This window comes from Papio anubis, chromosome 1, assembly GCF_008728515.1.
Source record: "Papio anubis isolate 15944 chromosome 1, Panubis1.0, whole genome shotgun sequence".
In the NCBI taxonomy this organism is placed as follows: domain Eukaryota; kingdom Metazoa; phylum Chordata; class Mammalia; order Primates; family Cercopithecidae; genus Papio; species Papio anubis.
Window position 1 is genome coordinate 22,806,067 of NC_044976.1, and position 71,489 is coordinate 22,877,555.

The 71,489-nt window shown below is 45.9% G+C and overlaps 1 protein-coding gene and 2 long non-coding RNA genes across 3 annotated transcripts; 1 reads left to right on the forward strand and 2 right to left on the reverse strand.

Moving 5' to 3' along the window:
• The first annotated feature begins 14,492 nt into the window (after positions 1-14,492).
• Positions 14,493-20,027, forward strand: LOC116274541 (calcipressin-3-like). Its single transcript, XM_031665441.1, has 3 exons — positions 14,493-14,917; positions 16,302-16,473; positions 18,125-20,027. Exons 2-3 carry the CDS (start codon positions 16,308-16,310, stop codon positions 18,307-18,309), a joined length of 351 nt encoding a protein of 116 aa, XP_031521301.1. The 5' UTR covers positions 14,493-14,917; positions 16,302-16,307; the 3' UTR covers positions 18,310-20,027.
• Positions 16,468-39,794, reverse strand: LOC116274543. Its single transcript, XR_004183296.1, has 3 exons — positions 39,576-39,794; positions 35,677-35,833; positions 16,468-16,679 (listed from the first exon to the last, which is right to left on the reverse strand). It is a non-coding gene; the product is annotated as an uncharacterized LOC116274543 (long non-coding RNA).
• Positions 39,795-47,606: 7,812 nt separating this feature from the next.
• Positions 47,607-54,962, reverse strand: LOC116274546. Its single transcript, XR_004183302.1, has 3 exons — positions 54,874-54,962; positions 52,691-52,778; positions 47,607-47,645 (listed from the first exon to the last, which is right to left on the reverse strand). It is a non-coding gene; the product is annotated as an uncharacterized LOC116274546 (long non-coding RNA).
• Positions 54,963-71,489: the final 16,527 nt, after the last annotated feature.

The following is a 71,489-nucleotide window of genomic DNA, read 5'->3' on the forward strand; positions in this document are numbered from 1 at the left end:
TCGACGTGATTTGTCTCTTTAGAAAGGAATCTATGTAAAAGCTGTTAGAGCGAATAAGTGAGTTTAGGACGATTGTAGGATATGGGTTCAATGCACAAAATCAACTGTCTTTGTAACAGTAAACATTTGGAAATTGAAATATCTATAGATATTTCAAAAATTCCTAAATATACATACACACATATATTTATACAAATATGTATACACACACACATATATATAAAGGTATGTCAAATCTATATTATTTCAAATACATATATATATACACACACACACACACACACACACATATTTTTTTTCTTTAGACGGAGTCTCACTCTGTTGCCCAGGCGGGAGTGCAGTGGTGCGATCTCGGCTCACAGCAACCTCTGCCTCCTGGATTCAAGCAAGTCACCGTGCCTGGCCATGAAATATTGTAATATATTTTGAGATAAGCATCTTCAATTACTTTCAGTGATATTTGTAGCTTAAGTATACATTAACAAAATATGTATATGATCTGTATGCTGAAAATCGTATGCTAAACTGTATGCTAAAACACTAATGAAATTAATAGTATTTTACATCATTTATAATTTTATATATTGGCCAGGCATGGTGGCACAGGCCTGTAATCCCAGCACTTTGGGAGGCCAAGGTGGGTGGATCACTCTGAGGTCAGGAGTTCGAGACCAGCCTGGCCAACATGGCAAAACCCCATCTGTACTAAAAATTAAAAATACAAAAGTTAGTCAGGCATAGTGGTGTACGCCTGTAATCCCAGCTACTTGGGAGGCTGAGGCAGAAGAATCGCTTGAACCTGGGAGGCAGAGGTTGCAGTGAGCCGAGATCACGCCACTGCACTCTAGCCTGAGCGACTGAGAAAAAAAGACAAAAAATAAGGAGTTGGAAGTATTTAGAAAATAATAAAATAAAAAATAAATAAAATTTTATATAAATGGCATAACTGTATAAATTCTTATTTTTTTGCTCAACACTGTATCAGCAAGACTAATCCATGTTGAAATGTGTATTCAGTTTCACTTCTATAGTATCTTATTTTCTAAATATACTACAATTTATTTACCCATTCTCATGTTGATGGGCATTTAGGTTCTTTTTGGTGTGCTGCCATCGCATTCCTGGATACCGCTTACATTCCGTAGCATCCTGTGTGAGGCTGGGGCGACGCTGCTGGCTTGTGGAGTTACGCTTCTCCAGTCTTAGTGCATATTGTCAGATACTCTCTAAAGCATTTGGAGCTGTTTGCATCTTCCTAGCCATGTGTAAGAGTTCCCATTGCTTCAGAACATCATCAGTACTTTCTATTTCCAGAATTTAAAAATGTTGCCAGTCTAGTAGTTACATTTTTATTACTTTCCAACGTATTTTTCAATGAATTATAGATGAATCCTTCTCAGACTTATAGCCAGTGGAAGACCAGGTTTTTTCCTCTAAACTGTCACTGTCTGATGCTTTTGTAAAATGGAATAAAAATGTCATAGTGATGTAAACTTGCTAAAGCGTTTCTAAACACTTTCTCTCTGTTTCGGTACTGAACCTTCTCGCAGACTGGTAGCAAAGTTCACGGACTAGCACTGGGTCCTCAGACTACATCATGGTATATGTAACATTTAGGGATTTTGAAATATCTTAAGAGATTTTGAAATGAAAAAGCTCTCTTCATTTACCATCCAGGATAGTTGTAGCTTCCATTGTGAATACGTTGCCTCAAACACAAGAATTTAAAAGGATTTCAGATGATTTATTTGGACATCTAAATTAATAGAAAATTAAGAGTCACTGAACAGTAAGGTTGGCTCTCATGTTCTTGGAGATGACTTGTTTACAGATCCCCTTTCTTGATTTGTACAGTCAGTAAGTTTTGATGGAGTGTTGTGCTGGTCTCTGTAACAGGTTCTGGGGAGACAGCGGTCAGCAAGATGAAGGATCCCTCACGGAGCATAGGGAGAAAAAGATAGTGAACGTGCCAACAAGTGAATACGTTAAGATAAAAACAAGTGCCGTGAGAAAATAAAATGGTATGGAGCACGAGAGAGTGACTTGATGGGTGGTGATTTTGAACTTGAGTGGTCAGGGAAGGCCTATCCAAAGAACTGACATTGGAAGTGAGACCTAAATAACATGAAAGAATTACTTGACTTCCTATCACTTCACTGACATTTATGCTAGTATAATGTAAATAACTTTTTTCTGATGTGTATATATAGTCAAAATGCCTTATAATTTTTTTATCTTGATTTATGGAGGTTCCATATATCAAAGCAAGTGTAAAATATCTTTGAGCTAATGGCCCCTTCCCGTACCTTGAAGCTTTTTGTTTTTCCAGTAAGCTCAATTTCAGCTGCAAACAATCCACTACTCCCCAAATCAAGGTAGACCTCAAGACTCTTAGGTGCTAAGAAATAGCTAGGTTATGGCTGGGCGCGGTGGCTCACGCCTGTAATCCTAGCACTTTGGGAGGCCGAGGCAGGTGGTCACAAGATCAAGAGATCGAGACCATCCTAGCCAGCATGGTGAAACCCCGACTCTACTAAAAATACAAATATTAGCTGGGCGTGGTGGCGTGCACATGTAGTCCCAGATACTTGGGAGGCTGAGGCAGGAAAATAGCTTGAACCCAGGAGGCGGAGTTTGCAGGGAGCTGAGATCGCGCCACTGCACTCCAGCCTGGTGACAGAGCGAGACTCCATCTCAAAAAAAAAAAAGAAAAGAAAGAAATAGCTAGGTTACCCATGTGTATACGTTCCTGATCTTTCCAAAGCAGAGTGTTCCCATGGGTGGGGACAGGGTAATTCAGAAGTGAGGGCGCTCAGGATAGGCATGTGTGTCACCTCCACACCGCCTAGCACAGAGCCTGGCTTGTGAGCCTTGCTGTTCATGAAATACGTGCTGGAAAAATGACTGGGAAAGTAATCTACGTGTACTGAGACATCAACACGCCCCAACATTTATGTTGAACCCTCATCAATTAGTTTGAATAACCATGTGTTTCCTATTTTTTTATTTCCTTACCTGATTTACATTTTTATTTTTGTAAGTTTTATGCCATATTTAGGACAGTAGAACATGTTCATAATATATGTGTGTGTATAAATAAGTAAATAAGCCAGGCATGATGGTTCACACCTGTCATCCCAGCACTCTGGGAGACCAAGGCAGGAGGATCTATTGAGCCAAGGAATTTGAGGCGGTAGTGAGCTATGATGTCACCACTGCATTCCAGTCTTGGCAACAAAGCGAGATCCCATCCCCCCCAAAAAAGATCCTTTTCATGGTTAGGTGTACAGAGCACTTTGCTTTTCCTGCACCATTTCAAAGCATAAGTTGCCCACAATGATGGCTGTCACTCCCCAGTACTTCGATATGTATTTCCTACAAACAGGGGCATTTTCCTGGGAGGAAAAAAAACCAAAAACTGGGAAATTAACATTGTTACATTTCTCCCTCCTAATCCTCAGATCCCATTCAGGATTTGCCAGTTGTCCCAGTAATGTCCTTTATAGTGAAAATATCCAGTTGTTTCTCACCCATCGCATTTATTTGTCAGGTCTCTTAAGTCCTTTTCAATCTGAAGGAAGCCTGTCTTTCTTCACTGTTCATAGCATCCCATGCTCTTGAAGATTGCAGTCCGGTTACTCTGTAGCATGTCTCTCACTTTGGGTTTGCGTGATGTTTCCTCCAGGTTTGATTCAGTTTGTGCATCTTTGACCAGAACATTGCAGAGGTGACACTGATCTCTTCCCTTCAGGTCCTGTCCGATGGTGCGGTTTCCATTTGTCCCCTTTGGCTCTGAGCCCTTGGTTAAGGTGGTGTCTGCCAGACTTCTCCACTGTTGAGTTGCTCTTTTTCTCCTTGTAATTAATTAATATTTTGTGGGAGGTACTTTGAAACTGTTTCCCCATCAAACTTTTAGTATATTCAGTTTATTCATACAGTAAGGTCCGTGGTTTCCTATTTTATTCATTGGTTATAATCTGTTACTGTGATTATTTTGATGCTGCAGTTTGTCCGGATTTGGCCAGTGGTTGTCCCTTCAAGGTGGCTTCTGTGTCTTTTTGACATGCACCCATCATTCTTTGAGTACTTCTTTACTTTCTAGCACAAGATATTCCAGAATTATTTGGTACTTTCGCTGCCTCAGCCCTAGCGCTTGGGCTCCAACATACAGTGCTGAACTGGGAGTCAGCCATTTTTCCAAGGAGCCCTTGGATTGCTTTCAGTGGAGAAGAGTGTATAGAAACTAGGATATGGCAGTTGGCTGTGTCCATTGCTCATGGAGTGTCCCTGTTTCTAGGCCCTTCAGTGGACAGGGCTAGGAAATATGCAGATGCACACGTTTCTACATACATGCACACATATACACGTATCTGCATACGTGCATATACATGTATTTACATTTAACACATCCAGCTCCACTCCAATACTAAAGAATTTTCTCCCTTCCCCTGTCTGTGACTGTCACTGCCTTTTTCCCGTGTGTACTGGGCTGCCCCTTATACAGGCACCCCCTCACCCTACAGGGCTCCACTACCCGCTGCTGAGTTCCCACACAGTGCCCCCTCAGTGCCCCCTCACCTTCCCACCCTGCCTGGGCTTCCACCTCCTGTCCGACTGCTCCAATGCAAGAATACTCTCCCCCTTACCCTGTGCTAGGCAACCTCTTGCTGGGCATACCATCCTCATCTCTGCTGGGCTCTAATACCCCATGCCAGGCCACTCTCCAAGTGACCACCTGCCCTGCCCCACCCGGACCCCACACCGTGCTGCGGGCTGCTGCAGCTCCCCCACTGCCCAGCTTTGTGCACAGCTACCTTACATGGCTCCATCGACAGCTTCTGGACTGAATGTTCAGGAATAGAAAGGATGCCTTATTCATTATTTTTATTATTATTATTGTTTTGAGACAGGGTCTGGCTCTGTTGCCCAGGCTGGAGTGCAGTAGAGCAATCTCGGCTTACTGCAGCCTCTGCCTCCTGGGCTCAAGTGATCCTCCCACCTCAGCTTCCTGAGTAGCTGGGACCACAGGCACACACCACCAGGCCTATGAACAGGGGCCTCTGGTCCTCCCGAATGGATAACATCCACTCATGTTCCCCTTCTCAGAGGCAGAGCGGGGTTTGATGCTTGTTCATCAAAGCCAATGCTCGCTCACAAAAGTCACAAAGAGATCACCATATGGACACTGTCTCTGATGGGGCCGTCGGAGCATCTGCACCTGGCCCATGTGGTTCTGCTCCTGGCTGTCATGGAACCCAAGGCCAGATGTGGAATTCAAGCTGAACTTGGACTTCCCAAATCCTTCCTACTTCATGGACAGGGAGGACAAGAAAGAGGGAGGGAAGATTCCAGTGGACATCCTAGAGAGCAGTCATCAGTTGTCTCGAGCAGCTGGCCTGGATCTGCTACCACACCAACCTTGAAAACGGAGCCCAGAGTGCTTGAACAGCAGCCTGGGCAGCTGAAACACTTGCCCTTGTTCCTGGGCAAATTTGCACGGTTTGTGGGGGGAAGAACTCGCCCTGGTTTTTCTTAACTGTGATGTCTTAGATCAAAACTGTATGTTTGAGTCCAGGTCCCTGGATAGGTTTGCAAACCTGAAGTGTTTTGTGGGCTGTTTTTGGGCTTTGGATTAGGTAATTGCCTACTTATAATTTGACTGCCTCTTTGAGATGCCCTTCAATAGCAAAATAGCTAAGTGGGGTTGCAAAGGACAGAAATCTGTGTTTCACAATTCGTGTGCACTCTCTCTAGATTTGGTCCATCTGCTGTTTCCTTCAGGGGACCTTATAATCTGCTCCTCTGTCTTCTTTGCTTTATTCAGTAAATAACCAAACAACCTCTAGGCTTCAGGGGAAAAAGGCCGATACTGCTGTCACGAGCTGTTAGAAGTTCTCCCATTTGTGGTTTTGAAGATCGCACTTCTCCAATAGAAAAGCCAAATAAAAAGTACTTTTCTTTATTGATGGGCTACAGGGTTTGAGTGTCATCACTTGAGTGCAGTACCTTCACATCTTGAAAGAGTGTGTGTGTGTGTGTGTGTGTGTGTGTGTAGACTGTTTCTGTAGAAGCCCTGACAGCTGCCTAATCAGCTTAACTGTTAATGTTGCTGTAATTGGGGGGTAGCTGTGGTTGTGGACCTGTTCCTCGGGTGGCAAAGTGCATTTTCGAGGTGTTTTGAGGCTGGCAGCTGGCCACCAAACTGCTTGAAAATGATTTCTACATTGTGCATACATCTTCAGTTCAAGCACAGTCATAGATCTTTTCCAACTTAACTACGGAAGAAATTTTTATTTTTATTTTTTTGTTTTTGTGTTTTAAGATGGGGTCTCACTCTGTCACCCAGGCTGGAGTGCAGTGAACAGTCTTGGCTTACTGCAGCTTTGACCTCCTGGGCTCAAGCAGCCCTCCCACCTCAGCCTCCTGAGTAGCTGGGACTACAGGTGCACACCACCACGAATGGCTAATTTTTTTTTTTTTTTTTTGTAGAGATGAGGTCTCATTATGTTGCTCAAGCTGGTCTCAGACTCCTGGCCTCAAGTAATCCTCCTGCATCGGCCTCCCAAAGTGTTGGGATTACAGGCATAAGCCACCACACCCAGCCAGAGAAGTTTCTATAACCAGAATTACTGTTAATAACTAAGGATATGTTGCCCTAATTAAAGATGGAAAGTAGTGCCAGCCAAAACCAGCCTTTCTGGGCCCCCAGCCAGGTCCATGGCAGACACTCATGAAGCAGGGCTCTGGTATCCAACACCTGTGCTCAGCGATGGTGAGACCCAGGTGCTACCTCTGACCTGGCAGCTGGCTGCTGTAGCCACTTCACTCCATCTTTTAACTTGTTTCCCCTTATACATTGTTTTTAACTTTGGTAAAACTCTTAGTGAAATGTACAGATCTTCAAAGTGTGCAGTTTGGTGACTTGACAGTATCTACCCTTGTAACTAACACAGCAATCAAAGTATTTTCATGGTCCCATCCTTACGCCAATCCATAATTTGTTCCGATCAATAATGATTAATCATCATGACCACTTTTCTTGTACATGGTTTAAGGAATATTATAGATTTGGAAAAAACTCATAGCCGTTTAAGAATTGATGTTCCAGGGTTGGGCACAGTATGGCTCATGCCTATAATTCCAGCACTGTGGGAGGCTGAGGCAGGCAGATCACTTGAGGTCAGAAGTTCAAGACCAGTGTGGCCAACATGGTGAAACCTCGTCTCTACTAAAAATACAAAAATTAGCCGGGCATGGTGGCAGGCACCTGTAGTCCCAGCTACTCAGGAAGCTGAGGCAGGAGAGTTACATGAACCCAGGAGGCAGAGGTTTCAGTGAGCCAAGATTGCACCATTGCACTCCAGCCTGGGTGACAGAGTGAGACCCTGTCTCAAGAAAAAAGAAAGAATTTATGTTCCAATAAGTAAGAGTATGTGTTTATAAATACAGTAGCCATTAAAACATAAAAACCCATCTTGAATAGCTAGCATTCCATATTTTCTTGAATTTTAATTCAGTTACAGGTTTCTTTCTGATCTGGAAAAATGATGATGGCAACATAAATAATAAAGGTTGACAAAGGTTTTTGCATTTTTCATATATTCTGCTCCCCTCTAGCACTTCTGACTTTAGGTCCCAGAATTTTACAAGTACTCAGATTATCAAAGGAAAGTTTTAAAATTCACCATGCCTAGCTGTATGTGCTCTTTTTTCTGTTCAGTAAAGTCCATCTCCCTGGCTGTTTTAGTCAGAGATTGAGGAGAACCAAAAGCACTTTGCCTACCCCCAGACAGAAATGGAGGCCTTGCCTTTGATATTAGTGGACCTGCAGGCTCGGGACACTGGAGAAATAGAATTTGCTAGATCAGATTTACAGAAAGACATAGAATATAAATCTCTTGCCTTAGGATGCCAAAGATAATTTCACTGCTGAATGAATCAAGCCATTCCTTCTCAAGAGTAAAATCGTTCCTCCTACTCTGTTTGTTTTGTTTTCTTTTTTTTTTTTTTTTTTTTTTGAGACAGGGTCTCGCTCTGTCACCCAGGCTGGAGTGTGGTAGCACAATCACGGCTCTCTGCAGCCTCCGCCTCCCAGGTTCAAGCAGTTCTCATGCCTCAGCCTCCCATCCTCCTACTCTCTAATGTTTACTAGAAGTGGTGGGCTCCTCATTTTTTTTCAGTCCAAAGCAAAGGGGTGTGGCAAAATCATGTTCCCAGTTTGTTCTTCAGTGAAACAGCTAAACCTTGCCTTCTCCGAGTTGGGATAGGGCAACAGAGTGGAGCCATGGTGGTTCCAGAAAGGTCAGGAAATACACACTTGGCTGCCATCCTCATCTGTTGCTCCTTGAAACTGACCTTCCTGTATGGCCTTTTCCACTTTTCTCCTTTACTGATGCCTGTTATCCAGCTGTCAAGCACTCTTTCTTAAGTCCCCAAGAAGGTTGTTGGTTACATGTTGTTCTTAGCTATTTTAGGTACAAGGTATGTGCTGTCATTGTGATGGCTAATTGCACAGGTGGTCTTAGCATACGAAGGCAGCTTCTGGTCTATATTTTGTGGAAAACCTACATACATCATAGGAAAAAGCCTCAGGCATTGGTTTTTAGGTTGCATTATTTGTGTTGTGCCTGTAGACCTTACGCTGCCAGAGGGGGATAGTAAGTGACTACAGAAAAAGTAAAGTGGTTAATGATGATTTTTATTTTAATGGAATCCACATTATCTTTTCTCAAATAAATGTGCAGCCATCACCCAACAGGATGATGTTAATGTTACATCATTAGAGAATTCAGAAATTTATAAAAGTGAGCTATTTCTGAAACAATTCTAAGGAGAAAAATAGTCATTTGGTTTTTGAATGAACAGCTGCAGATCCTTCATGTTTATCACAAGTCGTTTTCAGTCCATTTTCATAGATTATGTCCTTTCCCTGCTATCTGCAATCTTCTAAATCCCTTTCGTGCTAATGTCGGGCTATCGGGGCAGCATCAGAAATCTACATAGGGATGTCTGTGGACTCACAGAAGGGCAAAGCTACCAGCTGAGGGCTCGTAACCTTTTTTCTCAAATAGGAAACTGATGGTTTTGCCTCCAAGTTAATTCTTCATGCTTCTAAAGCACCTCACAGCTAGAATTCACATATTTCATAACCATATTTATGCTACTTCAAGGGAAAATGGGTGTGAAGGAGAGAGAACACAAAATTCAGAAAAAGCTTGCTAATCAGTTCTTGCATGGCTTCATTTTTGTGTAATTCTTTTTTTTAGAGAGAGAGAGAGACAGGGTCTCACTCTGTTGCCCAGGCTGGAGTACAGTGGTGCAATTGTGGCTCACTGCAGCCTCGAACTCCTGGGTTCAAACAATCTTCCCACCTTAGCCAACTGAGTGGATAAGGCTACAAGCGTGTGCCACCATGCCTGGCTAATTATTTAATTTGTTTGTAGAGATGGGGTCTTGCAGTGTTGCCCAGGCTGGTCTCAAGTTCCTGGCATCCCAAAGTGCTGGGATTACAAGAATGAGCCACTGTGCCTGGCCATTTTGTTATAATTCTTAGTCCTATCACACGTATTGGATTTTGGTGGAGAGAGAGAGAGAGAGAAAGAGAGAGCACGCGCCAGCTATATGACCCATTGCTGTCATCTGCATGTTACATTCAGTTACAGTGTATTTCTGGAATTTGAAGAAAAGAAGTATCTTGAAGGGAAAAAGGAAGAAGGATATGATTATCAAGTAGCTGTTTGCAAGATAGCTTCTGTCATACAATGCATTGGTACTAGGAAAAATTCATTGCTGTGGAGGACTAGGGATAATACATGGTCCTTTTACCTTGGGCAAGGAAAATGTTTAATGTATAGAATTAACAAAGTACTAATATTTTATAAGCTGTTCTTAATTAGTTCTTAATTTCCATTGTGTTCAGTGTTAATATTTCTTGACTATATCACATGGGAATTTTAATATTTTCTTAATGTTTAAAATACATTTAAAATAAACTAATACCAAGAACCAAATGGGTTGTGATTTTGCAAAATCTCAATTCTCATTCTCTTTAAAAGCGACAAAGCTAACCACCTTTGAAATGGATGCTGAAGAAACTTTGAAATGTATCCAGAAGCAATAATAATTATCAGTATTTAATATATTTACCTATTCACCTTCCCTTTTAAGAACTGATATGCTACTTTAAAATCCTTTCTAAAGCTATATAATATTTTATTATTTATCTATATTACTTTTTTTTGAGACAGTCTTGCTCTCTTACTCAAGATGGAGTACACTGGCATAATTTTGCCTCCCAGGCTAAATCAATTCTCATGTCTCAGCCTCCTGAGTAACTAGGACTACAGGTGTGTAATTTTGTATTTTTAGTAGAGATGGGTTTCACCACATTGGCCAGGCTGGTCTCAAACTCCTTGCCTCAAGTTGATCTGCCTGCTTCAGCCTCCCAAAGTGTTAGGAATACAGGCGTGAGCCACCGCGCATGGCTTTCTGTATTACTTTAGTATATGGAAATACTGCAGTGAATAAGAATAGGATTGATCTTAAAACTGCCCCCTGCTGGAAGCAGCTTGCAGTCCACTGAAAAGCCAGGCTGAGTAGAAGGTCCGGCATAATTTATTTTTTTAAATGAATCAACAAAAAATACATAGTCTTTAGGATAAATGATGTTTCCTCAAGAATGAAGGATATTTGAACACAAAGAATAAATATCAGAGGACAAATTATTTTATATTTTATCCAGTTGGAGAAATAGTGCAAAGTGGCAGGTAAATGTTCACATTGAGAGAAGCTAATAAATGAGGGAATGTATAATTTGCACTTCAGGATCAACAGATCATTGAAAGATCTTTACATAGGCCAAGCAAGAACAAAGCTAATTTATAGGTTCCTTTTATTGTGTTACCATTGCCAAGCCTAAGGAATACTTCTAAAGGTATTGAGAAGTTTCTTAGATCCGTTTTATTACATTTCATGTATTAAACCATTGCCTAAATATGTTTTCTGTAAAGAAAATTTAATGTTGCGTTTCTTCTGGTGATTGAAATTAGGCTTTTCGTTATCCCAATTCATTAATAAATAGGAAAATAACCACTTTTTTCCTCAGCCTCATGAATGATTCAAATATTGCTCTCTTTCTCTAGTCCATCTCAGAATACTCTGGAGATCACACTTACTGCAAATTATATAAAATGATTTGTGCTCAGATATTCTTCCAATGCTTTTTACCCCAAAATGCTATTTTTGTGGAATTATATAGTCCCAGTATGAATGTTGAGAAAAAGGTTTGATGGTTTTGCCTTTGTGAAAGAGAAGCTGTGGCTGTAGGGAGTTAGGCATCTTTAAAGACGTTGCCAAACATACATTAGCATCTTTCATAGGAATTTCACTCAGGGTAGGAAAATAGAGAAAGAGAAAAAATAGTTGGAAAGAAAACAAACAAACAAACAAAAAGAACACAGAAAATCTAAGACAAACAGATAAGATAGTAGACATCCCAAAATATCAGCAGTCAACAATGGACTCCAGTGGAAAGACAGTGAGTGTCAAACTGCATTTATTTACATACAGGCACACACATGCATTATACACACATGTCTTCTTTTTATGAGACATATCTAAAACATAAGGATACATAAAGGTTAGCAGTAAAGGCTAAAAATTGATTTCCATACAATACATAATCAAAAGAAAGCTACACCAGCTATATTAATACCAGACAAAATAGACTTTAAAACAAAGCACATTCCTGGCCGGGCGCGGTGGCTCAAGCCTGTAATCCCAGCACTTTGGGAGGCCGAGACGGGCGGTTCACGAGGTCAGGAGATCGAGACCATCCTGGCTAACACAGTGAAACCCCGTCTTTACTAAAAAATACAAAAAAACTAGCCGGGCGAGGTGGCAGGCGCCTGTAGTCCCAGCTACTCAGGAGGCTGAGGCAGGAGAATGGCGTAAACCCGGGAGGCGGAGCTTGCAGTGAGCTGAGATCCGGCCACTGCACTCCAGCCTGGGCCACTGCACTCCAGCCTGGGCGACAGAGCGAGACTCCGTCTCCAAAAACAAACAAACAAAACAAAGCACATTCCTTTATGTGGCAGATGAAGAAGGTCACTACCTAATGATTAAAAGTTTCATTCACCAGGAAGAGAAAACAACTATAAGCTTGTACGCACATGATAACTTAGCCTTAAAATGTAGGACGTGAAAGTAACCAAATTATACAGAAAAATAACACATCCACCTGATAGTGGGAAAATCTAACAGATCTTTCCTGATAATAGTTAAAACAGACCCCCAAAAAAATCAGGATATAGAACTTGTAAAGAACGTGAGCTGAACATACTGAACATTTTTATAATACTGTACCAAACAGCTGCACAAATTACACTCTTTTCAAGCACATGTACAAGATTTATGAAATTTAATGACATTGAACCAAAAGCAAGTCTCAAACTGTCAAAGGATTACTATCACTATGGATAGCCTACTCCAATCAGAGTGAAAATGAGTTAGACATTAAAAAGATAAAAAACTCCCATCTATTTGCAGTTTAAGAAACATACATCTAAACAATTCACGAGACAGGGAGAGATCGTAAGAAAAATTAGAGAGTATTTAGAATCAACTGGCGCAGTTGCTCACGTCTTTAATCCCAGCACTTTGGGAGGCTCAGGCAGAAGGATTACTTGAGCACAGAAGTTCCAGACCAGCTTGGGCAAGACATTGAGACTCTGTACAAAAATAAAATAAAATTAGCCAGGTGTGGCCAGGCATGGTGACTCATGCCTGTAATCCCAGCACTTTGGGAGGCCAAGGTAGGAAGATAGTTTGAGCTCAGGAGTTTGAGATTAGCCTGGGAAACATAGCAAGACCTCATCTCATTAAAAAAAAAAAAAAAAAAAGCCAGATGTGGTGGTGCATGCTGAAGGAGGCTGATGTAGTGGGGGTGGCTTGAGCCCAGGAGTTCGAGGCTGCAGTGAGCTCTCTGATCACGCCACTGCACTCCAGCCTGGGCGACAGAGAGACTCTGTCTCTCTCTCTCTCTCTTTTTTTTTTTTTTTTTTTTAAAGACAGAGTCTTGTTCTGTCACCCAGGCTGGAGTGCGGTGGCACTATCTTGGCTCACTGCAGCCTCCACTTCCCGGGTTCAAGTGATTCTCCCACCTCAGCCTCCCAAATAGCTGGGATTATAGGTGCTGACCACCATGCCTGGCTAATTTTTATATTTTTAGTAGAGACAGGGTTTCACCATGTTGACTGTGCTGGTCTTGAACTCCTGACCTCAAGTGATCCGCCCACCTCAGCCTCCCAAAGTGCTGGGATTACAGGCGTGAGCCACTATGCCTGGCCACACCTGGCTAATTTTATTTTATTTTATTTTTGCCCTGCCTTCTATTTTAAAAAATAAAAATAAAACATATCAAAACTGTTCAGGTGCTGGGTGTGGTAGCACATGCCTGTACTCCCAGCTGCTTGGGAGGCTGAGGCAGGAGGATCACTTGAGCCCAACTCAGGCAATATAGCAAGACCCTGTCTCAAAAAAAAAAAAAAAATTAAACAAACTGGTGGCGAACAGCTGAAACAGTACTTAGAAATGGATGTCTTGCTGGGTGTAGTGGCTCATACCTATAATCCCAGCACTTTGGGAGGTCAAGGAGGGTAGACGACTTCAGCCCAAGGAGTTTGAGACCAGCTTGGGCGATGTGGCAAAACCCCATCTCTTCTGAAAATACAAAAAATTAGCTGGATGTGGTGGCAGGTGCCTTTAGTGCCAGCTACCCAAGAGGCTGAGGCAGGAGGATTACCTGAACCCTAGAGGTCGCGGCTGCAGTGAGGCAAGATTGCACTACTGCACCTCATTCTAGGCAACAGAGTGAGACTCTATCTCCAAAAAACAAACAAACAAACAAAACAGTCACACACAGCAGCAAGGGAGAACCTCAGCAGCAAGATCTAAGCAAAAAAAGCAAGTTGTGGAAGAATACATATAACATGATAACATTTTTAGAGATACAAATAAATGTTGTAAACTATAAAGAAAAACAAGGGAATGATAAAATTCCAGAAATGACAGCTTTGAAGGAGGAAAGGAATGTGAAAGGGAAAACTAACCTTGTTGCACCGAGGACATCAGAACAATAGCAGTGTTCTAGAATTGGGCATGTTTGTGTCATTCTCTTATATCTTGCATTCGTTTTATAACCTTTGAATGTAGACAATATTTAATAAAGTTAATTACACTTAAAATAAGTGCACGACCCAGCATGGTGGCTCATGCCTGTAATCCCAGCACTTTGGGAGGCTGAGGTGGATGGATCACTTGAGGTCAGGAGTTTAAGACCAGCCTGGCCAACATGGTGAAAACCCATCTCTACTAAAAATATAAAAATTAGCCAGGCATGGCGGCCAGCCCCTGTAATCCCAGCTACTTTGGAGGCTGAGGCAGGAAAATCACTTGAACCCGAGAGGTGGAGGTTGCAGTGAGCTGAGATCATGTTACTGCACTCCAGCCTGGATGACAGAATGAGACTCCATCTCAAAAAAATACATAAAGTAAGTGCAATTGCTAAATTACAGGATACCTGTTCTTGTATATGTGCAAGAAAAGTATACTCTTTTAGGAGAAAAGTTTAACTTACAATGTGTTCTTAATTACTTAGGTTTCATGAGTTAAATTTCCCCTTCTGTTAAAGATTTTTCTTTTTTTTCCCTCCCATTCCCTTTGCCTTGCTGCTCCTTAATTGTAGGAAAGATTTGAAGCACTCTTCACCATCTATGATGACCAAGTTACTTTTCAGCTGTTTAAAAGCTTTAGAAGAGTCAGAATAAATTTCAGCAAACCTGAAGCGGCAGCAAGAGCGCGAATAGAACTCCACGAAACAGACTTCAATGGGCAGAAGCTAAAGCTGTATTTTGCACAGGTACTTCACAGTGCAAAGAACACTGTTCTCTAAACTTGTTTTTCTCCATCCAAAAATAGTTTTAGTTCACCATTTTCTATATTATTATAGCAGAGGTGTATAGAATGAACCATCTCAATCAGCAAATAATACAAAAATATTTTCCTTTTATTTTATAGATACATAATTTTATGTATTTATTAAGCACATTGACCTCCTAACTTTGTTTTGCTGAGACTAGCAGTTGAAGGAGTTGATTTTTCTGGCAGCTTTGATCAACTGGGATTCTGCGTGGGTTACGCCCTGACACCTAGTGTTAGGGAACTAACTTACCTCCTGTGCATCCAGAATGGCACACATGAAATAAGACATGAAATCCTTCGGAAAACTGAGAAAATGGTCTCTTAAATCATTTTCTGTGTTCCATAATTCATATGAGGAACCAGGGAGGTCACAGAACTGTACAAATCTTCGACTTTGAAATTGCAGAGGACCCTGTAGGGTACCAAGAATTGGCTACACTTAGTATATTCTAATCCTGCATTGGTGTGACTCTGAGAAACGGATTTCTTCTGAGAAGAATGGGCAAAATCAAGAGATTACTCATGTATCAAGTGCACTGTTTTATTTTCAAAAAAGCATTTTTTACAGTCTCCCTTTCAAATTAAAAAAAAAAAAAGGTTTCTTATCTTGCCTTCCGAGTAAAAACCTAAATGAAAAGATGTCTTGACATTTCTGGGTAGAGTCTCTTGAGATGGAGTACAAATAAGTCGATATAACCTAATGTCTTCTAAGATCGGAATTTAGTAGTTACTGTCGTTCATTTCTCTGTTCATCCACTTATTTATTTATTTGTTATTTTTATTTTTATTTTTTTATTTTTTGAGATGGAGTCTCACTGTCACCCAGGCTGGAATGCAGTGATGCAATCTCAGCTCACCACATCCTCCGCCTCCCGGGTTCAAGTGATTCTCCTGCTTCAGCCTCCCAAGTAGCTGGGACTACAGACATGTGCCACCACACTCGGCTAATTTTTGTATTTTCAGTAGAGATAGAGTTTCACCATGTTGGCCAGGCTGATCTCGAATTCCTGACCTCAGGTGATCCACTCGCCTCGGCCTCTCAAAGTGCTGGGATTACAGGTGTGAGCCACCACACCCAGCCCATCCATTTATTTTTTATTCAGTTAATATTTATGAAGCACCTACTATGTGTGGCCATGTGCTGTGCACTGAGTGGCCAGTGGTGAGCCAAACAGACCCAGTCCCACCCTCTTGGAGATTATAGACTGTTTAAGAGAAATTTTTAATTTTCTACACAAAGATGGAACAGTAAACATAAAGTTGAAAATGAAGAAAACATAGCCCAGTTTGCAAACTGGCTTTGAGCGTCTCGCTCCCCGCAGGTGCAGATGTCTGGTGAAGTGCGGGACAAGTCCTATCTCCTGCCGCCCCAGCCTGTCAAGCAGTTCCTCATCTCTCCTCCAGCCTCTCCCCCGGTGGGGTGGAAGCAGAGCGAAGATGCGATGCCTGTTATAAATTATGATTTACTCTGTGCTGTTTCCAAATTGGGACCAGGTAATAAACTTCTGTTTTTCCTCTTTTCTTCCCCAAGAAACTTTTATATTGACGATCGTATTCAGCAGTGTGCATTGTGGCAGTATGATTAGAGCAGAGGATAAAGTCAAACACACCTGGGTTCAAATTCCAGCTGTGGCATCTACTTGCTCTGTGATCTTGAGCAAGTTACGTAGCCTCCATTTTCTGAGCTTCTGCTTTTCCATCTATAAAGTAGGGAGAATCATATACACCATTCAGTGTGGTTATAAGTACTAAACGAGGGCCGGGCATGGTGGCTCACACCTGTAATCCTAGCACTTTGAGAGGGTAGGGCGGGCGGACTGCTTGAGGTCAGGAGTTCGAGACCAACCTGGCCAACATGGTGAAACCCCGTCTCTACTAAAATACAAAAAATTAGGCGTGGTGGCGTACACCTCTAGTCCCAGCTACTTGGGAGGTTGAAGCAGGAGAATTGCTTGAACCCGAGAGGCAGAGGTTGCAGTGAGCCGAGATCACACCACTGCACTGCAGCCTGGGCCATGAAGCAAGACTCTGTCTCCAAAAATAAAAATAAAAAATAAGTATTAAATGATGTACACATAATACTCAGTAAATGTAACTGCAATTTTTACTACTACAAATTTTGCTAGTACTTGATAGGCAGTTAGTGAATATTAGGTGCCTTCTCTCCCCAGCCCCACCAAGTATCAGGCAAACAACAACTGCTTTGACTACATTACAAGAATTGGTGGTGATATCATCTCATTCCTTCAATATTTTTGTCATTTCTGTTTCATTTCCTCTGTTCCTTCTCTTTCTCTACCTCTCTTCCTTTTAAAATCATATAAGAAACCGACGTGATGCTGGTTCAGACAGTTGTCCACCCAAGACAGAGGTTACGTCTCTTGAAGGGGAATAAAAGAGGCATGTTGAGGAAGAAGTGACTCAGTGCTGTTTTTAGATGTTAGAGCTGTATCTTAGATATCCAAGGTCCTATAATCAAGGGATTGCCTGTGCTGCCTGGATCCTTACAAGTATCTCCCAAAGGAAAACCGAAACTATTTTGAAGTTAAACAGATTGACTCAGCCGGGTGCGGTGGCTTACACCTGTAATCCCAGCACTTTGGGAGGCCAAAGCAGGCAGATCACTTGGGGTCAAGAGTTCGAGACCACCCTGGCCAACATGATAAAACCCCATCTCAACTAAAAATACAAAAATTAGCTGGGCGTGGTGGCTCACACCTGTAGTCCCAACTACTCCGGAGGCTGAGGCAGGAGAATCACTTGAACCGGGGCGGGAGCAGAGGTTGCAGTGAGCCGAGATCGTGCCACTGCACTCCTGCTTGGCCGACAGAGCGAGACTCCATCTCAAATAAATAAATAAGTTAATTAAACAGATTCACTCATATTATTCATAAAACAATAATTAGCATTTGCATTTTAACTCCCAAGACCTCAGTACTGAAACAACATTTTATACCAGCCTTAAAGTATCAAATCTCTAACACCAAAACAAGATAAAATACTCTGACATAGGACTTAAAGATTTAAACAACAAGAATCACCCATTAAAATAGGAGTAGAACAAAACGTTGCAAGAGACAAAAGAGTTCTTTTTGCTGGAAGTGATGCTTTTGTCATGGTTCTTATTTTGCTTTTACCTCCGCAGGAGAGAAATACGAACTTCACGCAGGAACGGAGTCGACGCCCAGCGTGGTGGTTCATGTCTGTGAAAGTGAAACTGAAGAGGAAGAAGAAACAAAAAACCCCAAACAGAAAATTGTCCAGACGAGGCGCCCCGACCCTCCGACCGCAGCGCTGAATGAGTCCCAGACCTTCGACTGCGCACTGTGAGGCGCTTGGTTGTGGTGCGAGGCGGCTGCCTTGGTGGGCTCCGGCCATGGCGATCTGTGCTCCGCGGCCGATGCGTTGCTGCTGACGGTGTAGCTGAGACTCTGCAGAATGAGGTGTAGGTCTGCTCACCACGCCTGTACTGCAGACACGGTCGTGTAGAGTAGCAGCTGATTTGACCTGTCCCAGATTTTAAGTGATATTCCAAATGGGACTTTACATTAAAGGAGAAGCCCCGGAGATGTGGCCACCCTTAACCATTTTTAAATAATAACATGAGGAAAACAGTTTCGCTCCCCTCCAGCCATGTAAGTCCTCCTGATGCCATGTCACATGAGACACCAAAAACTGCAACTCTAGTCGCAGCCAGTACAGTACCATTTTTATGAATTTAAAAATAGTCTTACAAAGAGAAAAATACAATGGGTATTTTTCTACTGGTATAAATAGCTTCTAATTAATAAATCGATCAAAGGTGGTTATTCAGTATACACGACATTTTTTGCAGGAAAAGAAACCTGAAATACAGAATAATTCGTAGAAATCATGGTTCTCAAGTATTTGTTTCATCAGCTTTGGGGAAGAAATGCCAAATCCACTTTGAGGATCAGTCTTACGACACAGATGTCCCCACGTGTTGCTCTTATCTGAAATTTGGGACAAAGCAATGCATAGGCCCTCATTCCTGATGTGGGGCCCTCCAGACATGGCTGCCCGGGAAGGAGGGCCACTTTAGAAGTGGGAGGTACCACCAGGAAGCTTGAATGATTAGGATTGCAGGTGGCTACTGCATTCTGCCGTTGGTGACCGTGTTCTAGCCTGTAGACCACCCAACTACCTTCATTCACCAACTTTTATCCTTCACCTTTTCCAGTATCGTGTTAACCACTAGTTCTTGAGTCTTTTGCTGTGATGTGTACGTTTATGTATGTCATTCATAGACTTTCAACTAGAAACGGTAATGATAATGTAAATTGTCCCTTTAACCATTTTTCAGCTGGCTTTGAAACAAAAGTCACACTTACTATTTTTCTATGAATTAGGGAATGAGGGGGAGATCATTCAGTTTTACTTTTCTTTTTGTTGAAATTTTGTACCCGGATTGCAATTGGCACTTTTCCTAAGACAGAATTGTTTCTCACTTATGTGTCAGAATGTATATTTGAACCTCCCTAAGAAGCAGCAGGATCTTTTTAACTCTTCTGGTCTGTTTAGACTTTGAAGTCCCTTCTGTAGAAAAGTCTCATAACTGAGAAGGCTTTGCTTTGGGCTGAGTGGGTCTGCTGGCCTCCACTCACTGTGCTGTTTCCTTTGTGTGGCACACTTGGGAAGCTCCGGGGCGTGTGAAGGAGCTGCAAACATGAGTGAGAACTAATGAACCAAGGCGGCTGCCGCCATGAAGGAACAAAACGCAGGCATTCAACCATGACGTCTGCACAGTGATACTAACATGTCATTGTGGTTTTGTTCTCACTTTGGTAAAATTTATTTCTGAGCACTAACTGTGTTGCACACCCCTAAGTTTTTTTTCTATATCTTCCTTGCCCTCAAATACTCTGAGATAATAAACTGTTCCATTTGTAGCCAACTACCGCAGCTAAGCCTCAATGTAAATTCAGTTGAAATTTGCAATTCCATCAGCAATTTGATGTATTGAATTCAAATCATCATTTGTCATTTTAACCGACAGCCACTTAATAAATTTACTTTGCAGTTCTGAACTCAGCATTGTGCCCATTTTTTGTTGCAAGATGGACCCTATATGTCAGGAGACATGTATTATCAACAATTGGGAATTTTTTGAATTTCCTTTTAGGTAATATTGATTCACTGTAATTTTCTAAGTGATCAAAACCCATGATATTTTGTTATTTGGCTTGGCTTTCATTCTCTGCCAATTAAAGAATATTCTATTCCTAACACATAAAACTTTTTACAGTCAAGCAGGGCAAATTAACCAATGCTTTTCTATCTTTTTTTTTTTTTTTAGAGCATTGAATAAATTGAAGAAAACTTTAAACCAAAATTAGAGAGTCATTTAAACTTTTCTGAATGGAAAACATTAATATCTTCATTTTTCTAGTATAATATAATAATAAAATTAATTTTTTTTTTAAAAAAAGCTACTAAGTACCCATCAACTTTTTCATATTGTGAAATGAACCAGGATCTTAACAGGTACTATCATCTCTGTCCTTTTTTGGCTGTATAATATCTAGTTCATGTAACAAATTTATGAGAGGTAAGTCTTGTGGTGTTTTTTTTCTTTTAATAAGATTTTCTGCAATTTTTTTGAAATGGAGTTATTACTTGGATTTAACCGATAGGCCAGGTGTGGTGGCTCACACCATAATCCCAGCACTTTGGGAGGCCGAGGTGGGTGGATCACCTGAGGTCAGGAGTTCGAGACCAGCCTGACCAACATGGTGAAACCCCGTCTCTACTAAAAAAATACAAAATTAGCCTGGCGTGGTGGCACATGCCTGTAATCCCAGCTACTTGAGAGGCTGAGGCAGGAGGATTGCTTGAACCTGGGAGATGGAGATTACGGTGAGCCGAGATCACGCCATTGCACTCCAGCCTGGGCAACAAGAGTGAAACTCCGTCTCAGACAAAAAAAAAAAGAAGAAGTATTTAACCCTGATAGCATAGTAGTAGCCATGTTTTCTTTAGAAACCATAACCTCTTCATGGGACTCAAACTATGTAGAAAATTGTGAGAAAAGATAATGGTGCTTTGTGTTGGGAAAAAAAATATTTGTGAAGGATTAGAAAACCGTAACACTGGCCGGGCGCAGTGGCTCAAGCCTGTAATTCCAGCACTTGGGGAAGCCGAGACGGGTAGATCACGAGGTCAGGAGATCCAGACCATCCTGGCTAACACGGTGAAACCCCGTCTCTACTAAAAAAAAAAAAAATACAAAAATCTAGCTGGGCAAGGTGGCGGGTGCCTGTAGTCCCAGCTACTCAGGAGGCTGAGGCAGGAGAATGGCGTGAACCCGGGAGGCGGAGCTTGCAGTGAGCTGAGATCGCGCCACTGCACTCTAGCCTGGGCGACAGAGCGAGACTCCGTCTCAAAAAAAAAAAGAAAACCGTAACACTTAACAAGGATAGTCACAGAACCTACACTGCATTGGCTCTTACGTTCTCCATTTTTGTAGCACATCCACCTGATGAAACCAAAGATAAATCCAAGTAAAAAGTGTACTAGTGAGCATCTCTGAGGTTTAAGGTACTAAGAGGCAGAAATGGATAAGAACAGTTCCATTGCCTTCGCGAACTAAAACTTGGCGGGAAAGCAAATTAGTCTTTTCACATTCTGCTTCTTCAGAATGTTATACTCAAAAACATATCAGTAATTAAGAGCCAAAGCAAAGCTTCAAGAAACTTTTAAGTTCAACATAAAGGTTTAAATAAAATATTTTTTATTTTTATTTATTTATTTATTTATTTTTGAGACAGAGTCTTGCTCTGTCGCCCAGGCTGGAGTGTAGCCGCGCGATCTCGGCTCACTGCAAGCTCCGCCTCCCGGGTTCACACCATCCTCCTGCCTCAGCCTCCCGAGCAGCTGGGACTACAGGCGCCTACCCCAACGCCCGGCTACTTTTTTGTATTTGTTTTTTTTGTTTTTTGGTTTTTGGTTTTAGTAGAGACGGGATTTCACTGTGTTAGCCAGGATGGTCTCAATCTCCTGACCTAGTGATCCGCCTGCCTCAGCCTCCCAAAGTGCTGGGATTACAGGCATGAGCCACCATGCCTGGCTCTAAATAAAATATTGTAGGCATTGATGGTGTGTTTGAATCAAACAGATACCAGGAGATAGAGGTGAAGTGCAGTACTTTTATTCTTTAAAAAGATAGTCTTTAGCCAGGTGCAGTGGTGTATGCCTGTAGTCTCAGCCATTTGAGAGGCTGAAATGAGAGGATCACTTGAGTTCAGGAGTTCAAGACCAGCCTGGGCAACATAGCAAGTCCCTGGCTCAAAAAAAAAAAAACAACAAAGGTTTCCCATTCATATTAACTCCATCTTTTAAAAATGTCACGATTACAAAGTGAAAAGATTTGACTTTCTTAGAGGCTGAATCACAGAGGTGAAAGTGACCGTGGAAATCATGTACTCTATCCCCATGTTACATAGATTAGAAAAACTGAGGTTATGGCACTGACTTAGGCACCCCAACAAGGCAACCCAGGGACTCGAAATGGCAATCCCAACTCCTGGGCTAGGGCTTTTTCTACCTTTTTTTTTTTTGCATTGGCCTCTTAAAGAGGCAATGAATACTAATTCCTGTCATTAGAAAAAAAAAAAAAAAAGGCATGAAGTGGGAGGATTCTTTTTTCCCTGATGGGAAACAATGAATAAGAAAAATCTCATCGTCTGATGGAAGAGGTGACTTAGTAATTTTAGTGAATGAATTTGATGTCCCATGTTTTGTGGTTTTGTTACCATTGAACCATTGGGGTTGGAATCCGCCTAAATAATTTTATCTTGGTATCCAGCAGTTACATTGGCATTTTATATGGGCTTTCCCAGATTTTCCTATTAATGAAATGAGTAATAGTCGTACTGAAGAGGTAACTCTACTGAAGCAGAATGAGATCTAATGAGGTGGAAATAAAAGAGTTTGCAGTGGAATGATACTGTCACTCCGTGCTTGTAAAATTGAGTTCTATTCAAGACAGAACTGCTATGACTGACCTATTCAAGGCTTCGTTGTTTTTTTTTTTTTTTTTTTGAGACAGAGTCTCACTCTGTCGCCCAGGCTGGAGTGCAGTGGTGCGATCTCCACTCACTGCAAGCTCCGCCTCCCGGGTTCACGCCATTCTCCTGCCTCAGCCTCCCGTGTAGCTGGGACTACAGGTGCCCACCACCACGCCTGGCTAATTTTTGTATTTTTAGTAGAGACGGGGTTTCACCGTGTTAGCCAGGATGGTCTTGATCTCCTGACCTCGTGACCTGCCCGTCTCGGCCTCCCAAAGTGCTGGGATTATAGGCGTGAGCCACCGTGCCCGGCTGGCTTCATATTTTTATACAGACTATTTCACAGACCATAGATTTATTTTAAAAGGGAAAATCTCACACATAATTAAGCAATGGAAAATGTACTCAATCCCGTGGTGTGTCAGGCCCTCTGTCTACTGGGTTTCTCCCCATTCTGCAGAGCTGTGGACCTCGTACGTACCAAACAGGTGAACTTGGTCCATCTTTCCTTCTTCCTTTGTTTACACATTTGCATTTATATCTTCCTGTACTAAAAGAAACAAATTATTTATAATTGGGATGACAATATAAAGGAACAAAAGATGGGGAAATAGTTGCTTCCTAGCTGGAGCAGTAAGTCCATCTTACAGAAACTCACTACTTAAAAAGTTTTAAAAGATTTATGAACCTTGTCCTACAATTCACCAAATACTTATTTGTCTTTTAAACTCCCCTTGGTGTATGGATCAGCCTGAACATCTTGGTCAGAATGCCATTGTTTAATTGTGAATCAGGGGAAAATGTTAATCATTTGGAGACTGTTTTCTTATTACCAAATGTACGATCGATAAGACAACTGAAAGCAACAACTGCTGGGTTCACTGACAAAGATTATAAAAATCATGTTCAAAGTAGAGTTTTTAACCGAGGTTAAGAACTAACCTGGGGCTGAGTCAGTGTCTCTACCCACTTCAATAACAGCATAAAGATCTTTCACTAAATTCCTTATGTGGTCCGTCTGGATGTAAACGTATATATTTCCTTTTGAAAACAGAATCATATCCTGCAGACTCTTGGCACCCCTGCAGAGCTTTGACCGAATGTTCACTCTCATCATAATGGAAGATTTCTATCTATGCAGATAATATAGGTTTTTAAATATTGTTTTCTGTTTAGTCCCCAATCTTCCTAACTCAAACTGGGGACTGAGGAGAGAGAAAGGTGGTTACCCTTGTTATCGTGCCATATTCTTCCTGCTGCTTTTCAACCCCATGTGAGTGTTGATTGACAGTTCTGCTATAATGTGTGTGCCCTTCAAGTTTCAGAAAACTTTCCCGATCATTTCACTTCAACCTTAATTGAACCCAAGAGTCAAAGTTACTATTTTCTCTGAACGTGTTTGTGATCTTCTGTTATATTTTGGAGCATGTTACCTTTATGGTACTATAAGCTGTAGTGCATACTGTTTGTATTGTAAACAACTGGTCAGTAATTTATGTACATGTATTCCACATTTTAGTGTGCGTGAAGTGGACAATCCATAGTTTGTAGTAGTTTATTTGTCAACTTTTAACTCCCCTATGATTTAAGGACATTTAAACATTCCTTGTCCTATCAAGGTGACAAAAGCAGAATGTAATTTTTTTTTTTTTTTTGGAAGCTTCGTGATTACCTGTAACAAGTTCTGTTTTAAAAACCTACGAATAAAGTTAGTAACTATTTTTAAATCAGTCCATTGAACTGAGTTTTTGTGTGTGTAGTATTTTCAATATGCCTCACTTATATTTAGCTAATAAGACAGAGAAGTGCAATATTGTGTTTGTTCCTTCCACAAGAGTCCTGTTGAACATTAATGCCGTGCAGTGCCAGAGTTCAAGGTTGTGAGTCACTGCTGACTGTGTAAATAACCACTGCAGTTTCAGCTCTTCCCTTTTACCCTGGTTTCCTCTTTGGTTAAAAACGATTTATTCCTGGTAAAGACTTACTTTTTGTCTTGGTTAAAAAAAAAAAATCTCCAAAATGTGGAACTATAAATGACAGTAGAGGTTATCTAGTGCAGTGGGATTTCGAATACTTATTTTTAAGCCATAGGACTCTGCTCTTTGTTCAAATGAAATCTTACACAAAGCCAATGTAAAATTGATCACAAAAAAGAAAGGTAAACAAAGGTGCTCCTTTTCAAGGGGCTGGGGGAGGAATGGGGACCTGAGTTCCAACCCCTGTGAGAGCTCAGCAGGACAGACCCAGACACACCCCTCTATTTCCCCTGCCTCCCTCTACTTCCTCCATTCCCACCCCACCCCCAACACACCTTTACAAGAAAGTGGCCCCAGAGGCGTTGCCAAATGCACACATCTGGATGGTCATGGACCTGGGACTAGAACCCACTTCTTGACATTCTTTATACCACACTCCACTACTTTGTTACACCACAATCTTTAATTTTGCTGGATAAATATGTTTGGATTCAAAGGTTCTTGATATTGTTTTGTTTTTGAGACAAGGTTGTCGCCTAGGCTGGAGTGCAGTGGCATGAACACAGTTCACTGCAGCCCCAACCTCCCACCTCAGTCTCCGAAGTAGCTAGGACTACAAGTGTGCACCACCACACCCAGCTAATTTTTGTATTTTCTGTGGAGACAGGGTTTCCCTATGTTGCCCAGGCTGGTCTCTTAACTCCTGATCTCAGGCAGTCCACCTGCCTCAGCCTCCCACAGTGCTGAGATTACAGGCATGAGCCACTGCAAAGTGGCCTTCTTTGTTTTTAAAAAACTAAAGTGGAGTCACTGGGGACATGTCCACTTTGATGTTTTTCCAAGCTGTGTTCTGTGGGGCTGCCTCCAGGGGGCGCCATGCTTCCAGGTTCCTGGAGCCTTGCACTCCTATTATTTGTTGTACCTAAACGTCCCAGCATCAGGTTTCACTTGAGCTAAGGATTCCTTGGCGAAAACAGAAAATTGGAAAACCACTGCAAATAACCAAGACAAAACACACACACACACACAATTTTTTTTTCTTTTCTTTTTTTGAGACCAAGTTTCACTCTGTTGCTCAGGCTGGAGTGCAGTGGTGCAATCTCACCTCACTGCGACCTCTGCCTCCCGGGTTCAAGCAATTCTCCTGCTTCAGCCTCTTGAGTGGCTGGGACTGCCGGCACACACCATCACGCCTGGCTAATTTTTGTATTTTTAGTAGAGACAAGTTTCACCATGTTGGCCAGGCTTGTCTCAAACTCCTGACCTCAGGTGATCCGTTCATCTCAGCCTCCCAAAGTGCTGGCATTACAGGCACGAGCCATCGCACCCGGCCAAAACACAAAATTTTTAATGCAGAATATGAAATACAAGAATCAAGATTTAAGTAATTTACCTAATAAACTGGCTTCAAGTTAAATGCATACAATGTATGTATCAGATGTATCAGAGTCCTATTATCACTGAGAAATATGTTTAAAGGGCAGGAGTGAGCAACCGCTATATTCCTGCCCTCAATGAACACGTTAAAATGTGGTTCTAATCTAGAAGAAGAAAAGATTAAAATTCTTATACACATAGGAAAGATCTCATCTTGCCAAGCTTCCCCGGGTCTTCTGAGACATAGAAAGTCTAAATATAAGTGATTTGTAGATTAGATATTTCTGTAAGGTATTTCAAAGTATGTTACTTGGGAAAAGTTTGTGGTCTGAAACATTTGGAAAAGTTAAATGCTGAAAGTTAAAAGTTAAAGACCTAAATCTAGAATGTAAAAATACTAAGTTAATAGAACAAATTGTGGGAGAATATCATTGTGACCTAGAGGCAGGGAGAGACTTCACAAAACTTTAAAAGCATAAGCTATAAGGTTAAAAATTATAATTGGTTACATCAAAATTAATTATTCATGTTCAATGAAGAATGCCATGAAAATGTTGACAATAGGGAGAAATATTTACAGTCCAGATGTTACCAGAAAGGGCCCTAATCCAGACCCCTACAGAGCGTTTTTAGATCTCATGCAAGAAAGAATTCGGAATGAGCCCACAGAGTAGAGTGAAAGCAAGTTTTTTGTTTTTGTTTTTGTTTTTTTTTTGAGACGGAGTTTTGCTCTTGTCGCCCAGGCTGGAGTGCAATGGCACGATCTCGGCTCACTGCAACCTCCGCCTCCTGGGTTCAAGCGATTCTCCTGCCTCAGCCTCCTGAGTAGCTAGGATTACAGGCATGCGCCACCACGCCCGGCTAATTTTGTATTTTCAGTAGAGACAGAGTTTCTCCATGTTGGTCAGGCTGGTCTCGAACTCCCGACCTCAGGTGATCCGCCCGCCTCGGCCTCCCAAAGTGCTGGGATTACAGGCGTGAACCACCATGCCCAGCCAAGTGAAAACAAGTTTATTAAGAAAGTAAAGGAATGGGCCGGGCATGGTGGCTCACACCTGTAATCCCAGCACTTCAGGAAGCTGAGGCAGGTGGATCATTTGAGGTCAGGAGTTCGAGACCAACCTGGCCAACATGCCAAAATCCCTTCTCTACTAAAAATACAAAAATTAGCCAGGCATGGTGGTGCACACCTATAGTCCCAGCAACTTGGGAGACTGAGACAGGAGAATTGCTTGAACCCAGGAGGCGGAGGTTGCAGTGAGCCAAGATTGTGCAACTGCACTCCAGCCTGGACAACAGAGTAAAACTCTGAGTGAAACTCTCCAACAACAGAGTGAAACGTCTTAAGGAAAAAAAAAAAAGAAAAGAAAGTAAAGGAATGAAAGAATAGATACTCCATAAGCAGAGTAGGGCTTTCCCAAAAGTACAAGGGGGAACGTGCCTGCCTAAGATACAATGCTTGTTTATATATAAGATAAAGCAAAAATCATGGCAGAGATGTGCTCTACTACAAAGGTTTGTGACAAAGAACTGTTAAATCTCTGTGTAACTGCTGTCTTCCACAAGCATCTATATTATTATCTTCAAAGCGAAACATATTCTTAAACTAAAAATGCTTTTGTTCTTAAGATATTGGGACATCAGGACATTTCCTGGGTCTATTATTTCCCAATAACATTAACATTATTAACTTGTTCCCTTAACTGTAAATATCCTGTGACTGAGGACACCTAACCTCCTAGGAATGCAGCCCAGTAGGTCTCAGTCTCATTTTACTGAGCTCCTATTCAAGATGGAGTCACCCTGGTTTGAACACCTCTGACACTAACACAGGGGAAATAACTATAAAATGCAAAGAGATTTTGCAAATTGACAAGGAAAAGCAGCCCAATAGAAAAATAGGCTAAAGGATATGAAAAGTAATTGACAAAAAAGGAAAACAATGAGCCTATGAAGAAACACTAAAACCCAGTAATCAGATGAAGCGCAAATTAAAATAACATGATGCCATTTATACCTATTGGAGTCTCAAAAATGTAAAAACAATGAATGCCAAGTATAGCCAGAAGGCGGGGATATAGGAAATCTGACATATAACTGGTGGAAGTACAGACTAGTTTAGTCATTCTGAAGAACAAACTGGCAGTCGTTGGTCATCTAAATAAGAACAAAATCTCTGACTCTGCAGTTCTGCTCCTGGAGATAGATGAGACAGACAGAGAGAGAGAGAGAGATGTCCCAAGAACATCCCAAAGGGATTCTCACACAGGGCCATAAAGAGGTATATCGAGGATGTTCACTGCACCATTATTTATGGAGACAAACTGGTGTTTGCAACTGGAAAATGAACACTATGGAGAACCATGCAGCAAGAGTAGCCATATACACAGCCACATGGATATATCTTGAAAACAGCTGAGTGCCAAAAGGAGTAAGATGTACCTAACATTCGCATTACCTGAAGTACCACCCACAGACAGTAATGCACTTTGCAAGAATACATACAAATAAAAAGATACACATTAAATATATACCTCCAAACATAAAAAGCATCTTGCACAGATCAAGGATTATGTGCCATGAATTGAGAAGTCTGATTTACTGTGAGACTTTATATCACCTTTTGATAGACTTTAAAGGGTTAGATTCTTTTTTACTACTTTACTTTACTACTTTACATTTTTACTTTACTACTTTACTACATTAATAGTAGATGAAGATTCTCTATTAAATGTACTCCCATATGGATGGAAAAAATATATACTGTATCATTCATTCTTCTCTGAGCTACAAATGAGGAGCTTTGTATGTGGTTTGACTCTAGATTCACCATTTCCTTTTGGTTCAAAGAAGTAATCAGGTTAATTCGCAGCCCGGTGCTATCTTTCTTCAATATCTTTTGAATAATTGAGATCTTTGATGGGAAATTATACAACCTTCTGTCCTGAGAGATTTGACCAGGCCCCTTCCTGCAAAGGAGGAAATTAAACCTAAAATGATTTCTCAGACATCACCTGAGTGAGCCCTGTGAATGAAAGGTCTTTTATGGACCAAATGGACTAGCCTCCTCTGACTTATTTCCTTGATAACTTCAGTTACTTGGCAGGCTATTTATTCTATCCCATCAGATATTTCTAACAACTGTTGGAAAGTCTAGAATGGAGATTTGTCTCCTTTGCAAATGAGAAGCAGCCCTTGAGCATCCTGCTAATCCTAGACACTGTATACTAATGAGTTCTATTGTGAAATGGCACAGAGCTGCCCTCCTGCTCAGTTCCTGTCTCCAGATGTCTCCAATGATACGAACTGAACACTTTAAGGTGCGTTTTCCTGGAGAGAAGTTAACTAGTGATCCATGCTAGAGACAAAGGAGACAGTTAAACTGCAGGTTTAATAAAAATCCATTAAGGGGTGTATTAGTTATCTATTGCTGCACAACATTTTATCCCAAAATTTAGCAGCCTAAAACAAGAAAACATGATCTCAGTTTCTGAGGATCAGGAATCTGGGAGTGGCTAAGCTGGACAGTGGTGGCTCAGGGTCTCTAAGAGGTTGCCATCAAGTCATCAACAAGGCTGTGACAGGGACAGGAGGCAGAGAAATTCTAGGCTGAAAAGGACAGGGACCCTGGCAAAGCTCCGCCCTCAAGCCTAGAACCATGGCCCAAAGTGAGAACATCTCTGTTTTCCCATTCAAATGTTGCTCTCTCCAAAACCACCCCTGGCCCACCCCACCCCCATCCTGTACCCATAAAAACCCCAGGCTCCACTGGCAGAGAGCAGAGAAGGGGAGAAGAGAAGCAGCAGCCAGATGTCAGAGAGAAGCAGCAGCCAGATGTCAGAGAGAAGCAGCTTGACTTCAGAGGGACGGCTTGCCAGTGGGACTTTGGAGAAAAGTCCGGTTGGAGATGGCCAGACTTCAGGGGAAGACCACCTTCCCGCTCCATCCCCTTTCCCGCTTTCCTTCCCTCTGAGAGCCACTTCCGCCAGCAATAAAATCCCACACATTTACTATCCTTCAATTCGTTCATGTGACCTGATGTTTTTCTGGATGCCAGACAAGAGCTTGGGATACAGAAGGCTGTCACACTGACCCTCCGCCCTCGCTGGTGGAAAGCAACCACCTCATGCGAAAAGGCAGAGGGCCCACTGAGCTGTTTAACACTTAAGCCATCCATGAACGGCAAAAGCTAAGAGAGTGTTCATTGTAGCCCGGGCGCGGTGGCTCACGCCTGTAATCCCAGCACTCTGGGAGGCCGAGGCAGGCAGATCACGAGGTCAAGAGATCGAGACCATCCTGGCCAACATGGTGAAACCCCATCTCTACTAAAAATACAAAAATTAGCCGGGCATGGTGGCGTGCACTTGTAATCCCAGCTACTCAGGAGGCTGAGGTAGGAGAATTGCTTGAACCCGGGAGGCAGAGGTTGCAGTGAGGCAAGATCGCACCACTGCACTCCAGCCTGGTGACAGAGTGAGACTTCGTCTCAAAATAAATAAATAAATAAATAAATAAAGTTTTTAAAGAGTGTTCACTGTAGAACTCCTCTAGTCTCTTGGGGGGGTCACACGTACTCCCCTCTAGATGCTGCCATGGGAGTTTCACTCCTACTAGTGCCCAAAAGCACTTGCCCCGGCTCCTGCATCTGTTCTCCTGCGCTCCCCGTCCCACGAGGGGTTGAGAGCTGTGGGCTAAGTAAGCGAGGCACCCTTGTCGCAAGACTCACAAAGGGGTCAAGGGACATTTCCCGTTTCAGCTGGACAATCTGCTTCCCTACTCTCACAAGGCTGTTGGCAGGAGGCTTCAGTGCCTCTCCACAGGGGCCTCTCCAGAAGCCTGATCACAGGACATGGATGCTGGCTTCCCCTGAGCGAGTGATCAGAGAGACAGAAAGAGAGAGAGCCCAAGATGAAGTACTTTTTATAACCTAATCTCAGAAATGATGTACCGTCACTTCTGCCATATGGTATTGGTCATAGACCAACCTGGTACAGTGTAGTAGGAGAAAAAGGGGGCTAAAGTAGAGAGGAAAATGTGTAACTCTAAATGCTTACGTTAAGAGCTTAGAAGGACATAGGGTGAGGACTCTTTCTTCATCTCTCAGCTGTCTTTGTCTCTACCTCTCTTTGCATGTCCACCAAATTCCTTCTTACTGCAAAAAGGACGTCCCCTCACAGCATAGAACATGGTAGCCAACAACTCAGGTGGAAGGAGAGCTTCTTTCTATGATTCCGTACTGCAGTGGGATTCTCATTGGCCAGATTGGGTTGGTGCCCATCCCTGAGGCCAGATGGGCAAGTCTCTTACCCAAGAAAGGGAAATGAAAGCAGGGCAGACAAAAATAAAATAGCGATCACAGTGGACTTCAATCACAGTAAACTTCAATATCTCAAGGAACTTTATAAAGACCAAAAGGGGAGAGTATTTTATTCATTGGTAAATTAGTCCGAGTTTAGAGACCTAATAAGTAAGCATTGATTTTTATCTGGCCTTCATTTTTTTCACCACTCAATTCTGATTCCAGGCAAGATACGAGAAGTAAATTTTAAGCATGTTTGATAAATGTACCCAAAGTAAGTTCTGGTATAGAGAATTTCAGACAGAGAGCTTTTATGATATTTACCACAGAGCTTCCTTATAATCTTGATGTTGAATGTGAAACAAAACCATTATCCCAGTCTTTCATGTCATAATAAGAGACATATCATATATGCCAGTATACATAAAGAACAGTATTTTATCATTACTCTAAATTTTTAATAGGGTTAGCCACTTATATTTTGGTTTTGTGCCATTTCCCTATTTAAGCACCTCAAGATTCAAGAAAGGAAATAATTTCATAACATGTTTTTATTTAGATTTTCTGACTTTATAAATAAAAGATGCCAGGTGCAGTGACTCACACCTGTAATCCCAGCACTTTGGGAGGCTGAGATAGGCAAATCACCTGAGGTCAGAAGTTCGAGACCACTCTAGCCAACATGTTGAAACCCCCTCTCTACTAAAAATACAAAAACTAGCTGGGCGTAGTGGTAGTCACTTGTAATCCCAGCTACTCGGGAGGTTGAGACATGAGAATTGCTGGAACCCAGGAGGTAGAGGTTGCAGTGAGCCCAGATCATGCCATTGCACTCCAGCCTGGGTGACAGTGAGACTCTGTCACAAAAATAAAATAAAATAAAATAAAATAAAATAAAATAAAATAACTGGAAGGAATTCTGTGTTTAAAAATGTAGTTTTCACATTGTTTAGGAAATAGAAAACATACAGTGGAAATCTCACAGTGGATGGTAAAACACACGGAAGAATGTGGAACCTGGCACGATGGGGAGGAGAGAGGCCCGGTAAGGGAACAAACACGTAAGCAGAGACTGCAGCCTCTGTGACTCTTGCAGAGCCCAGCTCAGAGCCTTGCCCACTTAAGCTCTCAGGAAGTGTTTACTCAAATGAACTCACACGTGGCTAACTGAGCGAACACCTATATATCCCAGAAAAGGTAACTTCCGGTCCCCATAGAATAATTTTAATAAAACTCAATCCTACAGCTCAGGAAGAACAGGACAGTGGTTTTCCAAATGCCAGATATTTTTTCAGAAATTGTGTCTTCTTTTTTACAGTTGTGATCATTTGATCATTTGTTAGACAAACCTGATCAGAGTGGTTTTTTGTTTTTTTTTGAGACCGGGTCTTGCTCTGTCACCCAGGCTGGAGTGCAGTGGTGTAATCTCGGCTCACTGCAACCTCTGTCTCCCAGGTCCAAGTGATTCTCATGCTTCAGCCTTCCAAGTAGATGGGATTACAGGCATATGTCACCATGCCCAGCTAATCTTTGTATTTTTAGTAGAGATGGGGTTTCACCATGTTGGCCAGGCTGGTCTCAAACTCCTGGCCTCAAGTAATCCACCCACTCAGCTTCCAAAAGTGCTAGGATTACAGGTGTGAACCACTGCGCCTGGTCACGTGATCAGAGATTTTTAATTGCCAGAGATGGCCCATTAATCCTTTTGTCTTCTTTCTTTTCTCTTCCTCTCTCTCTCTTTCTCTCTTTCTCTCTCTTTCTCTCTTTCTCTCTTTCTCTCTTTCTCTCTTTCTCTCTTTCTTTCTTTCTTTCTTATCTTAAGCTAGCCTCAAAGTCCCCGCTGTTCTCCTGAAAGGAACTAAGGCGAGGAATCTACCTCCTAAGGCAAATGGCCAGAGCTGAGGACAGGATTGACTGTGTTTCCATTACATTGACATATTATCATCTTTCATAACTGGGATCCTTTTGGATCATTAACGGTAGCCATGAGGTAGAAGGTGGGACTAGACTCTGGAAGGGGACTGGGACACTGAACCAAACGGAGGAGTAGTTAAAATAAGGACAGGGCAGAAGCAGCTTTCCATGAGACGCACCCACCAGTGTTCCATGTCAGCTGACACAACATCCAGGAGTTACCTCCCCTTTCCATGGCAATGACCCAAAAACCCAGAAGTTACTACTCTTCTCCTAGAAATTTCTGCATAAACCATCCCTTATTCTGCATGCAATTAAAAGTCACTATAAATGGCCAGGTGCAGTGGCTCACACCTCTAATCCCAGCACTTTGGGTGCCAACCCTTGAGCAAGTCACTCCCTCTCTATGATCTTGGGCTCCTCAGTGGCTCCCAACCCTGGTCACACATTAGCAGCACCTGGGCACCTCATAAAAACCCATGACTGGTCTGGCCCCACTGCAGAGCCTCTAGCTCTATAGCTGTAAAGTGCAACCTTAGCAGGAGTTTTCCAAAGTCCCCAAGGGATTCTGAGGGACCACCAGGACTGAGACAGCCAGGGCTGGGGGATGTCCGAGGTCACCCAAACGTGGCTTCTCACTCCCTAGATCACCACATTTCCTGGGCCTTTAGAATTACTGTAAATGCTTTCATCTAACAAAATGTCCATCTACAATACTGTAATTAATCTTGATACTTGCACAAGAGTGTGTGCAAATATCAACAGTAATTACTCTTTGTGTGTGTGTGTGTGTTGTTGTTGTTGTTATTGTTTTTGAGACAGAGTCTCGCTCTGTCGCCCATGCTGGAGTGCGGTGGCGCAATCTCCGCTCACTGCAGCCTCCGCCTCCCAAGTTCAAGTGATTCTCCTGCCTCAGCCACCTGAACAGCTGGGATGACAGGCACCCGCCACCATGCCCGCCTAATTTTTGTATTTTTAGTAGAGATGGGGTTTCACTATGTTGCCTAGGCTGATCTCAAACTCCTGGGCTCAAGTGATCCGCCAGTCTCGACCTCCCTAAGTGCTGGGATTACAGGCATGAGCTATCAGGCCTGGCCTACTCTTTGAACTCATTCATGCTCCACGCCTTTTGGGGTAGGCAGATATCACTATCCCAGCTTCCTTTTATTTTTCTCCAGAGCACTCATTACTCTCCAACATGCCATATCATTGGCTTATTTATTTATTTTTTGAGACAGGGTCTCACTCTCTCACGCAGGCTGGAGGGCAGTGGCACAATCACAGGTCACTGCAGCCTCAAACTCCCAGGCTCAAGTGATCCTCCCACCTCAGCCTCCCGAGTAGCCAGTAGTACGGGTGTGTGTCACTACATCAGGCTAATTGTTGTATGTTTTGTAGAGGCAGGGTCTCTCCATGTTGCCCAGGCTGGTCTTGAACTCCTGGACTCAAGTGACCCACCCTCCTCGGCCTCCCAAAGTGCTGGGATTACAGGTGTGAGCCACGACGCCCAGCCTGGCTTCTTCATTTTTGTTGTTTTTCTCCCATCAGAATGCATGCTTCATCAGGGCAGGAATTGTCATCTCTTCTATTCATCGCTGGCACATAGCAGGCTGTTGGTAAATATTCACTGAATGAATGAATTATAGAAGAGGAAACTCATGCCCAGAGAGGCTAGGAGACCTGCCTGAAGTCACACAGCAAGTAAATGGAGTAGCCGTTAGATTGTGTCTTCTCTCGGTGTGTGTCTTTTCTGCTGTCACTCTGGGATTCCTAGGGTGACTGTGAGAGTAGGATAGACCAAGGAGGTACCAGGGGAGGAGGACTTAGCAGCTGAGATAGCCGCGAATGGGCTGACTGTCACCAGGAGAGCACAGGTTTCTTGTCAAGGCGAGGAGGAGTGGCTTCCGCTGATGGCAGAAGGACTTAAATTAATTTACAGCTTCCCATTTTCATTCTGAGAATAGAAATTTTTCCCTTGTAATTGCCAGCAAATAGTTTGTGCTAACACACAGTCCTAAAAATGTAGCATAAAAAAAATGAGGAAGCTGTCAGGTTATTACCTGGGCTGGCTATTTAAAGGCAGACTCACGATTATCAGACTTACCGTGGAACTGGATGAGGCCTCAGAGACTAAGCCGTCCAACCTGTCATTTCACAGATGAGAAAACAGAGGCCCAGGGAGATCAGGTGGCTTGCAGGGAGATTAGACCCCTGACTCCGCGTCGTCACTCTATTTTCTCATCCTCTGTCACCAGATGCTCCTAGAGGTAAGATGGGAATTAGACCACATGCAGGACAGCAGCGCGTGGGAAGGGGCACTGGTCCTCCTCTGCACTTCACGTCCACCCAGCGCACGTCCATCTGGGAACAGCCACATGACACACTGCACTATGAGCCCTATAGGTCATTTAGAACCTTGGCCTGAGTCTTGTGGCCTTTGCTGCTCCTTCTACTCTCTACCCCCTTAATTGAGAGACAGGGAATTGTTTCAAAATCAATTGGCCTAGGTATCTTTGCCTCCTCTCTCTCTTTCTCCCTCTCTCTCTCTCTGTACTAGATTAAACAATGTGGACTTGGGTTTCTCTGGACTCATGATTCTCTGTGCTTCGTCTCCTCCCCTGAAATTGCATTCTAATCCCCATGACATTTGGCTGGTTTCCCCAGCAACCATCTCAAAAGCCATAAACAGCAGATTAAGGCTTTGAGGGGAGACATGAAAGACTGGACATGCCTGGCCAGGAGAAGAAAACACTGCCGCTCAAAGGCTAGTTTGTAGTTACATCTTCTGCTAATAAGAAAAGGAAGGATAACTGGTTGCCTCTGGGTATTTTCCATGTGGAAGTAGCCATTTTTTGTTATTTTAAAATCCCCCAGCACCTGAGACTCCCATATGGTAATATCCAAAACTGGAGTGGTTTGTTGGCTAATTGTTGCTTTTTTTTTTTTTTTTTAGATGGAGTCTCGCTCGCTCTTCACCCAGGTTGGAGGAGTACAGGGGCAGATCTCAGCTCACTGCATCCTCTGCCTCCTGGGTTCAAGTGATTCTCCTGCCTCAGCCTCCCGAGTAGCTGGGATCACAGGTGCACGCCACCACGCCCAGCTAATTTTTTTGTGTTTTTAGTAGAGACGGGGTTTTGCCATGTTGGCCAGGCTGGTCTCGAACTCCTGACCTCAGGTGATCCTCCCACCTTGGCCTCCCAAAGTGCTGGAATGTTGGGTAATTTTATAAGTAATTTTCATTGACTAATAAAACTGATTTATATATAAACATCATCTTTATTTTAAAAATGAAAAGTCACCACACTTTTTTTTTTACATTCCATTAAACTCCTTTCAAAATCTTCTTCTTCTTTTTTTTTCTTTTTTTGGAGAAAGAGTCTGGCTCTGTCACTCAGGCTGGAGTGCGCAGTGGTGCAATCTCATCTCACTGCAGTCTCTTACCTCCTAGGCCCAAGTGACCCTCCTACCTCAGCCTCCCAAGCAGCTGGGACTATAGCCATGCACCACCATGGCTGGCTAATTTTTAAAATTTGTTTTGTGGAGATGGGACCTTGCCATGTTGCCCAGGTTGGTCTCGAACTCCTGGACTCAAGTGATCCTCCTGCCTCAGCCTCCCAAAGTTCTGGGATTACAGGCGTGTGCCACCACCCCCAGCCTGTTGCTTGTCTTAATTGCAAGGGGAAACCCTCAATGGCTTTCCCCTATCCTTGGAATAAAATTCTTATCTGACCTGTAAGACCTCGCATCTGATCTCTGTCTGCCTCTAACCTCATTCTGTCCTCTCTCCCTGAAACCACCCCTGGCTTTAGTTGCCATACTGGCTTTAGGATCTTTTCACAAACCAACCTTCTGCTTCCCCCACCCTATCCCACCCTGCTCCCTTCTAGAGCACTCCCCGGCCCCAGCTCCAGCCTCTCCTCACCTGCCTGCCTGTCCTTTGGGTCTCAGCTCCCCGTCCTCCCCTGGCAGATGGGTTTTACCCTCTCCTCTGTTTCTGAGGGAGCCACTGCCCCCACCCGTAATAACCAATGACACCGTATTATTATTTCATTTAGAGCTTTTCAGACGGTCTCACTATTTTGTTACCATCTTTTGTGCTTGTGTCATCTGTCCCCGTACCCCAGCCCCTCTGGAAGGTGAGGTGTACAGGGCAGGGAGGGGCCACCACTGACTCTGTCCTACCTTGCAAAGTGCCTGGCCTGTAGTGAACACTCTGTAGCACTTAATGAGTGAATATGCTGAGCAATGAAGAGCCTTTTCATGCTTCTGCCTCCTGGGCTTGGCTGGTGTGTCTGACCCTGGTTATGGGAGGGCTGATGCAAGGAAGAGCTCCCTTCCCAAACCCCTTACTGTTTGTGCACAAACTCATTCTGACATGGCAGGTGTCCTGTGGCTTAGCCAGCCTGGATTAAGGGACAAAGCAGAAGGTGGGCTTGAGCCATAGATAACAGAAGGCTGAAGACCACCAAACCCCATGGAGAAGGACCTATCTGAGACACCAAGGTTCCCCTTCCCAGCTCCTGCCACTTGGCGTGATCATTCTCCCACTTACCTGGCACTTCACAAGCGTCATCACATTTCTAAGCCTCACCACAACCATACTGAATAACTTCTCTTCATTTTACAGAAAGACACAGTCTCAGAAACTACTCCCATCTTGAAAGTAGTAAGCAGTGGAGCCAGGATTTGAATCTGAGACTGTGCACTGGGGGCTCTTGCCCCCACAAACAAACCTGGAAAAGCTTCCAGAAACATCCTGAAGTGTCCCCCCCTCCACCACTGCCATTTACTATGGAACTCAGGCCTCAAGGCCAGAGCAGGCTCCCACTGGACTCCCCTCCTCACATTGTGGCCTCTCCCTGTAACCAGGTCTGCCTCCCCCACCACAGGGAAGCTCTTGAAGCCAGGGATTAGTGCCATGCTCCTTAAAGATCATACTCAAGTGTCTCAAGTCTTTGATGAGAAAGTAGAATTACAGAATTATACTCTCAATCAATATTCGTTAATACCGCCTTGTGGCTGGGCATGGTGGCTCATGCCTGTAATTCCAGTACTTTTGGAGGCCAAGGTGGGAGGATCACTAGAGCCCAGGAGTTAGAGGCTGCAGCGAGCCGAGATCACGCCACCGCACTCCAGCTGGGGCGAGAGAGCAAGACCCAGTCTCCATAAAATAAAATAGGTCCGGAGCAGTGGCTCATCCAGCACTTTGGAAGGCAAAGGCTGGTGGATCACTTGAGGTCAAGAGTTCAAGACCATCCTGGCCAACATGGTGAAACCCCATCCCTACCAAAAAAAATATATTAGCTGGGTGTGGTGGCATGTGCCTGTAATCCCAGCTACTCGGGAGGCTAAGGCAAGAGAATCACTTGAACTAGGAGGCAGAGGTTGCAGTGAGCCGAGATCGTGCCACCACACTCCAGCCTGGGCGACAAAGTGAGATCCTGTTTCAAAAATAAATAAATAAGTACTACCTTGGAGTTTCCTATAAAAATACGTGTTTTTTCCTATAAAAATCTTAGTTCTTAGCTGAGGAGAGTTTGAAAGCATCTCACAGGCACTGAGCGGCAAGCCAGTCGGCCCAGATCCAATCACTTTCTGGAAATCATTTGAAAACAGAACCGGGAAACCAGCCTCTACTCCTGATTCTGTCACTAACCTGCTATAAGACTTTGTGCTCACCTCTGCTTCCTGGGCCTCAGCTTCCCTGTTTCTGAAAGAAGAGATCCCCTCTCCGAGGTCTCTTCCCGCTTTCTATAAATATTGATTGAGAGCCTGCTGCCTGCCAGGGATATCGCCCTGGGCTCCTGGGATACAGCTGGAAGCCCAACAGCCTGGGGAGGAAGGAGCCTTTGATCCTACAGGGGCTGAGTTCTTGACACTTGCCGCTGCCAATCCCGGTCTAACGTTCTGTGGCTGTCTGAATCCCCACCTGCCCCCCACAGCCTTCAATCAGATTAGCGCCGTGCTCCTTTAAAGACCCTACTCAAAGTGCCTAGAGCTCACCTGGGTGTGTTTGTGAGGCCCCTTCCCTCTCCTTACTCCTCGGAGGAGGAGTCCCACCTGGAAGCCTCCTGCTGGATTTCTCTACTGGACTGAGTGCCCGTGAGTGCCAGAGCCAGTCCCAAAAAGGACCCAGGCGCGGGGACACCACGGGGAGGCGCCGCCACTCCAGTGTGCGGGACCCTGGCACCCCCGGCGCGGCCCCCGGGCTCCCCGGGATCACCTGCACGGGGCGGGGCCGGGGGCGGGACGCCCCGGGTGGGGGCGGGATCCCCAGGGTGGCAGCGCCGGCGGCGGCGGGGACCCAGGCTGGGAGAGCGGCGGCGCTGGCGGGAGGCCGAGCGGGGCTCGACAGAGCAGGTAGGAGGCGTCTGGTCGCCGGGGCGCCCAGGGCTGCGAGGAGCGAGGAGCGAGGAGCGAGGAGCGGCCCGGCCTAGGTGCGGTGGCTTCCTGTCCACCTGCAGACCGCGCTGGGCGAAGGAGGGCCTGGGGGAGGGGACGAGGGGTCCCCAGTCTCGCCCCCACCTCTGTTGGAGGAAGTGCCTGGGGTCTGCACGGAGAGGGCGTTGGTCCGGGGTGGTGGGAGGGAGGCTGACCGTCCCCAGTGGGTTTCCCTGTCCCCTCCTCACCCAAGCGTCTGGCGGAGGGACCAAGGCTCGCTGGAAGAAAAGGGGGTCGACCTTGACCCGGCCTGGAGATGCAAGGAGCTTTTACCCACTTGGGGCCTTGTCCACCTCATCTGTTAAATGGGCGCCTTGATGGGTCGGCCCTATGCAGAGGCCCCTCTGGAAGATCTGCGATTCAGCGAGATGAAAACCCATGGCAGAGAAGGAGCCCAGGGCTCTAGTTCCGATCCGCCGCAAGTTTGGAGGGGCTCGGGGGTCGCTCATCCAACTGCGCTCCTGAGGAAGGATGCAGAGACGGCTCTAGTTCTCTGGGTATCCTTGTGGGAGGAGGAGATGGATGTGTCAAATCTGAAGGCTGGATTAGAGAGACCAAGGCAGCCCTTGAGTCTGGGAGAAGATTCCGGAAGCCTCCTTGGAGGAGGTGGCATCTGAGTGGGGCAGGGAAAGGAAAGGTAGTGGTTAGGGCAGCACTTTGGAGTCCCTGCTTTACCCCTCAGCCAAGGCCGTCCAACAGTCTCGGGCAAGTCCACACTTTTCTCTATGGTTCAGTTTGATGTGCTCCTTAAATGAAACAATTTCTCTGACAGATTAAATCAGATAATTCAGAAAGTGCTTAATACAGGGTCAGTATATAATAGGCACTCAATAAACACGAGCTATTAATGTCTGCTAGCAGCTGCTTGGGGGCAGGGATGATTCCTATTTGGTTCACCCTTGTATCCCCAGCACCAACACGGTGTCCAGCACGCAGTAGGTCTCAATACATATTTGTCCAATGAATGAATGAATGAGTATGAAATACAATGCTTGACACAAATAGTGAATTTACAGGTGGCTGGTTCTAAGAGGTGGGTATGGATGCCAGAGACAATGGTCCAGGTGGATGGAACAGTTATAAGCATAAGCCCAGAGCAACAGATTATAGACACCCCCTCCTATGGTGCATGTGTGTATGTGTGCATGTGTGTAAGTGTGTGTGTGTGTGCACATGCGTGTGTTGGTGGTGGCAGTAGAAAGTGACAGGCACAGCCAGAGCACCGGGGTAGAGAAGGGCACTGGAATCCTGAGTCCTAGCAGCCCGTGGGAGTGGATGATGGAGCAGGAACTCTAAGTAGACCAATACCTTTACTCATGTTGTCTAAGTGGGGAGATGGGAAAGAAAGGCAGTCAAGAGACACCAAAGGACTATGAATGCCTGGTGGGAGGGGAGGAGGAAAAGGGAAGGGGCTTCCCGTGATCCCTTCATGGCATGGGGCATTCTTCACCTTGTCCCTGCTGGGCTCTTTGCTGGCTGGGGCCGAGGTGAGCTGTGGGGAGGCAGCATAGTGCCAAGCCAGCCAGCCACGGCATGTGCGGTGAGCTGGGCTTGAGGAACTGGCTGGGCTCTGTGGGAATCTGGTGTAGTGGTTTCCTATCAACAGCTTATCCCCTGGGCCAGTTCCTGGGCTCCATAGCACCATGTGGACTGTGGTCATTCCTGCCTGGAGCCAGGAAGGAGCTGTGTCCTTGAGGTAGAGCCACTCTAAGCAAAGCTAGTTTTAGTTTTGTGACATCCTGGCAGGCAGCTGCAGTGGGTTTCCATCTCCCTGGGTTGACCACGAATATGTGAGAAGCAAAGGTCTAAAGTGGAGGTGGAGACTGGAGGAGTATGTCAACAGTCAGGAGGCGTTGGACCCCCTAAAAGGGCCAAGTTCGAAGCTTCTCCTTGTAACACTTCCCATAATTGCCAACAACCCTTGTTTAATATCTGTGTTTTGCCCTAAGCTCTAGAAAAGCAGGGAGGCAAGCCTGCCTTGCTTCTCACTGTGTCCCTACCTAGCATGGCATCTGGCTCACAGGAGGGGCTCAAGGAGTCCATGTGGAATGCATTCACCCAGGCTGAGGGACGGGGCTTTTGGCTTTGAGAGAAGAGATTCTGACTAACTGACCATGAGCTTCTTGTTTCATTGTGTGGTCCCCCCACTGTCCCTACCCCCTGTCTCACATTTGGCACCTCCACTCTCTCTCCTACCATCACCAATGCCTCTTCTCAGAAAAGGATCTAGTGCTAGACATTGACAGCTGAGGGGGAGGCCTCACACTATGTCGCTGTTCCCGGGGCTCCCAGAGGAGAAAGTGACGTCCAAGCTGAACCCCCTCCCATCCTGTTGCTCCTGGGACACAGGGTCATGGTGTGTTAGAGGTGACAGGGTCTCTACAGGGAGCAGAGCACACTGTCACTCTCAGGGTTTGCAAGCCGGAATCTGGATAGGATGTTCAGAGTCATATAGAGCTGGGAAGGCCATTTCTCCTAACTCCAACTGCTTTCCACACTCAGTAAGCAGTGCAGTTCTCTGGGAATTGTAAATGCAGCAACACTTCCCTTTATTTTACAGTCTTCCAATAAATTGGGATGAAAGGTTAAAAAGAAAAGAAAAAGAAAGGTAAAGTGGATTTTAAGTTGCCCAATAAACTCTTTTAATTTCTTAAAAAAAAAAAAAAAAACCCTCATGTATGATGAAAAGACCCAAAATTACATCTATTCTCCTGACTTTTAAAAAGATATATATTTGATATTGAAGAGAAATATCCAAAACAGAACTTCTGTAACTTGGGCTAAACCTGTTGCTGGCCAGAAGTGCCTGCGGTAAGATGTCCACTTTGCATGCTGCTGTCCAGGGGCCTCTGAAGTCAGCCCGGAAGCAGCAGCTGGTTTGTTTCTCCCGGACAACCTCCAAGCCTCGTTCTCGTTCCCCTATCGGTTTCCCCATCACCATCCATCCAGTCTCCTGAGGCAGTCGTTGGCACTTCGGCCCCTGGAGTCCTGCTCTTTTCTTTGGGACCTAGAAGGATGGATGTCTTGCTGTTTACACTGAAATGAATTCCTAATCAGAAGTACAGATCCTAGGTGGGCAGGAGGAGGCAGGAAGAAGGAAGGGGACTGAGTCAAGAAAAGAGCCAGCAGTGAGTCTCGGTGGATTCCTGAGCAGGGTAGGGGTGTAGGTGAAGCTGAGGGGGTGGAACCAGAGCTGGAGCTGGATAGTGGGACCTTCTCATGTGGTTTGAAATTCCCCAAGGTAGTGGCTGCAGTTTAGTCTAAGGAAGGAACAGAGGGCGTGCCAACCTCTAAGACAGAGAAGCCTGTTCTCTAGCTGGGCTCAGGCCTTCTCCGAGGGGCCTCCTGCTTGGGCTGGACACACCTGAACTATGGGGGCCCTTGTGGGGCCGGTACCTGCTTGGGGCCTCTGGGCTTGGAGGGCTTTGCTCCACGTAACAGCCCCGAGGAGGCAGAGATGAGCAGGGTGTTAAGCCCTGTACTCTGCCTCAAGCCACATTACCTCTCTGAGCCTCAGTTTCCTAATTTAACCAGAGACGATAGTACCCTCTGCAATCACCTATTAAGAATTTGTGGCCGGCCGGGCGCGGTGGCTCAAGCCTGTAATCCCAGCACTTTGGGAGGCCGAGACGGGCGGATCACGAGGTCAGGAGATCGAGACCATCCTGGCTAACACGGTGAAACCCCGTCTCTACTAAAAATACAAAATTTGTGGCCAGGCACGGTGGCTCACGTCTGTAATCCCAGCACTTTGGGAGGCTGAAGCAGGCGGATCACGCATGAAGTCGGGAGATCAAGACCATCCTGGCTAACATGGTGAAACCCCGTCTCTACTAAAAACACGAAAAATTAGCCAGGCGTGGTGGCGGGCGCCTGTAGTCCCAGCTACTCCGGAGGCTGAGGCAGGAGAATGGCGTGAACCCGGGAGGTGGAGCTTGCAATGGGCTGAGATCGCACCACTGCACTCCAGCCTGGGAGACAGAGCCAGACTCCACCTCAAAAAAAAAAGTTTCCCTTTGCCTCCGAAGAAACTTGTGTCTGGGGAGCTACCTTTTGGGGCAAACAACCTCAGGATTTAAAAATTCCTCCCACAATTCCCTCATTATTGGTTCATTCATTTGTTCATTGACTCGGCCCACCTCTTCAGTGCTTGCTAACACCTGCACTGGGAATTCAGAAAGAGCTCTTTTTGCTGCCTGTCTGGTTTCTTGCACACCCCAAAACACAGTGGCCTTGCTTTGAAGTTTTCATCTGTTCCTCCACCTGGGGTATTTCCTTAGTCTGTCGCGTAATAAAAAACAAATGTGGGCCTGGGGTGGTGGCTCATGCCAAGGCAGAAGGATCACTTGAGCCCAGGAGTTTGAGACCAGTCTGGCCAACATAGGGAGACCCTGTCTCTACAAATAACAAAAACTTTAGCAAGCATGGTGTTGTGCGCCTGTGGTCCCAGCTACTCAGGAGGCTGAAGTGGGAGAATCAAGCCCAGGAGGTTGAGGCTGTCGTGAGCTGTGATGGCACCACTGCACTCCAGCCTGGGTGACAGAGCAAGACCCTATCTCATAGGAGAAAAAAAAAAAAAAAGCAATTGTGCGACTTCCCCTCACTGCTGTGCCCAATCCCATGACCCTCCTGGAGGTTTCCTAAGGTTTCAACTTGTAGTTCATAGAGGAAACAAATGGTTAACTTGCTTGCCAAGAGCTTCTTAGGTGCCTACACAGTGCTGAGTGCTATACAAGCCCTGGCCCTTTAACACCCCCAGAGATGAGTATTATTGTTCCATGGTGTCCTTGGGGATGCATTCTGACTTCCCTGAGCCTGGGGCAATTTTGCCTTCATGGGCCCCATGCCCCATAAGAAATATTTAAAATCATCCTGGTGCAATGACTCACGCCTATAATCCCAGCACTTTGGGAGGCCGAGGAGGGCGGATCACCTGAGGTCAGGAGTTCGAGACCAGCCTGGCCAGTATGGTGAAACCCCGTCTCTACTAAAAATACAAAAAAAAAAAAAAAAAAATAGCTGGGCATGGTGGCGGGCACCTGTAATCTCAGCTACTTGGAAGGCTGAGGCAGGAGAATCGTTTGAATGGGGAAGGCAGAGGTTGCAGTGAGTCGAGATCGCACCATTGCACTTCAGCCTAGGTGACAAGAGTGAAAGTCTGTTTCAAAAAAAGAAAAAGAAATATTTACAATGATATTTATATGACTGCATGGGTATATCAAAACATCTTCTTCAACCTGAAAGTCACTTTTTCCTCTGGATTTTAAAAGAAATGAAAACATTTTTTGTGGGCCCCTAAAGGTACTCTGGGCATCATGCCACCTGCACCTAATGGAGACATGGGTCCTCCAGCCAACAAGAAAAGGAATGAAACTCCAGCCCGGCCCAACGCTATGGAAGCTCTAACCTCACAGTACTGCCTTCAGCAAGAAAGAAGGAAGGGAGGGGCCGGGCACGGTGGCCCACGCCTGTAATCCCAGCACTTTGGGAGGCTGAGACGGGCAGATCACCTGAGGTCAGGAGTTCGAGGCCAGCCTGGCCAACATAGTGAAACCCTGTCTCTACTTAAAATAAAAAAATTAGCCAGGTGTGGTGGGTACACACCTGTAATACCCCTACTAGGGATGCTGAGGGAGGAGAATTGCTTGAATCTGGGAGGCGGAGGTTGCAGTGAGCCGAGATCACACCACTGCACTCCAGCCTGGGGACAAGAGCGAGACTTTATCTCAAAACAAAAAAAAAAAAAAAAAAAAAAAGGAGGGGGGGAGGGACGAAGAACTGGAGAAGGAGATCAGTTATCCAAAATCTGAAAACCTTTAATGATATTAATAGTTCTTGCTAGAAAATGAAACTTGGTTTATTTCTTTGCCTTGCTGCTTTTTACCTCAACTTTTTAAGAGCCACGCCCACTCAATCCTCTTTCTTTGAAATTCTGAATGTTCTGTCTCCTAAGGGTAACTGGTTTGCCCAGAGGATGAAAAGCAATTCATTTATCTTTTTTCTAAACAGCTCCAAGTTCCTCATTCCCAGTAACAGCATCATTAGTCACAATAATGACAACAATAATTAACATTTTTGAGAGCCTTCAAGTGCCAGGCATTCTACGAATCACTTTGCAGCCTTGTCTCCTGATAAGCCTTAGGAACCCTATACATTAGTGCTATTATCATCTCCATCTTGCAGATGAAGAAACTGAGGCTTGGAAAGACTAAGCGAGTTGCCCAGCTGGCAGTGCCAACATGGATCCACGTCTGTTAGTTTGTTGTCAGACTGTAACCTCCCTGAGGGTGAGGACTGTGCCCGGTTCCCCACTGTCTCCCTATCACCCAACACAATGCCCGCCACATACCAGCTTTCAATGTGGAATGAACGAATGCTTGACAGACCCCAGAGCCTGAACTCTTGCCCTTTCCACCCACTGCTCTGTCCTTCAGAGAAGCTCACCTGCTTCAGCTCCCCTGCTCTTTGTCTTGAAACAATCACTGCCTGTCACTTTGGTGCACATATTGGCAGCTACAGCCCTGCTGGAGTGAGGAATTATAAAAACAGGCAGGGGATCAGGCGTTGACTTCCCCACTAATACCCCTAAAGTCCCATCCCCACCCCCAGCTGGGAGAATCTCCCAAGCAGAGTCTACCTCCTACTGAGCCTGCTTTTCTCTGGGAACTTAAAGGTGAAGCTGGCAGAGTGCCAGGCAGAAAAGCCAAGGATGCTTGCATGGCTTCCTGCCCTGGGGCTCATCCCTTCCCCCTCCTTATGCCCTTTCTCCAGGGCACATTACCAGACAGAGAGCTGGCATCCCTGGGGGGACATGAACTCACCTGCTGGAATAATTAGACACTTGAGAAGTGCAGCTACTACAAAAGAAAGATAAATCGGCCGGGCGCGGTGGCTCAAGCCTGTAATCCCAGCACTTTGGGAGGCCGAGACGGGAGAATCACGAGGTCAGGAGATCGAGACCATCCTGGCTAACACGGTGAAACCTTGTCTCTACTAAAAAATACAAAAACTAGCCGGGCGAGGTGGCGGGCGCCTGTAGTCCCAGCTACTCGGGAGGCTGAGGCAGGAGAATGGCATAAACCTGGGAGGCAGAGCTTGCAGTGAGCTGAGATCCGGCCACTGCACTCCAGCCTGGACGACAGAGCCAGACTCCGTCTCAAAAAAAAAAAAAAAAGAAAAAAGAAAGATAAATCAAACCACATATGCCATTCAGAGCAGAATTATTGAAGCAGATGGACCAAGATTTTAAAGTAAAGCATGATTATACTTAAGGAGATAAAGGAAGAAATTCATGAAATAATGTAAGAACAATAAGTCACAGGCACTTCCCTTTCTCAGCTATCACTGAGAAAGCAACAGTGGCCAAAATGAAATTCAGTGACTTGGCCGGGCATGGTGGCCTGTAGTCCCAGCAATTTGGGAGGCTGAGGTGGGCAGATCACCTGAGGTCAGGAGTTCAAGACCAGCCTGACCAACATGGGGAAACCCCATCTCTACTAAAAATACGAAATTAGCCGGGCATGGTGGTGCATACCTGTAATCCCAGCTACTTCGGGAGGCTGAGGCAGGAGAATCACTGGAACCCAGGAGGCGGAGGTCACGGTGGCCCAGATCATGCCATTGTACTCCAGCCTAGGCAACAACAAAGAAACTTCTTCTCAAAAACAAAAACAAACAAACAAAAACAGAAATTAAGGGACTTCTGAAAGTCAAGAAATCTTTATGACTCTCACAAGAACCATAAGCGGTATTGTAACGCAGCTTCCCATATTTACAGGAAGATTATGTCTTCTCCTCTTTCCAAAGAGCTGAGACAGAAATATAATGTTCGGTCCATGCCCATCTGAAAGCATGAAGAAGCTCAGTTTGCACAAGCACCCTACAGAGGTCAGCAAATTAGCAAAGTGGTCCAAGTTTATGGGAAGAAATATGTTATCTGCATTGGACATGTGCAGGGGGAGAAGGCTGGCCATTCGCCCCAGCAGGGCGCTTAACCCTGAACGAAGACTGAGATCCTTGAGCAGAAAGCTAAATCTCACCAAGTAGGAATAGAAAAGCCCAAATACAAGGAAAATGCAATTGGGAAGATGTAGGAATAAAGTAATCTTACATACAGCTTTCATTAAAAAACTGCTGCAATGAAGAGGAAAAAAAGAAGTCATAAGAGAGAACCAAGCCAAAACATTAGCTATGAAAAATTTAAGATTAAAAAAATAAAAGACATAATAGATGGCCTGAATATCAGGATGGATACAACTGAAGAATTTGCGAGTAGATAGGATGATCAGATTGAGAATTATCCCCAGAAGCAACAGGGAAAGAAACAGAGACAACACATAGAAAAGAAAAGCTGAGAGAGGCCAGGCGCAGTGGCTCACGCCTGTAATCCCAGCATTTTGGGAGGCCGAGGCAGGTAGATCATTTGAGGTCAAGAGTTTGAGACCAGCCTGGCCAACATGGTAAAACCCCATCACTACTAAAAATACAAAAATTAGCTGAGTGTGGTGGTGGATGCCTGTAATCCCAGCTACTCAGGAGGCTGAGGCAAGAGGAGGATCACTTGAACCCGGGAGATTGGAGGTTGCAGTGACCTGAAATCACGCCACTGCATTCCAGCCTGGGCAACACAGTGAGATTGTCTCAAAAAAAAAAAAAAAAAAAAAAAGCTGAGAGAGATGGAGAGTAGACATACGATTCCCAAAAGGAAAGAAAAATAAAAGTGGAGATGAGGAAATAAATAATTGAAGAAATAATGGAGATTTAAATGTTCCAAAATTTTTTTTAATGAGTGCAGATTGAAAGGGCTCATAGAGTAACCAACAGTAGAAAAGAATAAGGAAAAATTCACACATAGGTATCATGGAGAGATTAAGAATATGAAAGACCAGGAAGAAGAGCAGGGAGAAATAACAGATGGCGTAAAAAGGAACAAGAATTGGATTGGCATTATACTTCTCAACAGCAATACCCGATAAAGAAAGTCAAAGAAGTGATGTCACTAGTAATTTTTTAAAAAGAACTCTTTCAATCCAGAATTTTAAAGCCAGCCAATTTGTCATTCAAACATGAGGTCACAATAAAAATATTCTTAGGCAAATAAAGCCTCAGAAGGTGGAATGCACAAAGACCCACATTGAAAATACTCTTGCAGGAAATAAATAATAAAAGAAATGTTCAGGAGATCCTGCAAGAGCTGTGGGAAGTCAGGCTTCAGTGCAATACTTGGCATTTTAGGCAGGAGGGGATTTTATACACCTCGTTTTTTGGTTTTTTGGTTTTGTTTTTGTTTTTAAATATAGGAAAGGCTAGAGGCTCCCAAAATACTGCAGAACTGGCCAGACTGGGGAGCTACAGCATCTGCCATAGCTAGGAAAGTGGAAGAATCTCAAGGCTGCCCTGGAGATTGAAACTGAACTTGACAGGGAACTGTTGAATTCAAGGACACATACATCCTGGATCCAGTGACCTGGAAGCCGATACACTGTAACTGCCCAGATATTGGAACCCAGAGTCTGGGTACCAGTGTCACTGCAACACTTGTTCGTCTTTTCAACAAGGAGAGAGTGAATCCTGGGCTTGGACAGTTTGGGAGGTGACACTGTCTGGCTAAAATTTAATGACATTGATCTATTTCATCTAATTTATGTCATTGTTACCTTCTATTAATGGCAAGTGACACTGGTTTTCCATTTTTAGAAGCGATAGAAGATTGTGTGTGTGTGTGTGTGTGTGTGTGTGTGTGTGTTTTGAGATAGAGTCTCACTCTGTCACCCAGGCTGGAGTGCAGTGGCGTGATCATGGCTCACTGCAGCCTCCACCTCCTGGTTCAATCAATCCACCCACCTCACTTCTTTGACTTCCTTTATCGGGTATTGCTGTTGAGAAGTATAATGCCAACCTGATTTTTCTTCCTTTGTATGGCATCTGTTATTTCTCCCTGCTCTTCTTCCTGGTCTTTCATATTCTTAATTTCACCAGCCTCTCAAATAGGTGAGACTACAGGTGCGCACCACCACACCTGGCTAATTTGTGTGTGTGTGTGTGTGTGTGTGTTTGTAGAGACAGGGTCTCACTCTGTTGCCCAGTGATATGGTTAGGCTTTGTGTCCCCACCCAAATTTCATCTTGAATTGTAATCCCCTTAATACCCACTTGTCGAGGGAGAGACCAGATGGAGGTAATTGAATCACTGTGGTGGTTTCCTGCATGCTGTTCTCATGATAGTGAGTGAGTTCTCATGAGATCTGATGGTTCTATAAGGGGCTCTTCCCCTTTCACTTGGCACTTCTCCTACCTGCCGCCTTGTGAAGAAGTTACCTTGCTTCCCCTTCTCCTTCCTCCACGATTGTAAGTTTCCTGAGGCCTCCACAGCCGTGCCGGACTTCGAGGCAGTTAAACCTCTTTCCTTTATAAATTACCCAGTCTTGGGCAGTTCTTTACAGCAGTAAGAAAACAAACTAATGCTCCCAGGCTGGTCTCTAACTCCTGGGCTCAAGTGATCCTCCCACTTCAGCCTCCCCAAATGCTGGGATGACAGGTATGAGCCATGCGCCTGGCCATTTCTGACATATTCTAGTGGTCTAAGCAGTCACAGGGCCCACCCAGACTCAAGGGAGTGGAGAAATGGACTCCGCCTCTTGATGTGGGCCGTGGCCGGTTCACACTACAGGAGAGAATATGGAATGGGAGATATTATGAGGTTGTCTTTGGAAACTGCAATTTGCATAGCTGGGAAGCACTGGTGAGTTTTGGAGACAGGAAATTGCTCTTTCTGCCTGGCGGGGGGAAGGGAGGAGGAGACAGGGGCTGGTGCAGTAAGACTGAGGCAAGTTCATGGAAGACCTTGATTCCCACAACAGATCATTAGAACTTGATTCTGCAGCAAGTTGGAAATGATCATTGCTATTGGAACAATGTAGAAACCGTGCAGAAAGCAAAGGTCTGTAATTCTAGTTCCTTCAACAGGTGGCTCCCCAGGGAAGAGGCTGGAGGCTTCTATTCCTTCACAGTTACATATCCCAGCGCCACAATGGCATAAAAAGCACACCGCCTCAAATCCACTAAGCATTTATTAGACAATTATTGTATGCTGGGTACAATGCCAGACCAGGCACTGTGGAGGTGAGTCTATGATTCATAAACCTGAATCCTGGAAACTCCAGTCCATAGCTTCTAGATTCCCTCTTGGATGACTTGTGGCCCAAAAACCCTTTGCCGGGACAAATATCCTGTTTTTTTTTTTTACTATAAAAATACCCAATATCCAATGTAAAAGTACAAAGGAGGCTGTGACTTGCCCCTTGAGTCTGCATGGAGCTGAGAGGGCCCAGGCCCTGAGCTCAGGGAGCCGGACCCCAGAGAGTCAAGCATATGTTCGGAACCAACCCATCCTCAGGTACCTGCCTAAGCCCATCTCTTCCATGCAGCCTATATGCACGCACGCATTCACGCGTTTATTCATTCAAGTGCCTTCTAAATGGCAGGCCTTGTGCTGGGTGCTGGCAGGATGGCTATGACTAAGGCAGGTCTGTCCCCCAGGGAGCACCTAGAATAGAAAGGAAGCTGGACCTCCCTACCGAAAACAACACTTTCATGTGGTAAGTGCTATCACTAAGGTACCTATGAGATGCTGGGAAGAGTCTCAGAGGAGCCTGACCTGCTTGAGATAGGAGGAGAGGCTTTGGGCAGGTCTTGGAGAAAAAGGAGCTGAGATTATCAGCACCCACTAGGCCCAGGCATTCTGCTAGGGGGTTAACGTGCACTGCTAAAGCGACTTAGGCACACCAAACCCTTACACAGGCCTGGTCGATACAGTAAGGCTAAGTGATTGACACTTAATATTAACAATTATCATCTCCTTTGAGTGTCACAAGAAAACTAGAGAGGAGTCACAAAGCCTCCTTTACGGTTGAGGAAACAGGCGTGGAGGCTAAGTCGTGAGCCCAAGGGGACACGACTAAGCCGGAGTTCAATCCCCAGTTTAATTCTAAAGCCCTTATCTCTGTCTACTCCACCCCCTTTCTAGTTCATGGAGGAGGCAAGAAGTGGAGGACATTCCCAGAGGGGGGACAAATCTTGGGGAAAACTCAATAGCCTCAAGGAGCCGCGGTGTGGAGTACGTGGGTGTCCAGATGGGATGGGAGAGGAGGCAGGAGAGAGGTGACGGGGAATGAATTGTAAAGGGCATTGAATACCAGGTGGGGCAGGAGAGTGGCCTCGATTCTATCCATAGAGAGAATCGACCAAGGGTTCCGCGACGCCCTGGCCGTACTGGAGTCTCTCCTTCCAGGTCACACTCCCGTGACCGCTCGTACCTAATCAGGCACCCGCCTGTGACCCATTCACATCCTTCCAGGCAGGGCTGGGCCTGGAACACTGGGCAACTCACAGCCCAGAGCTTCCTCCTTGTCACAGCCTCCCTCTCAGGCTGTGGTATTTGCTCAGAACCTGAGCCCGGGGGCAGAGAGCACAGAAATATTTATTTATGTCACTGCCAACCCTGCCTCCTGGAGGCCCCTATGAGGCACCTCACAGAGAAGCTCAGTTATGTAACTCGGAGTTGACACAGCAGGAAGGAGAGGGAAACAAGTTCTAGTTATTCCTTTTTCTGTCTTAGACACATTTGGAAACTGGATGGCTTGACATTGCCCTCTCTTCTTCCTCCCTCGCCTTACTGACCTGGGGTCCTCGGGAACCTCGGTGGTGCTAGATCCATTGCTGATTTTAACCTCGATTCTTGTGTGGCTGGGGGTTTGGGGAGATCTTCCTAGAGGTGGAGGAGGGGAGAGAAAGGAAATGTATTAAAGGGCTGCTTTGTGCCGAACACTGCCAGAGACTTTATATTTATTATTAGTGGTAGTAGTATTAAACAGCAACCCCATGAAGAGGGTCCTGTTATTACCTGCACTTTACAGAAAAGGAGATGTAGGCACAGAGAGGTTAAGTAACTTTCTAAAGGCCACCCAGCCGAGCCAGGTCAGTTTGGCTATGACCACTACTGGTTCATTTTCAAGCATCTCAAACTGAATCCACAACAAACTCATCCCATAATAGGGATCCTTTTTGTTGTTGTTGTTAGAGGCGGGGGTCTTGATATATTGCCCCGGCTGGACTCAAACTCCTGGGCTCAAGAGATCCTCCTGCCTCAGCCTTCCAAGTAGCTCTGAATAAGCCTTCTAAGTAGCTAGGACTACCGGCATGTGTCACCATACCCAGCTCATAATATAGGGGTTCTTGAGAGCCCAGAGCATGGTAGTTCCTTACTGTGGAGGAAGTCCTTCCACAGCTTTAATTCCCAATATATTTTTTGTTTTGTTTTGTTTCTTTGAAGACTTGCTCTGTCACCCAATGGTGTGATCTCAGCTCACTGCAACCTCTGGATGCAAGTGATTCTCCCGCCTCAGCCTCCTGAGTAGCTGGGATTACAGGCACCTGCCACCATGCCCGGCTGATTTTTGTATTTTTAGTAGAGACTGGGTTTCACCATGTTGGCCAGGCCAATCTCGAACTCCTGACCTCAGGTGATCCACCTGCCTCAGCTTCCCAAAATGCTGGGATTACAGGCATGAGAGACCATGCCTGGCCCCAACATATTTCTTGAATCTAGGCTCCACTCTGGCCCGCCCTGGGCACTAGACTTCACTCTGCTGTGACCTTCGGTCTTCCACCCACTCACGAAATCCTACACTTTCCTTCCCTAATGTGCCCGTTCCCACCCCCTCCTCCCCAGACTTCACTCCCGTTGTTCTTCCCAGCTAGACTGGCATTCTTCCCTTCCCACCTCATAAAGTCTCAGTCAAATAATAATAATAACAATGTGCATTGATTGAGCGGCAGCAGTAAAGTGGAGTGGCCAAAAGCATGAACTCTGGTGTATTTGGCCTAAGTTCCACCTAGTTCTGCCGCTTTCACTGGCTGTGTGACCTCAGGATACTTAGTCTCTCTGGGCCTCAGTTTTTCTACCTGTAAAATGGAAATAACGGTACCCACCTCCTAGGGCTGACATGGAATGAAATGAGTTATACAAATAAAAATGTAAACTACACGAATAAAAGCTTATTTATAAAGTTTTCAGAAAAGTGCTTGGCACATAGTAAGTGCTCATTAAATTCTCCTCTTCAAGCCTTCAAAACATGGAGCAGACTCTGAAGTCAGATTCTTTGGGGTCACGTCCTTCCTCAGTTGGTGACCTTGGACAAGTTACTCAACCTCCTTGGGCCTCAGTTTCCTCACTTAAAAAAAATTTTTCTTGAGACAATTTTTCTTGCTCTGTGACCCAGGCTGGAGTACAGTGGCACAATCACTGCTCACTGCAGCCTTGAACTCCTGGGCTCAAGTGATCTCCCACCTCAACCTCTAGATGGGACCACAGGTGTGAGCCACCACGCCTGGCTAATTTTTTTTTTTTTTTTTTGTAGAGACAGGGTCTCCCTATGTTGCCCAGGCTGCTCTCGAACTCCTGAGCTCAAGCAGTCTGCCCACCTTGGCCTCCCAAACCGCTGGGATTACAGGCGTGAGTCATCATGCCCAGCCTAGAAATTTTCACAAACAATACGCTTTTTGCTTAGGGTGGAGAGACACTCCAATAAACATACAGTAAGTTAGACCCCATCTCTACCAAAAAGAAAAAGTAAAAATTAGTCGAGTGCAGTGGCATACACCTGTAGTTCCAGCTGCTTGGGAGGTGGTGCAGATGGGAGGATCCCTTGAGCTGGGGAAGTCAAGGCTTCTGTGAGCCGTGATTGCACCACTGCACTCCAGCCTGGGCAGCAGAGCAAGATTTCACTCAAAAACTAAATACATAAACAAACAAACAAACAAAGTACTTAATGGGGGCTTAGCACTTAGAACTAAGTACATACAAGCTATTATTATAGTCCTAGGATTCAGATCCAGGTCAGTCTGACCCCACAGCCGAAGAGTTTAATGACCCCATGGTGCCACTCAAATTCCACTGCTCAGGTGGCCTGCCCTCCCGCAGGCCCCTGCTCAGCACCCTCAGCCTCTGAGCTCACAGCACCTCTTTGTTAGTGTCGCATCTGCCTCCTGGTGATGCAGACCACACATGGGGGAAGGCACATGCCAGGTGCCCTGTGCCCAATCCTTGCTCAGTGCCACAGTCTCTAGCTCCTAATATATGATTAATGGATATTTCCTGAATGAATGAATGTATGAACAAATGAATGAGTTGGTGTTGGTAGGAGAAGGGTGTGGGTGGTAGACACTTACCACCCAGTCATAATTGCTCCTGGGCGCCTCTGCTATGCCCACCACTGGGCTTGGCCTTCATGGTTACAGTCCTATTGGATCCTCATCAAATCCCATTCTGCTTCACACCCAGGGACACTGAGACTTCTCTTGGAGTTCTCAGCGTCCTTGGGTATAAAGGAAAGAGAGAAGGACAGAGTATGATTTGGTGTTGTCCAATATAATGTGAGCCACATATGTAATTGTAAATGTCCTGGCAGCCACATTAAAAAAGTAAAAAGAGGGCCGGGCACGGTAGCCCAGCACTTTCAGAGGCCGAGGCAGGCAGATCACAGGGTCGGGAGATCGAGACCATCCTGGCTAACACAGTGAAACCTTGTCTCTACTAAAAATACAAAAAATTAGCCAGGTGTGGTGGCAGGTGCCTGTGGTCCCAGCTACTCAGGAGGCTGAGGCAGGAGAATGGCATGAACCCAGGAGGCAGAGCTTGCAGTGAGCCAAGATGGCGCCACTGTACTCCAGTCTGGGCAACAGAGCAAGACTCCGTCTCAAAAAAAATAATAATAAAATAAAATAAAATAAAATACAAAAATTAGCCAGGCATAGTGGTGGATGGCTGCAATCCCAGCTACTTGGGAGGCTGAGGCAGGAGAATCACTTGCACCCAGGAGGCTGGGTTTGCAGTGAGATGAGATCACGGCATTGCTCTCCAGCCTGGGTGACAGAGCAAGACTCCATCTTAAAAAGAAAGAAAAAAGAAACAGGGTAAGTTTTGATATTTTATATAGCTCAGTGTATTCCAAATATGAACATTTCCACATGTAATCAATAGAAAAAAATCATTATATATACACATTATATATAATACATATTATATATACACATTATATATAATACATATATACATATATACGTGTGTGTGTGTGTGTGTGTGTGTGTGTGTATTTTTTTTCTTTGAGATGGAGTCTCGCTCTGTCACCCAGGCTGGAGTGTGGTGGCACGATCTCAGCTCACTGCCTCCCAGGTTCAAGCGATTCTCCTACCTCAGCCTCCTGAGTAGCTAGGGTAACAGGTGCGCACCACCACACCTGGCTAATTTTTGTATTTTTAGTAGAGACGAGGTTTCACCATATTGGCCAGGCTGGTCACAAACTCCTGACCTTAAGTGATCTGCCTGCCTCGGCCTCCCAAATTGTTGGGATTACAGGCTCAGTAAGCACCAGGCCCAGCAGAAAAAAATTATGAATGAGATGTTTTACATTCTTTTATTTTGTCCTAAATCCTTGTAATCCCATGGGCATTTTGCACTTAAAATACATTGTAACTCACAGCAGCCACATTTGAGAGGCTCAGATAGCCACGTGTGACCAGGGGCCACCACGCTGGACAGCACAGATCTAGATGCGGCTGGGTGGTGAAAGCCTGGCTGAGGACTGGGACTTCATTCACCTTAGCTGATGAGTAGCCACCCAAGGTTGGGGCAGTGGCGAGCATGGTCAGATGTGTTTCTAGAAAGTCCTCTGGGGTGGCTGTACAGCTGATGGATTTTAAGGTGAGAGGGTTTTTCTATCCTCTCCACCGTAGGGTGGATGGATCACACTGAGGGGGTCCCCACTGGGATATGACTTGGAGGTGGAGATGGGCTCCGCATCCCCAAGAAGGACTCTCCTGTCCAAGGTAAATGTCAGGTCTGAGGCTCCGACCCCCATCAGCCCCTTCCTTCCTGTGCCTCTGACCTGCTCTTTCCCGAGGCAGTCAGTGGTCACTGAATGGTGCAGGTTGGGGCTGAGCCTGGCACCTGCTATGGTTCATGGGTAACAGATATGGTTCTGGGTAGCTCAGTGAGGAAGTGAAGAACCTGCTAGCCCCGCCTGGCCAAGCTCCCCCTGCCAGGCCAGCTCTGGACACACCAGCCCACAGATGCATACTCGCTTACACACTTGCCCACACACTCGCTGCCCCTCCCCACTGCTCAGCCCCCTCCCCCTAGGAGTACACAGGGCCCCTGGAGAGCTCAGCACACCAGCACACCAGCACACCCACCACATCCTTCTCCAAACCTCTTTCCTGCTGATGTTTGCATTTCCCGAACCCCCGGCTCACACTTGCCTCACACGTTCCGCACGTCCTAAAAGTCTCTTCCACTTTTCCTCTGACACGTCAAGGAGCAGGCAGGATGGGTGCTGCCAGGCCCTGGTTTGGGAAGCAGAAAACTGGGTCCCAATCCTGCCCCAGTAGCTCTGTGATTTTGGACGATTTACTCAGTCTCTCAGAGCCTCAGTGACCCTGGGTGTGAAGCAGAATGGAGTTTGATAAGGATCCAATGGGACTGTGAACATGAAGCCCGTGCCCAGTGGTGGGCATGGAAGAGGTGCCCAGAAGGAGCAACCATGACTGGGTGGCAAGTGTCCATGCCCTACACCCCAGGTCTAGGAAAGCCAGGCCCTGCTCACACACCTCCATGCCTGTCTACGGGGCAGACCTGGGTCCTCCCAGCCTTCACACTTGAGGTTCTCCCGGATCCCATCAGCCTTCAGGGACAGGACTCATATCACATTGAAACCAGGCGGTTCGGCTCAAGCACGGACCCCTGAGCTCAGCTCTGTAGAGGGCGAGGCGTCAGTGTCTATGATGGTTAATTTAGGTATCAACTTGACCGGGGCTGGGCGCAGTGGCTCACGCCTGTAATCTCAGCACTTTGAGAGGCCAAGGTGGTGGATCACGAGGTCAGGAGTTTGAGACCAACCTGGCCAAAATGGCAAAACCCCATCTCTACTAAAAATACAGAAATTAGCCAGGCGTGGCAGTGCGTGCCTGTAATCCCAGCTACTCAGGACGCTGAGGCAGGAGACTCACTTGAACCTGGGAGGCAGAGGTTGCAGTGAGCGAAGATCGCACCATTGCATTCCAGCATGAGCGACATAGCACGACTCTGTCCCCCCTGCAAAAAAGAAACGAAAACAAAAACTTGACTGGACTGAGAAACCTAGAAACCAGCCAGGCCTGGCAGCTCACACCTGTAATCTCACAACTTTGGGAGGCCAAAGTAGGAGGCTCTCTTGAGCCCAGGAATTCGAGATCAGCCTGGGCAACATAGGAAAACCCCATCTCCACAAAAAATATAATTAAAATTAGAAAAGAAACCTAGAAACCTGGTAAAGCATTATTTTGGGGCGTGTCTGCGATGGTGTTTCCAGAAGAGATGAACGAGCGAGTCTCAGTGAACTAGATAGGGAAGATTTGCTCTCAGTGTGGGTGACACCACGCACTCTGCTGGGGACCCAGAGAGGACAAAAAACAGAAAAAAGGGGGAATGTGTCAGTCTAGCTCCTGGAGCTGGGATACCCTCATCTCTTGTGTTGCACAGCAGAACTCTAGGTCCCCCGGCCCTTGGACTCTAGGGTTCACACAGTGACCCCCAGGTGCTCAAGCCTTCAGCCTGGGACTGAGAGGGTTTTTGTTTGCTTGTTTGTTTGTTTTTGAGACGGAGTCTTGCTCTGTTGCCTAGGCTAGAGTGGTACAATCTTGGCTCACTGCAATCTCCGTTTCCCGGGTTGAAGTGATTCTCCTGCCTCAGCCTGCTGAGTAGCTGGGATTGCAGGTGCATGCCACCGTGCCCAGCTAATTTTTGTATTTTTAGTGGAGACAGGGTTTCACCATGTTGGCCAGGCTGGTCTCGAACTCCTGACCTCAAGTGATCTGCCCACCTCGGCCTCCCAAAGTGCTGGGATTACAGGTGTGAGCCACCGCACCCGGCCAATGGGACTGAGAGTTATATCGTCAGTGTCCCTGGTGCTGAGGCCTTCGGGCTTGGACTGAGCCATGCTCCTTACGTCCCAAGGTCCTCAGCTTGCAGATGGCCTGTCACTGGACTTCTCAGCCTCTGCAATCGCATGAGCCCATTCCCCTAGTAAGTTCCCTCTTCTGCATCTGTATAACCTATTGATCCCGTCTCTCTGGAGAACCCTGACATATACCATGTCCCAGGACTCTGAGCTCTGCAGCAGATTCTTCAGAGACAACATGAGAGGACCAGTAACATTGGAGACGGTGTCCAGGACAGGTCAGCTCTGAGAGAACCCTGAACCAGCAGTACCAGGACCACTAAGCACAGTAGACAAGGCCCAAAACACTTTTTTTTTTTTTTGAGATGGAATCTTACTCTGTCGCCCAGGCTGAAGTGCAGTGGCATGATCTTGGTTCACTGCAACCACTGCCTCCCGGGTTCAAGCAATTCTTCCACCTCAACCTCCCAAGTAGCTGGGATTACAGGCACCCACCATCATGCCTGGCTAATTTTTGTATTTTTGTAGAGACATGGTTTTAACATGTTGACCAGGCTGGTCTTGAACTCCTGACCTCAGGTGATCCGCCCACCTTGGCCTCCCAAAGTGCTGGGATTACAGTCATGAGCCACCATGCCTGGCCAAGGCCCATAATACTTTTAAGGGCCCATTATGATGTTTTAATTTCTGGGAGGCGGAGGTTGCAGTGACCCGAGATTGTGCCACTGCACTCCAGCCCGGGCAACAGAGCGAGACTTCATCTCAGATTAAAAAAAAAAAAAAGATGTTTTAATTTCTTTAAAATCAAGCAGGGGAAAGAACTTTTAGAGCAGAAAAAAAGTTTCAGTTTTTTTCCCTCAGGTAGGAAAAAAAATAAAATTTTTAGAGCCCACGAAAACGGATTGTGCGGGGAGGGCCCCCAGAAGTCATAATGCACCCGGCTGAGTCTTCATTCGTTCAGACAGGTTTGTTGGGCAGGTGCTTTCTGTCAGCTCTTATTTGATCCTTATAATCCAAATGAGAAAATGAGGCTCCTGGAGGGCGAATAATTTGTCTACAACAGTGAGTTTAAAGGTGGCAGAGGCAGAATCTGAACCTAGGTCCATCTGAGTCCAAATCCTTGTCTTCACCAAGCCACACTGGGCATTTGCAAGCTCATCATTGTATTTAACCCAGTCCTCACAGATTAGGAGCAATTGCCCCATTTTAAAACTGAGGAAACTGGCCGGGCGTGGTGGCTCACGCCTGTAATCCCAGCACTTTGGGAGGCCGAGGCGGGCGGGTCACCTGAGGTCAGGAGTTCGAGACTAGCCTGACCAACATTGTGAAACCCCTTCTCTACTAAAAATACAAAATTACCCAGGCGTGGTGGCACATGCCTGTAACACCAGGCTGTGGGCAGGAGGCTGAGGCAGGAGAATCATTTGAACCTGGGAGGCAGAGGTTGCGATGAGCTGAGATCGCACCATTGCGCTCTCAAAAAAAAACAAAAACAAAAACAACAACAAAAAACTGAGGAAACTGAGGCCTGGAGAGGAGAAGAGAGTGCCTTGCCCACAGTCACTTGGCTAGTTAGTGAAGGAGTCGGAACTAGCTCCCTCATCCTGATCCTCTCTGTACAGCCGCATTGCCCCATCCAGATCTTCTCCTGCCCTCCCTCACTGTCCCCACCCTCCACCCTCGCCACTGCCACCCTGCACAGATGGCTCCCCTGCCTGTTCCCCCACCTCCCTTTCTTGGTCCAGTTTCCCAGCCACAGAAAGGCCAGTTAGGTCCGTGTGACATCCACATCCCACCTCCTGACAAAGCTGGGGGCTGGCACTGCTGATTGAGAGGGTGGGAAGAAAAGACAGGCGGCGGGCCAAGGCGAGAGTGTAGGTTTAAATGACACCGCAGGTCCCCCAGACAAACGCCCCTCTGTATCTCTGGGCCTATTGTGACTGGCCACTGGCCAGCGCACACCGCGGGCAGCTTGAACGGCTGGGATTGTTTCCCCAACTCCTGTCCTCTCTGGAGTCCAGTGACTGCCAGGCCCAGGCTCGGCAGGAAAGGGGAGGGCTGTTCCTTCTGGAATGGAGGGTGTGGAGGCAAACAAGCCTCGGGGAGGGTGAGGGACCACGTCCTGAACCAAGTGAGAGGCTGGAAGAGTCACAAGGAGGAAGGGGCCGGAGAGGGAGATCCCTGGTCCCCAGCTGTTCACTTTGCAGGAGGGCAAACTGCAGTCCAGACAGAACAAGTGGCCTGCCCGAGATCACACAGCAAGTAAGTAACAGGGGTGAGACTAGAATCCAGAACTCCTAACTCCAGCCGAGGGTTCTTGCCCCCCATCTCAGGCCTCTCTTGGAGTTTTCAAGGTGACTGTGTTAAGCAGGTGAGGCAGTGAGCCCCATAGACCAAGACCTTGGGGCTCAAAGAAAGGATGTCATGTAGGGCAGGTGGCTCACACCTGTAATCCCAGCACTTTGGGAGGCCAAGGCAGGTGGATCACCTGAGGTCAGGAGTTCAAGACCAGCCTGGCTAATGTGACGAAACCCTGTCTCTACTGAAAATGCAAAAAAAAAAAAAAAAAAAAAAATTAGCTGGGTGTAGTGGCGGGCGCCTGTAATCCCAGCTCCTCAGGAGGCTGAGGCAGAATCACATGAACCCAGGAGGTAGAGATTCCAGTGAGCCAAGATCGTGCCACTACACTCCAGGCCTGGGCAACAGAGCGAGACTCCGTCTCAAACAAATGAACAAAAAAAAGGATGTCACATGCTAAAATTAAAGAGCACTAGATTTCCTAGAATTTCATATTAAAATGCAGATACTCCCAGAGAACTGTCATCCTTAACTCATTAATAAACACTTTGAGGTTAGCCAAGCCCTTCAATAAGGCAGAGAAAGAGACAGAGAAACAAAAGCGAGGCCACCGAAAGATTCATTAGGGATAAACTCAAATTTTTGGAGTTTGTAAGAAGGCACTGGCCTTGTTTTTCTGTTTTTTTGTGTGTGTGTGTTTGTTTGTTATTGTTGTTGTTTGTTTGTTTTTTGTTTGTAGAGATGGGATCTCACTGTATTGCCCAGGGTGGCCTCCAGCTCCTGGCCTCAAGTGATCCTCCCACCCTGGCCTCCCAAAGTGCTGGGATTACAGGCTTGAACCACCGCGCCTGGCCTGGCCTTGATTCTGGATGTCAACACACCTGGTTCCAAAGAGATTGCTGGCACTCATTTGGATTTGAATTTTTTCCTGCACTTCCATCCCCAGTTTTCTTTTCTCAGAAGTTTTCAGTTGCCCTGTTCATGGCATAGATATCAACTACATCTACATAGTCTTGCTTTTTGTAGGTGGCAGAAGTAACTCAGAAACCTGAGTTTGAGCTTTTGGGAGACTTAGTGCCTTCCAACAGCAGGGTGGTTGCAAGGAAAGCTTGAGGGAGAGACGCATGGGCCAGGGAGGGGGTCTCACAAGTTGCCTCCCGGCCATGGCTCCTTTAGGGGTGGTTTGGTTCTTGCTACTGCTGTTATCCATTTTGTTTTGAATGAATTAGAAAGGAGGTCTAAAAAAATGCACCAAATAGGCTGGGCACAATGGCTCACGCCTGTAATCCCAGCACTTTGGGAGGCCGAGGCGGGTGGATCACTTGAGGCCAGGAGCTGGAGACCAGCCTGGGCAACATAGACCTTTTGTACTAAAAATACAAAAGTATTAGCCAGGCATGGTGGCATGTGCCTGTAATCCCAGCTACTCAGGAGGCTGAGGCACGAGAACCTGGGAGGTTGCACTGAGCCGAGATCATGCCATTGTACTCCAGCCTATGAGACACTGTCTCAAAAAAAAAAAAGTACCAAATAAATTACCAATGAACCTTCCTCTGTCTATGTGCTCCTCGGAGCTTTGCTGGCCCTCGGTCTCCCCATTTGTAGAAGAGAGGGCAATGGACTCAGGAGTTTTCCAACTGGGGTCTCCAGGATCCTGGGACAAGGAGTTGCTTCCTAGAGCCTCCACAGAGGGTGTGTGGTGTGGTGAAGAGAAATTGGGAGTGCGGCGGGAAGGGGGGTAGCTGGAATAGAAATGAGGGGTTTTAATCCCTAAGCCTGTTGGGGGAGGGAGCTTAGTTTTCTTTTTCTTTCTTTCTTTTGTTTTTTTTTTTTTTGAGACAGGTTCTCACTGTCTCCCAGGCTGGAGTGCAGTGGTGCGATCACAGCTCACTGCATCCTCGACCTCCTGGGCTCAAGTGATCCTCCCATATCAGCCTCCTGAATAGCTGGGACTACAGACACATGCTACCATGCCCAGCTAATTTTTATTTTTTGTAGAGGTTGGGTCCCACTATACTGTTCAAGCTGGCCTCAAACTCCTGGCCTCAAGCAATCCTCCTGCCCCAGCTTCCCAAAGTGCTGGGATTACAGATGAGAGCCACCACACCTGACTGAGCGCTTAGTTTTCTCTCATAAACTCATCCCCCGAGCTCCCCAACAGAAGAGAAGAGTAGATCTCCTTTCCATCTAGACAAACACATCAGAAAATCTACAGGTTTCATTTTTAATTTGGCTGACAGAATCTCCCCCACCCCAGTCAGGCTGGTTACCCCCAGACGGTGCCCGGCAGCTCAGACCTCCGCGTCTTCTTGCTCCTTCCTGCTGGAGGCTGGAGCCCCTGGTCCCTGGAATCCCTGCCCTTCTCTTGCTTCACCCCTCCCTCACTTTAGTGGGTGCATCCTCCAGGGGCTTCCTGGGAAAAGGTGCATGGGGCAGGGTGGGTTTTTGTGTTTTTTTTTTAAAAGACTTGCATGCCCAAAAGTGTCCTTTCTCATAGCATCCTGTTCTTGTTTTATAGATGCAATATCTTAGCTGTCTGAATATATTGATGTTTTCTTCTGCTCTGTGCATTGTCTCTACTTGCCTTAAATGCCTCCATCTGTTCATTTGTTTTGTTTGCTATCTGTTTGTCATGCTTGGAACTTTTCTCCTCTCAAAGGTCTGTTGATGGTCCTTGGCTATCTGTTTCTATTTAAGAGTAAGACACAGGCTGGGGGTGGTGGCTCATGCCTGTAATCCTAGCGATTTGGGAGGCTGAGGCCAGAGAATCCCTTGAGTTTAGGAGTTCAAGACTAGCCTGTGCAACATAGCAAGACCCATCTCTACAAAACTAAAAATTTAAAAAGTTAGCCAGACATGGTGGTGGGCACCTGTAGTCCCAGCTGCTCAGAAGGCTACACTTGGGCCCAGGAGTCCAAGGCTGCAGTGAGCTATGATTTGCACCACTGCACTCCAGCCTGAGCAACAGAGTGAGACCTTGTTTCAAAAATAAATAAATAAACAAAAACCCATTCAAAACTCTAGGTGAGGTGGGCAGAGCTTGTCAACTAGCAGCCTCTCCATAGGCCGACTGGACAGAACCTGGCCATTGTATTAGAGGATTCTCTAGTCAATCAGTATCTGTAGATCTATTCCCTTTGACTAGTCAGTTTCCCAGAGCCTAGGCTGTGATATTCCCCTTTTCAGCCAGAGATTAGCCTTTGGCAGAGCTAAGCTTCCCAGACAAATGTGCCTATGAATCACCTGGGGTCTGGCCGAGGGGTAGGTTCTGGCCAGCAGGCCTGAGTGGAGCTGAGAGTCTACATTCCCAACAAAGCACCAGAGCTGCCAGTGCTGCTGATCCATGGACCACACTGTGAGGGCCACAGCCTGCAGCAGCACTGCCCAAAATGACTTGACAGAATCCTGTGCTGTCCAGCGCAGGAGCCACCAGCCACAGCGGATGCCGGGCAGCTGAAACGTGGCTAATGCGACTGAGGCACTGCATTTTTAATTGTATTTAAGTGGAATTCATTTTTCTTTAACTCGCTGTGGCTATATGTGGCTGTCATGTCAGGCAGTGCAGGTCTGCCTCCTCCTGGCTGTCTCTGCAGAGGGGCAGAACTCACTCTATTCTGCAGGGTGGAGGAGGCCCACAGTGGTGAGGACGGAGGGAAGGGGTGGAGGGGGGCAGAGTGGAGCTGTGCCTTAACTTTTGTCTTCCTCTTTTTTTCGGGGGGCAGGGGGATGGAGTCTTGCTCTGTCATCCAAGCTGGAGTGCAATGGCGTGATCTCGACTCACTGCAACCTCCGCCTCCCAGGTTCAAGCGATTCTCCTGCCTCAGCCTCCTGAGTAGCTTGGACTACAGGCACGTGCCACACCACCTGGCTAATTCTTATTATTTTTAGTAGAGACGGGGTCTCACCGTGTTTTGTCAAGTTCCAGCCTGGTCTCGAACCCCTGACCTCAGGTGATCCGCCTGTCTCAGCCTCCCAAAGGGCTGGAATGACAGGCGTGAGCCACCGTACCAGCCCGTCTTCCTCTTTTTAGCCCCACCTGGCACCCTGACTTTTAGTGATCTCTGTCACCCACTCACTCCTGAGTCCTTGGGGGGTTTCTTCAGTGGAATCAGCTTTAATTGGTTTCCCCAGTCTGTAGGTTTGGGCCTTGGCCTCTTACAGGCTGTAAGTCATTGGTTTTTCCAGCTTTCAAACCTGGACTGGGCTCTCTCCAGTGTGGTTGTTTTCTCTTCCGTTCCCTTTGGCCTTGAGAGTTGATGCCTCTTGATTCTTGATTCCTTTACTGTCATATGTCAGGGGGTTCAGGATGAAGCAGAGATGGATACTCATGCTCCATCTGGTTTGTTTAACCAGCCAGAAGTCCTTTCTTCCTTTCTGCTTTTTTTTTTTTTTTTTTTTCGTGATGAGGTCTCGCTGTGATGCCCAGGCTGGAGAGCAGTGGTACTATTTTGGCTCACTTCAACCTCCGCTTCCCAGGTTCAAGCGATTCTCCTGCCTCAGCCTCCCAAGTAGCTGAAATTACAGGCGCCCACCACTATGTCTGGCTAATTTTTGTATTTTTAGTAGATATAGGGTTTCACCATTTGACCAGGCTGGTCTCGAACTCTTGGCTTCAAGTAATCCACCTGCCTTGGCCTCACAAAGTGCTGGGATTACAGGCATGAGCCACTGCGACTGGCCCCTGCTTTCTTTTGTTTAAAAGATGTATCCCAAACTTTGTTTATGTCAAGATAAGGCCAACCAGCATTCATCCTTCTTACCTGTGAGTTTCCTGCAGACAGGAAACTCGTTGTGTTCAGTAGCCTAGAGAAACCACCCTAAGTTACTGGACGGCCTCAGAGTCGCTGGGAGAAGTCCAAGGCTCTGCCTGCCTGCGAAAGAGCCCAGCTAACCAACCCAGTGCACTTTCTCTAGTCTGTAAAGGGATTGATGAGGCTCATGGAGGGACAAGACAGCTGAAAGACATCCTTGCAAATCAGAACTGGCCAGGGAGTGGCCTAAAGCAGACAGTCTACTTTAGTAGATATTTACATTTACAAGACTACAGTCCTTATAAGACAAAAGACCTTCTAAGCCCTTGGCAGGGAGGAACTTTAGAAAGGAAGATTTGAGACTGGTTATGAGTTAACTAGGCAAATAAATCCCACAGATGGGATAGAATTTGGGCTGGCAGGGGCTGGGCTGAAGTGGTCCTTCAGGACAAGATGAACTATAGATACCTTTGAAGTTAGGTTGAAAGTAGGTTGGTGCTAAGACTTACATGAAATCAGCTTGCTCAGCAGGGAAGGAATCAGGCCTGCCCAACTGCCTCTTGAGCCCACTCCCTATTCCCCTACCCCAGCTGGCCCGGCGGCTCCAGGACTCTTCCTCTGTCCATCTGTCACAGCCCTTCTCATGCGCACCCTCCTGATGTGTTGCTGGTGCCTACCATCCCCTGCACACATCGGATCCACCTCAATGCCTCCCACGGTGCTTGGCCTGCGTGTCTGCGTGTAAAGGCAGTGTAGACGAAGCAGGAGTGGATTCAAAGCGCAAACCTTGGGATCAGACAGATAAGACTCCAACTCCTATGTAGGAAGCTGAATAATGGCCTCCCAAAGAACATCCTCATCCTAATCCCCCAAACCTGAGAATATGTTAGTTTACACAGCAAAAGGAACTTTGCAGATGTAATTAAGTTAATGACTTTGAGGTGAGGAGATTATCCTGGATTAGCTGAGTGGGCCTAATGTCATCATAAGGGTCTTTATAATCGGAAGGCAGGAGGGTCAGAGAGAGAGGAGGAGATGTGATGATGGAAGCAGAGATCAGAGAGAGTGAGGTAAGACGATGCTATGCTGCTGGTCTGAAGATGGAGGAAGAAGCCACGAGCCAAGGAATGCAGGCAGTTTGCAGAAGCAGCAAGAAAAGGCCCAGAAATGAATTCTCCCCTAGAGCCTCCAGAAGGAACACAGCTCTGCTAACACTTTGATTTTAGCCCACTATGACCAACTTCAGAATTCTGACCTCTTAAACTGAAAGAAAATTACTGTGTGTTGTTTTAAGCCACTAAATTTGCAATAACTTGTTAGAGCAGCAATAGGAAACGAACAGATCCGAGCTCTGCCATGTGTCAGCACAGATGCCTTGGGCAAGTTTCCTAACCTCTCTGGGCCTCAGCTCCTTTGTCTGTAAAATAGGAACGATATATCTGAGAAAACCTATACAAAGTACTTGGCATGGTAACTCACACGTGAGGCACTTGATCAATGGTAGTAATTGTGCTTTTGGTCATCGCCATTGTCATCATTATCACTGTTATTGGTTGTTTATCCACAGATGTGAAAACAAACTGGACATTTTCCTTCTTATCTAGATCTTCTTGGATAGAGAGAATAGGAAACTGTTAAGAGGCAGGCCAAATAGCGCTACTCCAGTGATTCTCAACCAGAGAAAATTTTGTCTCCCAAAGACTTTTGGAAATGCCCTGTAACATTTTTGGTTGTTACAACTGGGGGGATGCTACTGGCATCTAGTGAGCAGAGGCCCAGGATGCTGCGATGCTGCTGAATATCCCATAATGCACAGGACAGCCTCTCACTACAAAGAATTACCTGGCTTGAATGTCAGTAGTACCAAGGATGAGAAACCCTGCCATACTCTGAGGCCTGGCTGTACCTCTTGGGCTCAAAATATCAACAGGTAGAAAGAAAAGTGAGCAGAGAGTGGCCGGGCATGGTGGCTCATGCCTGTAATCCCAGCACTTTGGGAGGCCAAGGCGGATGGATCACCTGAGGTCAGGAGTTCGAGACCAGCCTGGCCAATATGGTGAAATCCCATCTCTACTAAAAATGCAAAAAAATTAGCTGGGCATGGTGGCACACATCTGTAATCCTAGCTACTCAGGAAGCTGAGGCAAGAGAATTGCTTGAACTGGTAGACAGAGGTTGCAGTGAGCTGAGACTGCGCCACTGCATTCCAGCCTAGGTGATAGAGCAAGACTCCATCTTAGAAAAAAAAAAGAAAAGAAAAGAAAAGTGAGCAGTCCTTCCCTAGCAGGGTCACTGACCCTCAGAGTATCCCCAGGAATACTGCTTACCTCCTGGGGGCCAGGGTCGCCGAGGACAGTTTGGAGTAGGAGATCTGAGTTTGAGACTCAGCTCTTCCATTGACCTGCTGTTAGATTTTGGGCAAGCCCCTTAACCTCTCTGAGCCTCCATTTCCTATCAGCACAGTGGAGATGAAAAGACCTGCCTCATTGTGTGGATTGAATGGGGAAGCATGTGAAAGCACAGTGCCTGGCACTTGGGTAGGGACTGCTTGAGTGTTGGCTTCCTTCCCTCCTGGCCTAGAATATCGAGGTGGCATTATTACCCTCTGACATATTCACTGAGGGACACAAACCCATTAACCCTGTGCCTCCTCCTGCCCCACAGGGACAGTGGGACACCTGGAGATTTACGTGGGAGCTCATATGGAGGTCGAGGACTTTCAAGAGCTGGGTCCTTGGCTTGAGCCCAAAGACCGAGAGATAGATGGAAGCCACAGGTCACATTCTAGCTCTCAGTCAATCTCCACCACAATGTCCACGGGTCTCTTCCTCCCACCGACATCTGGCACTGTGTGTGCCACACTTTTGGCACAAGCAAAATAAGCCTTGTGACCACTTTCAACTGGGGTTTCTATTGATAACTCTTAGCACATACAGCTTATCATATCTGCAGGTCTTGGGTTAGAAGCTCCGGGAGTCCCCTTTCCTTACAATGCAGGCCACAAAAATCAGAACAAAGGACATCTGAGCCACCATTTGTCAGGGTGGGTCTTACTTCACAGGTGTGGTGGGCCTGAAGCCCAGACTTCCAGAGCCACAGGCTGCGGCTTTTGCCCTTTGACTGCAGTATGACATTGATCGGGCACCTTTCTGTGGTCAGTGCTGGACTGGGCATGGAGTGGGCGGTGGGGGTGGGGTTGATGTCCAGTACATGTGATTGAAGAAAAGATTCTGAAAGGAAACAATTCCTTTTCTCATCCTTTTGGTCTGAGTTCCTCAGGACATAATCCCCTCGGCCCCTCTGGTTTTTTGGTTTTTATTTTATTTATTTGTGTATTGTTCTTTGGTTTAAAACAGACCCACGGCCCTCTTTGAGTCTTCTCAGTCCTATGCGCAGGGTGAGCGCTGGTTGAATGGATGGGAGGACAGATGGACAGAAGAACGGGTGGAAGGACTGTGTGCCCAGTGAGTGGGTGGGTGGGTGAGTGGGTGGGGGCATGAGTGAATGGCAGGATGAAAGAATGGATGGGTAAATGCAGCAGAAAATGTGCTTCCAACTACAAGGAACACGTGTTCAGTATGTGATTGCATATGGCCTCCAATTCGGGGGAGCACTCGGCAGAATTCCTACCCCAACTTTGGGAGCTATGATACACAGAGCCATGAACAGACAGAGCAGATGGGGTGAGGAGCTTATGATAAGGGACCAAACAGGAATGGAGGGTGAAGGAAGTGGCCATGCAGGATTCAGGTGGCTCGGGTGACTATGCACCCTACAGAGTGCTTGGAAGTTCATTCCCGGGTTTCCTTTCTTGTGCACTGCTGTTGCCAAATCAAAGCCCCTGCATGGAATCTGCCTTGGTCTGTTCCAGTCTCGAGTGCCTTCTAGGAAGGATCGCTGCCTTCCAGAGCGACCTGCTCACGCTGACTTCCCTCTCCTCACATCCCCTGAGTCCATATCTACAAAGAAGAATAAGCTTTTGGAAGACACTGGTTCTTGAGTAAAGCTATGAACAGTTCCATATAACAGAATCACTGGTTGGAAAAGCCCTTAGAGATGATCTCCAAACTGGGCGATTTTACAGGCAGGAAAACCAAGGTCCAGGGAAGGAAGAGGACTTTCCAGGATCAGGTAGCAAGTGAGTGACAAGGGAAATCCTGGTCTTCCAAGTCTCAGGTTATGAATCCACAGCTTGCTCTTCCCCTGTCCAGCCACAGCCCCTGTGCCCCACTGGTCCCATCAGGACTCTCTGGGGGAGATCTCATTATTTCCTCTGTCTCTGCTCTCAGTGGAGATGGAGAGGAAGATCAGGTCCTTCAGAGGTCCTGGTGAATCCCTGCTCAGATCCCCTCCTTGGGACACCAGGCTTCATGGTCTGACTCCCTGACCTCCCGGTTTATACCTGAGTTTGACCAAGTGCAGCCCAAAACTTGACCAGACAGAGAACGGGCATTCAAGCTCCAAAGAGACAAAGAGAGCAGGGAGAACACAGACTGGAGTCAGGGAGAGGTGAAGAGAGGCTGGGAACTGGCATGAGCACGCCAGGCACTCTGTTGAGCAGTTATGGTATCTCATTTATTCTCACAACCCCACGAGTTAGGGGCTGTTATCCCTGTTTTACAAATGAACGAGCGGCTCAGTTTATCAAGCTGGTCAGTGATGAGGCAAAGACGAAAATCCAGGTCTACCCAACCCCAAAGTCCTTGCTGGGTCATGAGCCTCTAGCCAATGTGCTGTGTCACAGCACTGTCATTTCAGCCATCCAGGAGGAGCTGAAATGTCTCTCCTGAGGGTCCAAATCAACAAGGTCAAGGCTAACAGGAATCAATGCAAAGTCCTGATTGTCAAAAAGTCATTTGCACAATTGCAGAATGCAGTCCTGGCGACTGGACAGCAGATCATCATGATATTGTCATCATGAGACTGTCACTGCCACTCTCTTTCCACTTTGCAGTTTATAAAGCCCCTTCATGTCTGGGCGCGGTGGCTCGCACCTGTAATCCCAGCACTTTGGGAGGCTGAGGTGGGCAGATCACAAGGTCAGGAGTTCGAGACCAGTCTGGCTAAGATGGTGAAACCTCATCCCTACTAAAAATGCAAAAATTAGCCAGGTGTGGTGGCAAGTGCCCGTACTCCCAGCTACTCGGGAGGCTGAGGCAGAAGAATCACTTGAACTCGGGAGGCGGAGGTTGCAGTGAGCTGAGATCGTCCCACTGTACTCCAGCCCGGGCAACAGAGTGAGACTCCATCTCAAAAAAAAAAAAAGCCCCTTCACTTGGTGATCTTGGGGCTTTCGCCATTAACGAGCATAAGGATAAGTGTGAAAAAGAGTAGGGGGGCGTCTTTCAGTAGGTGGATAGGAGCAGTGTGCTGTGGCTGCCTATAAGGCCAATGAGCTATTTGTTTTTATCAATCCAGGGCAATATCAATAGATAT

Bases quoted from the DNA above. Each gene is read 5' to 3' on its own strand.
- LOC116274541 (XM_031665441.1), top strand. From the start codon at position 16,308: ATGTCTGGTGAAGTGCGGGACAAGTCCTATCTCCTGCCGCCCCAGCCT. The intron at 16,474-18,124 runs GTAATAAACTTC...TTACCTCCGCAG, and splicing joins TGTTTCCAAATTGGGACCAG to GAGAGAAATACGAACTTCAC.